The 67,928-nt window shown below is 39.5% G+C and overlaps 1 protein-coding gene across 1 annotated transcript; it reads right to left on the bottom strand.

The window, feature by feature from the left end:
* Window positions 1-7,768: 7,768 nt before the first annotated feature.
* On the bottom strand, window positions 7,769-39,583 carry ZNF366 (zinc finger protein 366; the record flags this gene model as incomplete). Its single annotated transcript, XM_080363021.1, has 5 exons — window positions 7,769-8,301; window positions 10,845-11,019; window positions 16,645-16,836; window positions 18,980-20,298; window positions 39,523-39,583. 5 exons carry the CDS (start codon window positions 39,581-39,583, stop codon window positions 7,769-7,771), a joined length of 2,280 nt encoding a protein of 759 aa, XP_080219147.1.
* Between the last annotated feature and the right edge of the window lie 28,345 nt (window positions 39,584-67,928).

The following is a 67,928-nucleotide window of genomic DNA, read 5'->3' as shown; positions in this document are numbered from 1 at the left end:
GAAAGCAAGTCCAGGTTTACTGACTGTGCTGCCTTCACGAAGCTGTTGTTTTGCGTAGATGTGAATGGGATGAGACCACCCTTTATATCCTGGTTGGCAGGATTTTATGGTTGCTGTCAGTCCAAAGGGATTTTTTTAATAAGTGTCTTTGAGAGAACTCGTATATAGAAATAGCTGTGTTATGTCTATATGGGTATATAGACATAAAAATAAAAAAATAAACTGTTGATTTGTGATGTATAAAGATAAAAGGAAGACTAACCATCTTTGTCCACTATGAGTGAATCTGCATGTTCCCACTGCCTGCTATTACTCACATGTAATGTTCATAATCTGAAAAAATGCGAACTCTGAAACACTGAAATATTTATTTTAAAATGAATCTAAAATTGTTTAAACCTGCATCTTGCTTAGAAGTGAGGATCAATGTGTTGCACTCACAGTACTGGCTCTTGCAAATTATACTAAGTGTGCATTGGTCTGTCACTATGTTTGCTTGCCAATCACACTGGGGTATTCTTTTTTCTTTCAAGAATTTCAAAAGGATTGGAATGGCTTTGCAGCAGCGGTCTCAGAGTAGATCACTCTCAACACTTAAGGTCCTCTGTAGGAAGCTGATCAGTGGTCTACGCACTGGAATCCCAGATCAGAGAAAGTAAAATCGAAAAAGAGGAAACATTTTTTTTTAACAAAACAAAAAAGCAGAAGCATAAGAAAAAATAAGATGATAGTCTGTCACCCTATCTCAAAAACGCATGCAAGTAATCATTTCCACTTACTTTCTTCAGTATGCATTATAAGGTCTGCATGAAATTTGGCTCTACATGGAAGCCTGAAAATGCTGAACTAAAGCCATGGAAAAATAAACCTGTAATGTGATAACAAGTATCTGAGGAAGCAGGTGAAACCATCTGCAAGATTATTAAAGTCCCACAATGAGGCCGTTGGAGCAATGGAAATGAAAAAGCCCTTCATCATCCAACAGAGTATGAGTAGCGAGGTGGGTTCATGCAGTGCAGAGGTTGAATCTGCTAATGCAATTCAGTTAGAAGGACCACTGACCTCACTGCTGAAACCAGGCATGTGAGTGGATGTCCTCATCAGGTATTCACTAGTAATGTGGGTGCAGCTATTTCAAATGTATTTGTCCAACAGCTGGATGTTACAGAAGAAAGGGTGGAATCAGCAGCATGAACATGCCTCATCTCCTTGAGTGAAATCAGGCAAGTTTGCTTAACCTGGGGATGATACAATTAAAATGGACCAACTGCACTGAAGTGAGTGACGTTTGCAGAATCCACTCTCATACGGCATTCCGCTGGTTGACTGTGGGTTGGTTGCCCCTTGTAGAATGGTGGTAGCAAGCTCGTATGAGCTACTTGTTACCGTGATCAACCCTGGACATTTTGGAAGGAAATTCTTCAGAGTAGCATTAGTTTTGCTGGTGTCTAGTTTCAACTGGTTGCTCATGTGAAGTCTGCCTTATACAATCCTTGCAGAACTTGCAATGTAGTTAATCCCAGTTTAATAAAATCTCTCATTACTGGATAGCTTTTCATTTATTTTTTTCCCCCTTAAGTAAGATTACATTTCTTTCTAAGCTCCCAGACAAGGTTTGCATGTGCGTTTGTCATACTTATAGCATCTTGGGACATCCTGCTCTTGGTGCTGCTCCCGTAGACTTCCAAGATAAATTGTAACAGGCACAATCCTGTGGCTAGCTGGAGAATTGATTCTCTCTCCTGGGCAAATGCTTTATACACTGATTTTAAAAAATAATCTTGGCCTGTGAAATAAACAAAAAAATGTGAAGTTAGTGCTTCTAGAAAAGTCCTATAACTTCTAGTAGAAAATTATGAGGTTTGTGAAGAATTAACCAGCTTGCAGAATTCCCTGGCAAGATATCACTCTGTAGTGACAGATATTTTTCAGGGTTTATATCTGTCACTTATCTTGCTAAACTGTATTTCTTTTACAGACATTTCTGTGACACCTTGTCTGTCATCTTTATACTGTTCTCATCTTTCTTGATTGTATAATAGCTCTCCGTAAGGTAGAAACACATTTCTTGTTTTCATTCAACTGCATCATTCTTATTTTACTGTGCCCTGTCTTTTAGTAGGCTAATCAGTGTCTCAATCATAATTTATTCTTTAAATATTTTCCATGCACAACTGTAGGGGTACTTAAGCACTGAAAAAGCATAGTATAAACAGACAATCCCAGCTCCAAAAACACCAGCCAGCATTCTCCACTGATGTAAATAGACAGAGGTCTGTTGAACAAAATATACTCACACTACAAGAGATTTTTCAATCCAGGAATCACTGAAAGGCAATGGTGTCTGGCTCCATCCAGATAGAATCATTTATATGATTGGACTGAATATACAGTATTTTTTTCAGACAGGGTAAACAGAATGACAGGATACCAGAAGGCTTATTCACAAAGTGGCTGTTCTCTGTTCAGCTCCACTTTGACTGCAGGATGATCAGTAGGGAAATTTATGCTGTATGATCCAACACACCATCCTACCAAATCTGGGAACAGCACTGCAGTGTTCCTTATTTAGTGTTACATAATTTACAAGTGCTGAAATGACTGACACCCTGCATGTGTTTTTACAGCAAATTTTTGCATCATGAACGAGTTGGCAAACACTTCTAGCTGTATCACACTATACAACCGTAGAGTGTATTAGAGGGAGAATGACAAAAGGTTGTTTATGCAGCCTTGTTACTTAAACTAGGATTTTAATCTGCTGAAGGTCTAACATACTGGGACTTGACTATGACTTGCCTTTCTCAGAGATGTCCCGTATCATTTGTATCTATGTTGGATTGTTTTTTCTTTTAATGATTCACTCCTTTTTGTTGTATCATCAATATTAATTTGTCTGTCTCCACAAAAATGCTTTATATATACCAGGCCTTTCACCATTTCACTACACGCACAGAAAAGCCCCCCTGGAAACATCTGTGAGGCTCTTTTTCTCTTCTACTTAATTTCTGTTTGTTTGAAGGCATAAGTGAGCACAGTTCAGTTTTCAACAAAAATGAAAAGAAAAATTGTGAAAATGACCAAACATATGTTTTTCTAAATTATATATTTGTAACTGGGAAAGGAGAAACTTTGAGATTCACTGATACTGAGTCACATGAGAATGAACTGGGTCACTCCCCAACACATCCGCCCCCTCCTCAAGTAGAAATAGCTTATAATCTTCACAGTCAATGTTACCTGCAATCAAAAATAGAAGGGGAAAAAAACCAAAACAAAACAAAACAGGAAAGCAAAAAGGCTTAGTTCTGTTTCATTTAACCTCTTACATAAGTTTCTAGTTTTTGTACAAGCCTTCTTGTACTTTTTATGGTGTATACCTCTGAGAACTAGAAACTGAATATCTCTATTTACTTTATTACTTGAATTTTTTATAGCAAACATTCCAGTTGCTTTCTCTCTGTGCTCATAAACAGCTCAAAATGTTCTCCGTGAAGTCCGATGATACCAACTCCATCACGAGCTCATTAAAACAAAAAAAATCCAAGATTTTCTCACCACTTAAAATTGATGCTTTCCATTAGAAAAAGAAACTCTGAGCCTCTGAGTTCAGAGTCTTCTGCGTATTCCTTAAGTCATAAAGATATTCCTACTTTCTTAACTTCTATCTTGTAACATGTGTGGTTGTTTATTCCTCTCTTTTTACATGATGCAGATCTTTGAAACACCTTTATGATAAGGATTACATGTCTCTTTTTTAGGTTGTCTGAGGCTAAATTAACAAATTCCATAATCATTCCAGAGCATTCTGTAAGTCCTCCCTGCAGTTTGTAACAATAGAGTCTTCTCTCTACTTCAGAGAGAAGCCCTTGTCTTCTTATTACTCCTTCATCATTGCTTTAGGCTTCTTTGTACAAGCACCACTCTCCAGCGGTGCTGAGTGAAGTATGACCGCATCAGACCAGCCCCATCCATTTACTACATAAAATAGCTAGAGTGCTAAGAACTCCAGATCCATTTCAATACAAAGTACAACAGCTTCTCCAGTACGTGTTTATTTGCTTAAATTAATACAATACATCATACATGCTTTTACTATTGAGATAGAAAGCCAGAAACCAAACATTCATGGTCCATTTTTTTGAGTCTGGGCTTTAGATAAGAACCCAGTGTTCTATGTGAAATAAGTATACAGCACATTATGCACAAAATCTGTTAGGAGTACAAAATGTTAGGTCTGTTACATCTTGTTCAGCTAAGCAGACATGACTTATTTTCAAATCTGTTAATAATTATTAAAAACTTAGTGGAATAATAAATATAATACTTATATTACTTCTTAACTGTACACTCATAATAGCAGAGCCCAGCAGCACCATATGAAGAGAGAAACTGGAGAATAGCTAGTAGACCAACACAGAATTGTAAAAAGGCAGGTACAGTAGCATTACTTGGTCTTTCCAGTAATTTGTTTTATGGGACACAGCACAGTATAAACTTCTATTATAATGTTATCACAGTGTTTCATCCTTTGAGTTGCTGAACACCGAGCACCTTGCCTTTGCCTTCAGACTGGAGGCTGCCTGGCAGCCAGGAGAACTCGGGTTCACAAGAACATGGCTGAGTTCTGGTGGCCAGACTCCAACCAGCTTGTTCCAATGCTACTTACACTGTCATTTTCTCAGTAAATATGTTGTATTTCTTTACTCTCAAATTTTACTAACCTGACTTTTGACTTTTCATCCACCTACTCCGCTCTGTACAGTATCTTGCTGAATTCTCCGTACTGCCCTTAAAAGGAGAAAAGCCTCCGATTTAGCAATCCACATACCTTCACTTGCTCAGACCAACCTATCAATTGGCCAATTTACCTTCTCTCAGCAGGGCTTCTTGTTTGTATGAGTTTGGAAAGCATTTTAGTTGTATGAGTTTGTGGCAACTCTTTATTTGCTCTGATGGTCTCCAAAAGGATGAATTTAGGCTTCATATAATAACGTGGGGAAATTGTATGGATGTGATTTAATGTAGAGGTGGTGGAGACTGGGCTTTGATTTCATGTGTTACCACAAGCTGTAAACCCAAATAGCAGAGAAGAGTTAGATGAATATATTTTTCTCCACAATATAGCAAGAGGAAGGTAGAGAGTCTTAGATTAAGAAGGAGGGGAAAACAGTGTCCTCCAAGGTCCAGGACACAGGCAATGTCTCTACAGGACTTCTGGGTCTCTATTCAAAGCAAAACAAGGAAGCTAATCCCTAGAAAATTAGAAATGGGAAATAACTTCATTATGCGAGCAAATTTCTTTAAAGCATTTTCAAAGCTATTAAAAAGCAAAGGCTGTTACTGTCTGTTCCTAAAACGGTGCCAATATAAATATCTTGAAAATAACTTCTGTTTGAAAAGCAAGGTGCTTCACAATGAAGGCTGTTATTTCACTTTTAATTTGTCCCTTGAGGACTCTTTGTAGCAAGTCTCTTAGACCCAGCTGCACTATGTTCTGCAGTATGGAGGATTATCATCTCCTGATCTCTTTGGCTGGGTCACTTGACACTGTCTCCTTATCACAGTAATAGTTTTGTTTGCAATTCCTCTGACTGGTGACTTACAGTTTTTAAGGAGTTCTTTACTGCTTTAACACGAATTACCTTTGGGTGCTTGTGAATTAGCTCAATGTGACTATGTGACTGGGCACAGTCTCAAGGCCTCATTATAATGGAATATTCTCTGCTTTCTAGGAAGAATGAAAGAAAAGGGATTCACACTACGAATTATTCCCAAATAGCATTGCGATTCTGGGCACCTCTACTCCTTTCCACCTGGGTGTATGTGGTTGGCTTTTGCTCCCATGAGAAGTGGGGGTGTAGAAGTGGATAACCTGGCTGCAGTGAAGGTGTGGTTGAAAGTGGGTTAAATATTCAGATGAACTAGGCCTGTTTGCAGTGATTTCCCTTCCTAAGGACATGTCTGGCACTTTCCCTTCCATCTGCCTAGAGTGTTGTTGATATGTAATAATTTATCTCTTTCATGATAAGGATTGTCATGCTACCCCAGAACACTCTTCAAGACAAGAGGGCTTTGCAATGGAAGGGATACATGCCTTTCTGCTTTACCTACCACAGAAATGAAGAGACCTGCTAAGTTCAACTCATCTGCATGATCACCATCACAGAAATTGCAACCAGGTTCCTGATTCCTTGCTTATTCCTGTTATCATAGGAACTAATATGGCTGCAGAGGTGGAGGGGAGTGATCTTGAATAGTGCATAGCTGGAAACTACACCACCTTGAGAGAGTTGTTTCTAAGAGTCAGTGGCTCCAAGGTCTTGGCTGTCCATGTTCTCAAATAGGAGGTTTTAACTGGCAGAGACAACATACTGACAAGAAAGTAACCAAAGGATTTGTTAGTCTTTCTAAGAGACAACCTCCTAAAACATGCTGAATTTCTACCTGACCATTTCCCCTCTGGTTTAAGAAAGACTGCAGTCATACACATCACTCTGAAAATGTTCTGGTTCTTCTGCTTGACCACAATGCCTTCCTTGAAAGAAAAATGCCTGCTTTTTCAAGAGTAGTTATATTGCAGTAGAAGCAAGGAAGTTGAACATATATGATAAAAGTTAATTACTGACAAAAAATAAAACATGGCTATGTACCTCTGAAATACACCTTATTTTTAAAGAAATCATTAATTCTAGGCCTAAAGTGACCTACATTCCACTTCAATTTAATATCCCCTTTTTATTTAAAAAAAAGTATATACATCAGCTGTAGAGTTAATTACATTTAGAAGTCACCCGTACATTACAGTTTCTTTTATCAACAGCTTTTTCTGCTCTTTATTCAGAATCTTTATTATGTCTTGTTTGAGCCCTGAAAAATAAAACCACCTTCTGCAACCTCAGTTTTATGTGATAAATATGATAAAACCCATTTTTATATGATAAATAAGGGCTGCTGCACTGTGAATGTTGATTAACTGGTAGGTGTGAGAATCATTAGTTCTGTAGGGTGAGTGGTTTCTTATAATGGCAGAGAGCTGCAACTACTTGATTCTAGCCTTTGCAAGCCATAAGTATATGACTATACTTAATCATAACTTGCTATATATATATTGAGCATAATAGCAAGGTATTTCAAATCAAGAACTTGGAAGGTAAGTGAAGAAGATAATAATATTTGGAAATGATGTACCATATATAGGGTTTTTAACCTTTTGAGTTGGGTTGTCAGAATGACATAGGACTAATTAAATGACTTATTAAATCCTTATCCCCTTATAAGCAACGATATGGTGGGGGGCTGTTAGTTCTGAGAGTGACAGCACTTTCATGCACACCGTGTTTAATAGTATTCGTTTATACTGTGAAATACTTAGTATTTTCAGGGGGTTTTTTGTGATGCATGGTTAGAAGTGTTCATATATATTTAGCCAGATAATAAATCAAATGCTAAATTATGTTTTTTGATAACTAGACAATTGCGTATAAGTCTTTGCCACCCCAAAAAAGCAAAATAAACTTCTACGCCCACCCCATTGTCTGCTTATACATCAAATGGATAAGTATAAAAATGTTATTGCTCAATATCTTTTGCATTTCTTGGTGACCTTGGACTGCTTCGTTCTTTTCATGTACGTGGTCTACCTTAAGTTGTTTTTATTAATTAGACTTGTTTGTTGCTAAAGAATGCTACAAACTTCCAGGCTTTGGTAAATCACAGTTCATGTTAAAAGTTATCCCCATTCTCCAGCTTTTAAAAAATGTTCATTTTAAATGCCTATAAGCATTGCTTGCTTTTCCATTTTTCTTTCCAGCAATTCTTTCAAACTCTTGTTCCTGTGCTTGAAATACAAGTAATCAGAGAGAGAGTGGCCAACTCTGGCCTTTTCAAAGGATCTAAAGCTGAGGTGTTCTTTGTTGTTTGCAAGCTCCCTCTCTCCTTGGCTCTCCTGTCTGTCTGAATTTCCTATTCTCTTCTCCAGTCCTCCCTCATTTAGCACTTCTTCCTTCTCATTGCAGTAGGACTCTCTCAAGTCCTTCATCATGCACACAGGTTTGCCAGACAGATCTTGAGCCACGTACAGCTTGTTGTCATGGTGGTACATGCCAGGGCTGTAGCGCTCTGCCTCATAATAGTTGTCTTCCTCTTCCTCTGGGCATGAGCTTCCCTTGGCACTCTCGCCATCCGAATGAAACGAGATTCCTTTCCCTTGGCTTTTCTGGGAAAGATCAAATGGCTCTTCCTGTTCCAAGTTTCTCAAGACATTTGTCTGGGACGCAGCAATTCTTCCTCTTCCAAAACCTTGTAGTGATTTGAGGTGGGGGGAGAAAAGGAACAATTTACATATGGGAAATATTACTACGTGATACATGGTCAAAAAACAAAATGTGAGGGAGCCTTCTATCTAGTTTCTTACATTTATCTTCCACCCAGCTATCTCCAAGCACTTTTCTGTTTATATTTCATGGCATCTCCTTTGAGATGCTGTTAAAAGAAGTATTACTGTATACACACCACAGCCAGGCCAGGACACACAAAACATTGTGCTGTACATGCCAGGCACTTGATGAGAGAGCTAGGAATAAAAGTGAAGTGACCTGGCCTGTTGTAAACTATTTTTGCCAGCGAGCCTACCCACTTCTCCCTTCCTATTTTTTTTATATGGACAATTTGTTCTAAAGCATAACAGCCCAAAATGAAAGTCTTTGGTTTTTTACTTCTTTTTTGTTTGTTTGTTTTCCAGAATGGTGGAAGACGTGTTAATGAGTTTGTTCTGTGGACACTCTGGTTCAAAGTTACTACTATAAAAATGGAAAGACGATCGTATCTCAGCAGTCTATGAACTCCACTCTCCTTAATTTTTCCTCTGCCATCCACTGACAAGCCACTCATGCCACTGAAAAGGTAGATAGTGCTTCAGCTTAAGGATATCATTATAAAGAAATGAAGATTTTGAGTGGTGCAGTGTAAGTCTGACTGTAGTCCTGGATCTGATTTGTCTTTGTATTTGTCATAGCATCTCCTCCCTGTTTGTCTTGCTGGAAACCCAGAAGTTACCCAGGAGACATGTGTGGACTCGGATGGGCTCTGAGCATCCGGATGCACAGAAGAAGGCTCAGACTCTTCAGGCACAGCCTCTCTTAATTAAAAGAAAGGTGACAGTACTGCGGCATGGATTTCACCGAGTAGCAAAAATCTATCTAAATCAGTATTTTCTTTGCTTTTGTTTGGTGTAGGGTTTTTTTTTTCCCCTCAGTAACTGAACACAGTTTCTGCAGAATTTATGTAGACTCACTAGATATGGATGCTACTTTGAAACAGCCTGTGTTTGTTAAAATGGTTCATGAGCAGGTGGCAGCCCTTACAAATTGTCTTGTGTCTGATAAGCCTCAAGGGCTGAAGAATCTCTCTACAATGAAAAGCTCTTAGTCTGTCTTCAATTACATATAACCATGTACTAGCATGGTGCTGTAGGAGATTTACAGGAAAAAAAAAAAAAAAAAAGCCATTTATTAATATTTGTAAGTTTTATGGTAAATGTCATTACAGTATGTGTTTTATACACGTTAGGCTTCTCTGAAGTCCAAATTTGAGGAACACCAAGAAATCTTAGCCATGAAAGTGTTATTTATCCAGAAATTCTCAACAAACCAAATATCTTGGATACTCAAACTCTCAAAACAATCCTCCCTAATTACCCCACTTCTTTAGATAGCATTGGCATGTGTGCATAGAGGAGGCTGACTTTAGAAAGTGCATGTAGTAGATGAAAGATAGGAAGTGCTTTGCAGGATAGCTTGAGTAGTCAAAAATATGTATGACGAAGGAGCATCTTCGCCTGTCCACATGCTTCTTTGTAAACAGGGTCTTGAGCCTATGACCTTGATCTAAAATCGGCTATGTCAATACCGTACAGAATAACTGTATCTTGAGCAGAAAGGCTCCTGGCCATAAAGCCATTCAGCTTTCCATTCCCATTCCAGACATATCCAGTAACCAGCGAGCAAGACCTGAGAAATCTTCTACATATTTTGCTTCTATCAGCTTTGAATGGATTTATGTTCTACCCTGATGTTATGAACCATGGGCATGCACTTCAAACATGAGAAAAAAATATAAACTCCTAACCAGATGTTTCTGAGGAAAAATGTCTGCTTGTCCATGGCTGTTAGGTTGTGGTATGTCAGCATCTGGGAATCAAGCTCCCTGAAACTGTAATATTTATTGAAAAATAATGTAGCTACCTTCTCAGTCAGGAAGATCATGTAATACAGTCATTCCTCTGGCCAACTACATGTGCCACAACCTCATTAAGGCTTAGTCTCCTCCTGCTTGCTCCTCTTTGTGTCTCGGGGGTACCCAGACGCTGGGAGAAGCTTTGCAGTGTTGTGGATCTTGTTCCATCCCCCACAGTGATGGGAACAGGGAGCCACGGGCTACATACAAAATAACTGGTATAACTTGATAAAGCTTCTGCTTTCACACTGCTGACTGTATTCTCCCTAACATCTGGCAACAACAACTTGGTGTGCTGAAATTATTTCCTGTGTATTCATAAATACTGTCTCATTTTGTCTCCATCTACTACTGCATCTCAGTCTGTAACCCTGAGCCACCAGATATCTGGTCTGAAAGGTCTCTGAGGCAAGTGGGGATCTCTGACTCGCAGCGCTGGAGTAATACAGATTGTTAATAACAACATCCCAGGCTTATAGGATACAATTTCTTCCAATAGCATTGGATTTATGGTACAAGACTGTGTATCTGTGGTATAAAGCTCACTTGGGTTTACTGATGAGCACCTTCAAGCTTCTCAGATAATGACTTTGCTGAAAAAATATTACCTGGAGAATGAAATCCTCTTTCCATGACCCCATGTTTGACTTTCATGTGCCTGGTTAGGTTCCCCTTCAAGGTGAATTTGCTGGGACAGTAGAGGCACTTGAAAGGCTTACTATCCGAGTGCAAGTGCATGTGTCCCATTAAATTGTGCATTCTGTTAAATTCTTTTCCACACAGCTGTCAAAAACAATAAAAATGAAAATTATTAGTTTAGATACTTCCAAGCACAACAGTTTAGAGGGAAACAGAACTCAATCTTCTCAACTTAAGCCCTGCCAGTTTATGACTGCAATCTGTTTTTCAAAGACATAGGCAAAAATCCTACAGACAGGAATATGTGGTTGAGTTTGGTCTATATAGGGCCTTCTGCACTGCTGTGGTTTTTTTACATTTGGTGACTAGGACAGACATACAGTCAAAGATTCTCAAAAATCAGGGAATGTTGTCGTAAGGAGGGGAGAGGCTTAAGTGAGTAACGTGGAAGGCTAAAAATATAACTTTCTGCCCTGGCAAACCCTTTCATTTGTAGTTTATAAATCTAATCTTTAATCAAGAACAATGAGAGGCAGAGATGGAGATACAAAATAAAACCAATGAAAGTTTTCTGTGAAACAGACAAGCAGAATATTACCTCCCCTTAAGTGCAAATGAAATGGCTGCACATTTTCCTTAAAGCTAGAAAAAGCAATTCCTTTTTTTTTTTTTTTCTGTGTTTATTGCTCCCCCATTTTTCTCTGATCCTTTTATCTTTTGGCTTACCGACTTCTGTGTTTCAGTGTCTCTGGTGAGTAAGCTGGAATTTAAACAGTCATGGAGCCACAGGAATGACTCAGCTTTCCCTGAAGCTGTTCCTGCCAGCTCCAGCCATTGATCATGCTGTTTTCCCTTTGATGAAACAATAAGGGTTTTTTTTTTCATTGTTATTGTTTATCTAGATGAGTCCTTTTGTAGTCTGGTCTCTTATAAATCAAACGTATTCTCAAGACATGAGAGTTTGACATCACTATCACAAGTTTCTAGTCTTACTTGTCTACTAGTCTTTCCTTATCAGAATTTACAATTTTATTCACATTCAAGTGACCTTTTCCATTCTCTGCAAACTTCTGTGTTTGCTTTCTACTTCATCTCTTTTTTTTGTTTGTTTGGTTGGTTTTGTTTCATTTGGAATGCTTTTAGACAAATACTTCTACCATCAGATTTTTTTTTTTATGATCTTTATTAGTATATGAGTCAGAATCACCGTTACCGAGTAACCAAAACTTACATCAAGCAGTGTACTCATCTAGGAGAAAATTATTAAAAAGCGGTTACTGAGTATCCACTGAATTTTTGGTCTAATCTGACTTCTGATTTTTATTTTTTTTTTTTAATTTTAGTAACACAGAAGGTCTGCTGCAGTACTTTTTGATTCATATTCACACAACCATCACCTGGACTATCTGCATGATATGTAGGTAGTGGAAAATAAATGTAGATCATTAATAGAAAAATTTGCAGGTGTATTGTTCTTAAATAATAACTAGACCTGAATCAATGTGCAAAAAGAAAAGTCTGAAAATATTAACTTGCTTTTAAAATCATGTTTACTTCAGCTGCATTAATTCTCTTCTGTGATTTTCTCTGTGATTTTGCTAAAAGGAGCATTCTATCAAATAAATTTATCAGTAAAGTGTTCACTGAGAAAGTGGAAAGAAAAAAAAATAGACACTGAAAATGAGTTATTCATTTGTAAAAGTAAGATGTTTAATTCCAAGGGTCATCCATCCACATAGGAAAGAGGAGTCTCTCCTTTGCAATCAAAGAAAGCTAATATGCTGGGTGACTTATATTCATTGAAATGATTACACCAAAAAAACACTCGGAAAGTGCTGGGAGGAAACAAAGCAGCACTGATGAGCACAGAAAATTTGCTGGGAAGAACAGCAGCTGGAACAATCTATGATGTGCCAATATTCCTCTGGCTACAAGAATGCCAATAACAATACCTCTCTAATACCTTTCGTTGGAACATGTCTGGTTATCTGCTTGTATTGTGGCTGACCTGTGCTCTTACTGGCTTTTGCTTTCTGATGGATACGTCTTCGCTTCTGTGTCTAAAGTGATGATCAAGGAAAGTCAGGTTGAACAGGTGAATGACTAGACTACTTCATGCAAATCTATATCTTTATAAGCTATTGAATATTACAACACATCTAATAGGAGCATTTATGGTTTTTTGTCAAGGCAATATTTATTTCTATTTCTTCATAATAAAAAGACAGGAGACTTCATAAAGGATAGCACCTTATAGCATAAAAGATTCATGTCTCTGAATAAAGGGGGTAGGTTTTCCATTTTCCAAAATAATGCACAGTCTTATAGATGTGTAATGTGTTCCTTTGCTGAAATCTCTGGGGACATGAGGAAATGGTACCAGAGTGGAGAGGTGTGGCAGGAAAACAAAAGAAATGCAGATATGAAAACTGTTTTTCAGAATGATGGCTCTGTGGCATGGTCTCTTGATAACCTATCCTTTTCAAAAGGCACAAGATTACTTTCAGATTAATGTCCATGATCGAGAAGGCTAAGGGAGTAGGTTTTGGGCTCACATGCTGGAAGACAGGAACTCAGAACTAGCTGGAGTTTACAGCTAATACTCAAACAACAGTCTGAATCTTTAGACCAAATTAGGAAGGTGTACAAGATTTTCTTGCTCTGTGACAGGGCAGGGGTGTAAGCAGAGTGTGAAAGATGACCCTGAGCCAATTGCCTGGGAGGAAACTCCAGCAGAAGTCACCACAGAGCACCCTAACACTCAGGGAGATGAAAAGCTCATGCAAGAGATATTGGGACAGCAAGAATGATATGGCTCACCTGTGGACCTTTCCTTAGGCTGTCTACTTTAGACAAAATAAAATTCAAGCCCTGGAGAGAAAGACCTCAGCTACAAGTCTGCTGAACACGCATCATTGTGCTGGCTGGTGAACTGGACTTCAGTAGAGTTTACTAGAAAAGCTCAACTAGTTCAAAGCTAGATTTGGTCTTCCTAAGCCACCACATGAATTGTCTCCCTTCTAGATCTGTTGTGTGTTCTGTCTCTTCCCAAAGTGAGAGGTATCTCATGTTTTCTTTGGTTTTGACTTCTGATATGAACCCATGATTTCAGGTGGGAAAAAAATGGAGTTCAAAACATGTACTGCAAAGTGTATTTTACATTCTTTGTTGGAGGTCTGAGACATTACTGACTGCAGCACTAAAAGCAACTAAATTTCATAGAAGTTTTCTCTATGAATCAGAATTAGCATTATCGTACCAGCTGGTGCAACTCTTTCAGAACTCTTAAGTATATTTTTATGGGTTTTTTTTAAACAGAAATAAACATGGTAGGACAGGCTCAGGCCTTTAAAAGTTAAAGAGAAATTCAGTCTTCAGAGAAAAATCAAACACAGACCCAGGCTGCAGCTGGATAAGGAAACAGAAGGGACAACTATTTGCTGCTCCCTCACTTCAGATAGTCTGTGCTTAGTTGTGATTAGACACATAGGAAAGCCTCATGTTTTCTTTTGCTGTGAGAAAAAGGTAAAGAAAACCATTTCATGTGGTGAAATATAAAGGCTACCGCTGTGTTCTCTTTTGCTTGCATTCTTCTTCTTTTATTTTTTTTTTTCTTCATAAGAAGGGTGTTCCTTTCCTCAAAGAGAGAGGGAGAGGGAGAAAGACTGTAAACTGTCCAAAAGGACCGTGAGAAAACAGGAAGCTTTGAAAAGTACAAGAGAAAGCAAGATGAAATCTATTTGCAGGCGGTTCCCCGGGGGACATGTGAGCCATTGTTAAGCAGCCTGTTCATACAGCTATATCCTTCCTTCTGCTGAGGAGGAGCTTGGTGCCAAAAGGCTGCTATCTGGTCATTGCCTTAACCCTCTGAATGCCAGCCAGAAATACTTGCTCGAGTCTTTGAAGGGCTCAGCCAGAGAAGCAAGGGACGTTCCTAACACCAAAGACCAATTCTTGATTCTCCCTTCTCTTATTGTTACAGGTCACCGCTTTGTTCAGGGGCATTGATGTTGATTCATACACCTTCAGGCACAAGAGAAACCAGTTCACTGTGCTTACTTGTTTCTTTCTTCCTAGGAACATTGGGTGGGGACATAGAATTTTTATTTTTTATTTTTTTTTTTAAGTAAGAAAAACAGGTGTTCCTGTAGAGTTTTTGTTACTGTTTGGAGAACATATTGGTGGTACACCAGTTCCTGGCTCACATTATTGCCTTCTCCAAGTTTTAACAGTTCATCATCATCAATCCCTAGCCTGAACATAAACTTCAAGCCAAGTGACACATATCTCAAAAATAATGTGGGTCCAAACACTCCATCCGGAACAGCTGATAAAACAACTGAGTTTATTTCTTGAAATTTGAGGGATCAGAGAAGGATACTGACCAAATGGGAACAAGAAGACAGGTTTTCAGTTGTTCTCAAAGAATGAATGTCTCCAGCAGACTTGACATGGAACTACGTAAGTATTTCAGTGACAAAAATTATTTTATCAGTGTAGTATAACTTAAGTTCTAGTATACAAAACAACATTTTAATAGGACATAAATTTCAAAGAATCAAATGGCTAAAGTTGAAAGGCTTTGCTGTTATTTTTTCAAAGTGAAATTCTCCAAAGTTATCAAAGTAAAATGAGGAAGGACAGAAGATTCATTTTTACATTTTCATATTAGAATTATTACTGAAATCCATATTTTCCTGTGACATTTTTCAAGAGAAAATAATTCCATTTAAGATTTTTCATCCAGCTCTGCTTCTCAGTGGAACACTCCTTTTAAGAAAATATTTAATTCCATAAAGATGTTGGATGAAAGAGTTCTAGAAATTGCTTCCAGATCAGTCTTCAGTTACTTAGGCATAAACAGGGAATATGGTTTACTCGATATTTATAGCCCTCTTAGAGCAGATCAAAGTGGGAATAAAACCTACACCCTTTGACTTTACGAGGTATGACTACACTAATGAACCAGATAGGCAGCAAAACAAACAGGTTTAGTGTCCAATACTGAGTAAGAATATAAACATGAATAATTCATAAAGAATATATTAGAGACAAGCACTGTCAAGAAAGCCAAAGCCTCAAAAGTTTATGGGGAGTGGAGAGAAGAGAGAATGGAAAGGGAATGTCATCCTCCAATGTGCTGGAGGGAGGCAGTAAACTGGAATTCCCACAGGATTCTAAAAAGGCCAGATGGTCTCAGAGGCTGTTTTGTTAGGATACTGATGTCCTGCTCTGTATTTCGGTCTGGTAATTACATTTGGCCCATTCAAATATCTTCTGCAGTTGTAGTTTCCTGTGGCTTTCTTTGAGTCCTTCCTTGAACTGTTACATAGCATCACTGTGTGAAATCATAGCTGCTGCTTTTCCATGGTTCTCCGTGGGGTGCATGACTTCATGTTTTTAGTCAGTGTTTCAAGCTGTTAGCACTTAGACTTCTGTTTGGATGGCTGTACTAAGCAAATGTCAGGTATGTTTATTGTACTGAAACTGCAATGGTGTCCAAATGCTTGCAAATGGAAAAAAATATTTTGGGGTGAAAGTTACCAACATTGAAGGAGAAGGAGTAAACCACAGATATTTACCTCCATTATTTTGTGCTGCCTAAGCAGAACCTGGACCAAGAAATGAAACCAGACTACTTTATGCTAATATAAATGCAGCTGTAGTATGTGTTAGGAAGTCTTGTTTTTCTAATTCTGTCATATTGCAAGATGATGACTTCACAGAAATATCCAGTGGGTAAACACCTCTGCCACCAAATGCACTTACCTTGCATTTAAAGGGTTTGACATCAGAGTGAACAATCATGTGGGCCTTGAGAGTCTGCTTTTGTACAAAACTCTTGAAGCACAAATGGCACTGATAGGCTCTGATATTGGTGTGGATTAGGACATGTCGCTTCATGTTGGCCAGCAGAGTAAATTCCCGGCCACAAATTCCACATTTGTGCTCTTTCACACCCTGCAAGAAAATTTTAAAAAATCAGAAAATTCTATAGATGGAAATTTTCCTAGATCATTTAATTTTCAGTATTGAAATATATGAATTATTTATTCTGCATTAACAAAGCAGGCAATAAATTATTCCACTTCTAACAACATTTGCTCAAGTAATAGATACCTAAGTATTTTTCTCCTGGCAAATTCTTATGAGAGTCTGAGAAGCAGAGAAGAAGGTCTAAGCTTACTGAAATAATTAGATTTGTTTCCATCAGTATGTTTACAAATCAATGAGACATAATAGCAGAGCTTCTGTGTCCTGCTTTGCTGCTTATGTAAAGCATTGGTCAAATGTGTACACTTATTGACCAAGAACAAAAGCTAAGCAGATAAGATACTAAAGTAATGTTTGCCTGTGGTAACTGAACAATCATTGGCTTCTAAAAAAAAAGCATAGCTACAGAAAATTATCTGAAATAACCAAGAAGCAGTGAAGCCGTGTCATCAAGTAAGGATGTACATATTACATTCAAAGAGTATCTTAGTGGGACTTGCACTGACCCTAATGGAGCAGCATCATTTTATCTCATGTTTACAGAGCATTTCTAGCATCTTTTATGCCATCCAGTCAATATACTACTGCATAATTCAATATCCTGGGTCACACCCATGTGGTCTAGCTACCAGATCCTCAAAAAGTCATTTGGATGCTATGAAAATAATTGAATTTACCACTAAACACTTTAAGAGTTTCAGTATAACTTGCTGAAGATAATGGGAATTTCCTAGTGAAGTGCCAAGAGCTATTACTCCTCCTATAGACCGCCATTACACAGAAGACTTGAAACAATATCTACTTTTGTACCAGTCAGCGGTATTAACAGCTAATTTCAAAGCAAAAACCAAGAAGACCAACAGCAACTCAAAGTGTCTGCCTATCTGATGTGAAGCTGCATTTGGGCAGCTAAGTGCTGTTAATTATGTTGACAGCTGAATCCACCTGCAGCTGTGGACAAAGAAGCAGAAGCACTCTGAAGGCTCAGGGGCATTGCACTTCCTGAGACAAAAAAACTACCAAGTCTTAAATTAGTAGAGTTTTTGCGTGGTAAATCCAAAGCCCAGGGAATCTCCAGAAAGAGCACAAATCATAACCTTGTAATAGAGAATAAAAAGCAAATGTGGAAGTGGACGTTGTTGATTTTTATAAGAAAATATGTCTAAAATACCAAAATGCTGGGACTTTCTGTATTTTTAATGGTTTTTGTATAAAAGCCAAAACGCAAGTGTTAAAGGAAAAAAATACGCAAATATTGGAAGCAAATTTTTATAAAAATGTGTGGGATTTTGTAAAGGCAGATAAACTAGTTTTAGACATTCTTGAATGGAATAGTTACATTTTTCCTATTTTTGAAAGTGGTCTTTGTGGATGTGTTCCAAAGCCCTCTCCTAGCCTACAATGACCCTGCTGTCATTGCTGTCAGCAGTGGCAAGACTGTCACTTGACACGAATTGGCTGGGGTAAATGTCCTGCTTGTCTAGCTTTATTAACTGGAATTCTGGATAAGGGATAAGGGAATTCTGGATAAGGGAAATTTTTATTACCTTTTTTTTTTGGTTGGTTGGCTGGGTTTTTTCACCTAAATGTCACATCATAATGATTCTTGAAAATCGGATGAGTAATATATATTTTCTTTTGCTGCATATGTACAGTCTATCACAAATCCACCTACTTCCCAGTTGAGGGAGAAAAAACATACATCTGGTTTTCAGTAGAAAATTTCTGTTAAAATTTTGGGGGTGTTACACAGCTCTACAAAATTATGTTATGCTACAGAAGGTCAGCTTGAACATAAAACCCAGAAATGGAGAGATGTAAATACAGTTTTGGGAAGCAATACAGGTGGTTTAATTGTACTCCTGTTTACAACAAGGCAGATTTTGTGTGTATTTTCTTAAGCCTGACTAAGATACCTAGCTTCTACTATTGCCAGTGCTGCTGGGGTTTTTACTCTGCATAAAACTCTCCGGATGGCAGAGGGCCAGCATGAGGGTCTGTAGTCTAATTACCTTCTTTCCAAGGAGATACACTGGTGTATCTTTTGTGGCCTGTAATCCCCACCACTACCTTCTGATGCAAGGTGAGAGCGCAATCCGTGCTGGCTTACCTTGTGAGTTAGGGAGTGTTGTTTGAGATGGTGGGGCTGCACGAACTCCATGCCACATTCGGTGCAGATGTACGGGCGGATGTCTTTGTGCTTCATCATGTGGTTTTGCAGCTGGCTCGGATACTGGAAGGTCTTATCGCATTCAGTGCAATTGTACTGTATAGGGCCACGGTGGGTTGTTAAGTGCCTCTTCAGTTGGGCCAGGGTTGGGAAGTCCAGACCACACTCCACACAGATGTTCTCTCGGCCACTCTCATGCTTAGACTCATGTGCCTTCAGCTCACTGGGGTAGGCAAAACCTCTGCCGCAGATCCTGCAGTTGTAAGGCTTGATGTCACTGTGTTGCATCATGTGCCTCTTAAGGTGACTGGTTTGAGTGAAAGCCTTGTGGCACACCTGGCACTTATGTGGCCGGGTACCCTGGTGTGTCAACATATGTGTGTGCAAGTGGCTCAGCTGTTTGAAAAGCTTGCCACATCGGGTGCAAGCATGTGGCTTAATGCCACTGTGCCCCAAGATATGGGTGACCAAATTGTACTTGGATGTATAGGACTTCTCACACATGGGACATTGCCAGCGTTTCTGTTCACCACCTACATCAACGTAGTAGCTGTCGTCTATCTGAAGGTTGACATCTACTCTCTCCACTTTCTGTTTATTTTCACCGCTTTCTCTTACTTCAGCCCTCCTGAAGGGTGGGTCTGGAGGTCTTTTCATTTGGATGGGGTTCCTGAAATGAAAGTTGGGTGGCACAATAAATGGAAACATTAAGCCAGGATGGACTTTAGGGTAGTAAGAGTAAGGAGCCTGCATGAATGCTGGGCTACTGGGCCATGCCGTGTTAGGCTTCACTGGCTCTTGCTTAATGGGCTTGGTTCCAAAGTGCTCCAGACTTCTGTAGAACTGGAAACCAAAGTTGCAGAGGTCAATCATCTGGGAACTGTACTTGGGCTGTGCTGGCTGTTGGAACATCAAGGGGAGACCGGAAGAGCCTATGTCACTCTGATCTTCAGATCTGTCTGGTGGTGATGACGAACCCTCAAGAGCAATAGAAGGAGGCATTTTTGTTGGCATGCTCTTGCGTTTCCGAGACCCTCCTTCCAAGGACCCCTGGAAAGTCTCCATGTCTCCAAAAGGAGGAGGGCCATAGCGGAAATGTGAGACGTGTGGTCTGAATTCTTCACCAAATTGACTTGTTCTGTGTGATTTCATGACAGGGCTCAGCGGCTGCAGGCAGTGGGAGAAGGGAGAGGCTCGGGTGCTGTCCACGTTAAAACTTGTTTCTTCATTCTTCATCATATTTCTTTTTTTCTTTGTTGCTCAAATTCCTTAAAACAAACAAAACCCCAAATCTCTTTATTTCTTCCTGTTTTCCTGGGTTTAACGTTTTATTGCCTATATTATTGGTTTGGAAGTTATGTTTTTTAACTAAATGCAACTAAGGACATCTTAGGGCCATGTAAGAGAGAGGCATTATGAAGCAGAACTAAATTGGTTCACAGAGAACAAAGAAGCTTTGGTCTGCCTGTGGTAGAATTGGTGGTTTAAATCAAGTCTGACCCATACAACACCTTTGCAACATAAACACACTGTGCCATGAAACACTACTTTGCAGATGAATCTGTATGGCAACGTTTCTGCTTAGTTTAATTCAGTCAGGCTGTTTGTGGGCAAAATCCTGTCCTTGCCCATGCATGCACAGGCTCTAGAAATTGGCGGTGCATCTAAAGGATATGGCAATACAAACAATAATGTGCGCATTTATTATGGTTGTGACATGAAAATTCAAAGCCAAAAAATGTTAAATGTCTTTGCATCATTAACATGTGTGACTGTGAGAGAAAACAATGGCCAAGTGATTTAAGGACACTGTGTACCATCAGGTTTTGCGCCGGGTTTCCTGGCTTCTCTCACTTTGTATTGTAATAAGAAGGCGGAGATTAATTTATTTTCTTTGTTTTAATCCCAGAGATATTTACCTGGCAGATTTGGGGGAGGAAAGACCTTTGACAACTCTCCAAATTACATTCAGTTTTACAGGCTGCATCTGTGTTGTTTTTCATTTTTATTCTAAATGGGATAAAACCCTCACTGTAAAACTAAAGCCTTTCTAGTGGTACAGTGTGACAAGGCTGATCATACAGGGAACTTCTGAATTTCGGGTTCATCTAAAGTGTTTGTTGTGAATTTTGATTCAAATTATGCTGCTGCCTTTTGCCTTGGCTCTCTAGGGATGCACTTATCTGACCGTGTGTGTTTGTTTGTGTACATGCATCTATCCAACCAGGCGGAAGTTAGGTTGGAAAACTAGCCATATTTTCCCTCTGTCACCTGCGTTATGTTGAAGCTATTTATAACAACATTCTTGGAAATGCTGGGTGGAGAGCATGAAGGTGGTTAGAGCACTAAAGACACTTCTGTTTCTTTTTCTCAGGAAGTTCTGTGCTGGAAAAACCTGCTTATAAAGATAGATAAAAGCACATCTCTGCCACCTAGTTAGTCTGTGGACAAGAGAAAGCATCTTAAAAACCTGCTTGCAGTTTACTTCCTTCTAACTGGGCAGATTGTGGAATTATCTTTAAGATACTGCATGAAGCCAAAGGCTCAGTGACAAAACTTTAAGATGGAAAACTTAGACAGAGGAATCAATCAGTGCCTAAAGGAGTAGTGATTGAAGCAAAAATTTTAGGATCTCTAATATGATGGTTCAAAAACCACCTGTGATAGTGGAAAAGCCTAAAAAATATCACTTGAAATGGGGAGAAATATTGAATAATGAAACCAGGATGTGACTTTCAGTCCCTAGCTCTCTGATGGCAATAGCGTACATATATATACACACTAAACTTAGACATTATATTTCTGTGTGTGTGTATGCATATATATGGAATATATATGAGTGTGTTCACTCAGAGTGGATTATTTAGGAGTATTCATTCTGCTGTGTTTCTTTGTCAGCGTAGCTCCCTAGGCAAAATAAGGAACAGTTAGACTTTTAAGACTCTTTGGATACAAAAGCTTGACTTATTAAAAAGGGAGAAGGGGAAGAGAATCCTCTGAGTAACAAAGACAACTCTGCTTCTTTCCAAAAGGGAAAATGTTGTGGTTTTTTTCAAAATTCTTTTTAAGCAAAGCTAAACTCTTACAATTTGAACATAAAATGTGCCTGTAGACCAAAATCTTCCATTCAAAGTACAGGCCTGTCCCTCAAATATCTTTCATCTTGTGCATCCAATTATTTCCCAGCAATAGGCATATAAAATGCTTTGGAAAACCCACAGCAATTGAGAACCCAGCTATGTTATTTACTGCTTTTGTTAGATTATTGAAATGCTGCCAAAAATACTCAGACTTGACAGTGCAATGTGTCTAATTGCTCTCTTGTCTCTTGGCTGCTGGTTACTCTCTTCTTCAACAGCCTGTTTTACACAAAATTTCAGTCTTTCTGTAATATGGATTTATGGCAGAGGCTATAGGACTGCTTGAAATTACTAGAAAGAAATAATTTCCTTGCTTTACGTACCTTTGGCTGCTTTCACTGAAGGTATGGGTTTATTCCACTGCTCATGGCTACACACATCACGGGACTAAGCCTACAAGTGAAAGTGTTTAAACAGTCAGTGACCAGCACAGATAGGTGCTATATAAGCCAACAAAAAAGCACCTTAAAGAGAAGGGAAAGTACAGATCTGCAGTCTAAATATGGATCACCTTGCTGCTTTTCCCCCCGCCTCTTCAATGTGCCAAACCCCACGACGTAGGAATTCATTGAGGAAAGATTAAGTGTAGCCTCTCTTCTCATTTTCTGTTTGAATGAAGGCATGATCTTCATCTTGACCAGAACTTAAGTCCACAAAAATGGAAGTCCTGAGGAAACTGTAGAAGAGACTGCAGAATGGCAACCATTCATGAAATCATTAAGGAGCAGTCCCTTCTCTTTAAACAAGTTCATTAGATAACTTTAAAGATTTTAATAGCAGAGATCCCCAGTAATTTTGTTCTATCTGACTCTGGAGTAGCTGATATCATTTTAATACTGAACAATAAATAAGAGGGGTAATACTGAACAATAAATAGGAGGGAAGGAACTGAAAAATTTTTGCTTTAAATATCTCCTACAGACCTTTTGTATTTCTTATATAAGCATTTAAAAACTTCTTTCTTTCTTCAGCACTTTGTTATTTAAAATGTAACCACAGAATCACAGAATCACAGAATCGACTGGGTTGGAAAAGACCTCAGAGATCATCGAGTCCAACCCTTCGTCCAACTCTAGTCTGTTTACTAGATCATGGCACTAAGTGCCATGTCCAACCTCACTTTAAAAACCTCCAGGGATGGCGAGTCCACCACCTCCCTGGGCAGGCCGTTCCAATGCCTGACCACTCTCTCTGTAAAGAATTTCTTTCTAATATCCAGCCTAAATTTCCCCTGGCAGAGTTTAAGCCCATGCCCCCTTGTCCTATTGCTGACTGCCTGGGAGAAGAGACCAATCCCCACCTGGCTGTAACTTCCCTTCAGGCAGTTATAGAGAGTGATGAGGTCACCTCTAAGCCTCCTCTTCTCCAGACTAAACAACCCCAGCTCCCTCAGCCTCTCCCCATAGGTCTTATGCTGCACATGATTCTAAACATTGAGGTTAGGCTAAATGGGGAGACACTTTAAAAATTCTAGCTTTTGTCAGTAATGTTTTGGTTTCTCGGTTTTGATATCTTGATCTGGAAAGCTCACTCAGACAGAGGTTTCTGTGCTGTATTGGCAATTATATATTTAAAAAAAAAAAACCCTAAACCTAGCACTCCAGAGGCTATTTAAAAAAAAAAATATATATATATATATAATTTTCGAACAGACAAGAATTCTCACAGTTTCTTTCTTTATATAAATAAGTATGTTTGAAGACACAATATTTTGAAACCTAGTACCACAAATAAGCTCTCTCCCTGCCCTTTCATAGAAGAAAGGCTACACCGAGTTCAGACAGTTGTTGAGGTATTTCCAAAATAGAATATCTATGCAGCAGCTAGTAACATTGTTAACTTTAACAAAAGAGGAAGAGATTTTAACACAACATGAATCACCATTTACTTTTTCATTTCCACACACCATATTTCTACAGACAAAGGATTTTTGAAAGTACATAAATCATGCTATTCACTCTAAAACATACACATTGTTGTAGTCTCCAATTAATATTCTGTACTGAAGTCAACAGCATATTTTCTTATGAATTTAGTAGAACCAAGATTCTTCTGCCTATATGAAATAGGCCTATATGAAATAATAGGCCTAGCAATCAAAACGTGAGGTTATGAAATTTGTCAAACTTAAACACTGAATACTGCTGTTCTGATTTTGCTCTCAGGCAATACAATGGTAAAACCAGAGATGAGACCAAGATCAGAAGTGCTATGTACCCTCCGACAAAGGGAAATGGGCTACTTTATTAGGAGGTCTGCACTTGTGTTTGCTATTTCAGAAGATAAAACAGAGGAAAGTGTGAGAAATCTGAAAGTGGCTGAATAGACTGAACAGCTTCTCTCAGCTAGAAGAGAAATTCCATGTTAAACTGAACATGAATGACTGTAGAAACTGTGGCCTGTAAGACTGTGTTCCTGCTCTTCTCTTGAGGCCTGAAATATTGGTATCTATAAGGAAAGAACGAAATCTGACAGCTGTTTCTGTGTTGGATGCGGTGAGGATCAGTGACAAATGATATCTTATTACATTTCTTGAGCTGAAGTTGAGCAATGGGAGAGCTTCAGGCTTATTGAACAGCCAGCTGGGGGTTTTTTTCAGTCACTGACTTTTGCAAACTGTTACTGTAGGGGTAGTTATGGTTGTCTTAACAGGTTTAATGGGTTCGCCTTCATTCAGTTCACACTTCCATATTGTTTTGGTTTTAAATGTGCTCAGGCACACAGCTGTTGAATGAAGCAACAAATTCTTTACTTAGTATTCACTGATTTGTTGTTTATGCAAAACTCACATTGGTCTCAGGGTCTGACCAAAGGGGCTTTACTACCATTTCAGCGATGAAGCAGTGCTCCCTACCAAACCTACAGTCCATTCATTTATTTGCCAAACTTCGAAAATGCCAGAAATACACATAGAAACATGGATGTGTTTATTACTGGTAACCAAGTATTTTCAGTTAGTACACATCTGATCTCTCCTTATGATTTTCCCTGCTACTTTTCTTCAATGGCAGCATGAGCCCTACATAAGACCCTTTTTTCCTTCTCTTCCACTTCTTTTAATGTCATCTTTCCAGCTGCCTCCAGTGTATGAGTGAAGTCCTACAATAATGCCATTTCCAATTTCCTTTTCTATTGGGAATTTCATGATTTTGGAAAGCTGAAAAATAATAATGTGGATGTTTTTGACCTGTAATTTTCAAGTGCATCTTGTCTGTTTTGCTGGTTTTATAGTCTGTCATGAGTAAGAAGTTGGACAAGATCATAATAATATTCCATACCTGTGAAATACATGCACCTGATTGTCAGCTGTACATCCAGACTTTTGTTTGCAGGTGCTGCCTTGGGAATGACGAGACGTTCTAAATATGCTCAAAAGATTTAGAGTTATTTCTAATACTAGGTTCACTAGGTATTGGCTCAAAGAGTTAATCAATAATGGGTGATCTGTAGAGGGTTTTTATGTTTTTCAAATTAACACATTTTATTTACTGTAGGGCTCAGTGACTATAGCCATTAGAGGAGGGCAGAAGGTAGAAGATCACATTCAAACCCATACTGTAACTTCCCTAAAATCAGTGTTAACCCTACCGTCTAATTCTTTAGAGAAGTCCATGCAAGCTGTGTTTTCCATCCATGTTCTCCAGGCATAAATATTCACATTTCAAGCACACAAATTCGAAAAATTTACTTCATTAACATACACTGAGTATGGCATAATATACTCAAGCTGATTATATAAACTGAGCATATGTTATATATAAACTAAGGATATGTTAAGAGACCAAATTAGCCTTGAAGTCCTTATACTACATTATTTGGGGCTGTCCTAAATGGTGATTTACATTTTAAATGAAGAGTTCACTTTTTCTGTCACTGTGTGGAGCCTAGAGAAGAGAGAAATTTGGACTACCTGGCAAAAATAAACATGAATTTAGGGAAAGTATCGAAAATCAATGAGTGCAGACACTGATTATGGGGACACAAATGTTGGGGAAGACTTAAAAAGAAACAGAACTGAGATGGGAATAATAGCCATTGTGGAGTTTAGTAAAATCTTTTCCAATACCATTTCTACAAACATTTGTTTTCTCTCTCTCACATGCACGTAGATCTCGTGTCAATGGAAGTCCATGATTTAATCATAAGCTTAATTGTCTTCTGAGATAATTCTTTTTATGAGAGAGATGCCTACTTAAATGGAGAACACTATTAAGATAAATATATCACTGTAAATATTTCTCTTCCCCTTTTGGATTACCATCATTATCAGAATTGTAATGGGAAACAGGTAAAGAATTGTTCACTAAAATGATCTGGAATGACTGAAAATGAGAAGTGAACCAGATCACTTATTCTTCCTACATTACTATGATAGTACTGAGGAGCTTGATATCTTTTCACTTCTCCCTGGGAAATTACCTTCATCAGGCTTCAGGATAAAACTTCTTCTTTCCATCAACTTTTTTTTTTCTTTTCTTTTCTTTTTTTTCTCAGCAAGTGCTTGGTAAATGAAAACCGATAACCTGGGTAATTTGTCCTAGGGCATAATTAGAGCTCACTAAGGTTTATGAAAAGATATTCGATGAACTCTGAAACTAATCCTTCACAATGTTCTGTTGTCCACTGAGATATAACCTGAGCTATACTATGACCAAAAGTGATACTTTGGACAAACGTGTTGTACGCAAATGGAAAAATATAACTCATATCCTGAGACAATATGTTAACAGATTGTAACCTTTGTAGACAAACTTACTGGAAATCATACAATTACACACCTAAGAAAGTTAATGGAATAAAAAATCTGACATATTTGAACAGCTTAACATGACAGTATAGAGTTGCAACAAGCACTGAACTTTTGAAGATATCTTATATATTAAATAACTTTTTTTTTTTTTTCACTGACTCTGTTTTGGCATGTCTTCCTTGCTTCGTATTTGAAATGTGATCATTTTGGGGATTCCATCTGCTCTAAGAGCTTCCTATGCAGGGTAGCTGTATCTGGGAGATGACACCAGGACAAAGAAATGGGTCTTCTCCCAGAAAACTGTGCAAGAGAAATACCCTCCCTGTATTCTTGGTTATTCCTAAATTATAATGCTTTAGCTTACACAATTTTTGTTTTATTGTGGCTGGGAAATACAGAAGCATAGGCAACTTATCCACTTGCCTGCACTGCTTATAGAGTGGCTTTTGTAGCCATCTTGGATGCATGTGTAGCTTGTTTTTCTATTCAGTTGTCAGGAAGCAAGACACTATTATTACTTTTGCGGTAGTATAGTTACTTGGGTATTTCTTGTAGTAGTGAAAATACTCAAAATCTCAAAGTGAATGCACATTCAGTTTTCCATAACTTACAGATCATATTTGTTTTGATAATTATTGAAGATATTAAACTAGATTCTGACATTTCCTCCATTGAAAATCTGGAGCAGACCAACCCCTACCCTGCCAAAGCTAGGTCACTGATGGTGGCATCACATGTGCTTATAGAATGGTTTATGACATAATTTGCGAAATAGTGGTGATATTGTTTAGATTCTTTTTTTTTTAATTAAAAATTGCCTGCTGCTGTGGTGAGGTAGCTGTAGATATTTTTCTTCCCTGTAGAATCAGCGCTGCATTCTCAGTTTCGCAACATGGTTTGCTATTTCTCTCACTGTTTTTATGTGTGCTCTGTGCTTACTTTGGCAAAACCTTTGCTATCATTTACATTACTATTCTATTGTCTAACAAGACGGCTGGGGGGAGGTCGCAGAGCAGTATGGCTGGGTTAACCACTGAACATCTGCAATAGGGCCTTATTGGTAATGCCCCCAGCAGTATTTTAGCCACACAGACCATGTCTAGTCATTTCAATGTACATCCAAAGTGCCGTTTGAGTACAGTTTAGGCTTGCTGCTGGTTTGGGTCCTCTTTTCCATACCCTTCTTTCTCCTTTTTATTTTTTTCTCTTTTTCTTCCTCTTTGTGATTTTTCTTAGTTCTTCTCTTACATTCCCTTCCCTCTTCACTTCTCTATTCCATTGTGGTTCACTCCCTCACTGCTTCTTGATTCTTTCTTCTAAAATGGTCAGCAACACATAGATAACCTGACTAACAAAGTGGATGTTAAGTCCACAGTCTCTGAAGTGATGGGTGTTTACATAAAGCCGCCCCAAAGCACAGCTACACATGGTGGGAGCCTGAAAGGCAGAGCAAGTTATCTGGTCTTAGTATGTAAGGAGACAAAGGTTATATCTCCTCAGCTGAGCACCTCCACCTACCTGATCCTCTGATGCAAACAGAGAATTCAAGGCTGCTTTGAGATGGGGAGGAAGGGGAGAGGGAGCAGGCTCTGGCTGCTAGATCTCTGGCTCTGTGTCCACAGGGCAGCCCTGCCTCATCCCTGCTCACATCAGGGTGGGCTCTCGCTCAATCTCTTGCCTCTCTTTTTTCCACCAGCAGAAACCTGGTAAGTGTAGCCTGAAAAGGAACTGCTGTGGAGTTGCAGGAGGATGCAAAACCAGCCGTATCAGCTCAGGCTAGTAGCGTAGCTGACCCAAGACAATGCTTTTTGAAGAATATAAGAAACAAAAGGAGTATGATGATGATTTTCCAGAATCAGACCACCAGCTGGCTGTGGCTCAGAAATTTCCCCATGTTGTATTCTGATTTTTAATTCTTCTATGAAGGCTACATTTGGATAAAAGTTACTTAATATAAAAATCCAAAGACAAGCCTTCCTTGTGGGCTGCGAGGTGTACAGAAATCGGTAGCTGTGTCCTGGAGAAGTGAGGTATCTCTGAGTTCTCTGATGGAGAGTCTTGTAGCTCCCGAGATTCAGAGAGGAGTCAGGGCATTGAAAGCTGCACAGTGCAGTAGAGATGCCCACTTACACTCTTCTCAATCTACTTCCACCCTGAAACACTTCTGTGGTTTCTCTTTGAAGTACCCTGAAATCCGTATGTACTGTCGGTTATTTCAAGTATGGCCCACTTTTCATCTCCTCACCACTCCCTGAGTCACCAACCCATCCTGCTTCAATTTCTCCCATCTTCAGAAACTGATCTGTTGCCCCTGTAAAGCTGGATAATTTTTGCTGATAACCATTGAACTGCATAGTTTTTATTGGTTAGGTTACATCGTACAATGCCTCCCTTTTATTCTTTTATTCACCAAACGAGAAAGCTAAATATATCCATACTCTGAACAGAAGTGTGGAGGATACACATTGGTGGACTATTGTCTCAAGCAGGCTAGCCAGTGTGTGGCACTGCTCTGCTCTTGAAGGCACTCGTGTTCATGTGAAGAAGAAATTATCTCAGGTACCCCAGACTAGTTTTGTCTGTTTTGAAAATAAAACAAACACAAGAGGCTGAGTGCTGAGAGCTGCTGTCAAAGAAATGAGTATAGGTCTGAGTTTAGGCTGAGGATGTACCTTGACAAATTGCACTCACCCATTAGGGATCCTCAGACTCTTCTTCTGGAGCTTTGGTACTGCAGAGAAGGTATTACAAAACAGAATTAAATGAAAGGAACCTGACACTCTAGCTGAGCCATAAATGCAATCACTCAGGAGGGTGAAGTACCTTTAACTTGCGACTTTTCAAAAAACCTGCAGAAGCAGCACCTGGAAGGGGGCCAGAACTACCTCTCGAGAGGATGGAGTGCAGCAGACTACGGAGTCTGTCTTACCTCTGCTCCCTGCACCTTGGCACTTAATTTTTGTGCATAACGGCCCAGATTACCCTCACACGTCCAAATCTCTCAGTGGGGAGGAGGGAAATTAGTCAAAATCTCCCGCCTCATAAAGTTATATTTTGCACTGAATTTTATGTCATTGAAGTATATTCAGTTTCACGTGAATGTTTTTACAGGACTGGATCCCTACATTTGTGCATAGGTATACTGAGTTTCCAGACCCTGCCCTGCTAAGACCAGATTATGCAGGATGGTGACATCAGGAGCACATACATAGCAGAGTTTTGAATGTGTAAAGTTTAGCTGGTGCCAGCAAAAGGGGGGGAAATGCAATTTGATCCTGCCCTCACTAGTTATTGGAATTAACAATGGGTTGGCCAGCTCAGATAATTACTCAATTAAACAATGGCAGTGATTCATCCTAAGTAACTGCCCTAATTCTCTCCCTGGCATCATCCACTTTGCACTGAAATCATTATGTAAAATCAGAGGTGCAGCTGAGAACAAGAATTGGTATTTGACTGTTATGAGGTGATGCCAGTAAGACAAATTTCTTCATTTTCTTAATTGGGTAAGGAGGACATGTCAGAGGCTGGAACTTGGATCTGTCCCTGTCTCTGTAAAGTATGTGGAGTCACTTTATTCACTGTTTATAGAAGTCCTATCACTCCATTCCTGTTTCCTGTCTATTTCCATATCTGCTATTGCAAATTAAAATGGTGCATTTTTGGCACCATAGGGGTCCTATGTATTAAATAAGTTTTTCCCTGGAAAATTATCAAATAACAGTAAGGCAGTTTTAGAGGGCTTTTTGTTTGTTTGTTTTTTTCTCACCATACAGATATTTTCAGGGTCAGAGTGAACTGAAGAACAAATAACTAATATGAATATAAGAAGGGATCTGGAAGTAAAATAGTTATATTGAATAGAGTGTGGAGTTCTTGGAAGAACACTTTGGATGGAATATTTCCACTAAAGAGTACAATGATTAAACACTATAGAGTGCAGACGGGGGTGGGGGGTTGAGATGTAGAGAGTAGTATTACTTAAAAAAATAAGGAAGCTGTGCAGAACACCCAAAATTAGTATCGTCAAAAAAGCATACCCTTCCATAACCTTCATGCTGTCCTGCTTGGGCTGTTGTTTTGAAAGTAAACCTTTCACTGGCATTCATGACCTTTAAAAAGGAAATAGATTAAGCTTTCCTTCCTACTGTAGTCCCAGTGTCATTATCACCTCTATGGAGACCAGGGAGATGGTCTGGTCTCCTCCCACCTCTTCATTATCTTAAGGGGTAGTTGAGGGCCACTTTCAGCTTTGGTTCTTCAAGCAGCCCGCTGGCAACCTCCCACACCATTAGCAGTTAATGTGTGGGAAAGCAATTGCACCTTCTGAGCGTTGCACGTGTAAAACAACAGGTACGTCAAAAAGAAAGTACTAGGTAAAATGTGTGCATATACTTGGAGAAGGGCAGAGGATTGTATGAGAGAGTTTTCATACAAAGTCTACAAAACAGATTGCTTTGTAGTGAAAGTCTAGCTTTATTAAAACTTGGGGATTGTCCTGGTTTTGTGTACGGGGATGAGATAAGAGAAACCGTGACAGAGGTGTATTATTATTTTTCAGCAAGGCCACCACTTTTTGTATTTATTTTGTGTTCAGTTCTTTGTGTCACACTATTCAAAACTTCTAGTGAAACTGAAGGTCACTAGAGTGGCAGGTATTGTGTGTTCCAGTAAGACATGGCATATTCTACAAGAACTGAAAGAAGAGAGTTTCCTCCAGAAATTGACAGAATTAGGAAAAATATATCTGCTACGGACCACTTCTCTTGGTGTCCAGTTCATTAAAAGTAATTACCAGATGATACTTTCCTAGTCATGTAGAAAAGATTAATAAATTTGATTTCAGCTGAAATTTGAGCAGAATTGTTGATGGAAAACCTGCTTGGCTGAAAAGACTAATTAATCCCTATTAACCTCTCTTACTTTCTTGCAGTTAAGCTGGCTCAATAGTGAATTAGACATTTCCCTCTGAACAAAGTTGAATAGAAAACATGGCAAAGGAATGAGAGATGTCAGTGCCGTTCCTAGGACACCACTGTGTTTATCCTGTTGATACCCAAATAGAAAAGACTAAGAATCATGGGCAATGAGACAGAGTTAAAAATGGGTCTTAAGGCAAATTACTGGAGCACTGGAGGAAACTACTTTTGATATGTCTGCACTGTGAATAGAAGGCTCTGCTTTCTAGCCTTCCAGAGCATAAAATCTGTATTATAACATTGAAACCATGTTGAACTGAAATACGTTCTTATTGTTCAGAAAAATTGTCACCTTCCCATACATCTCACAATTGCAATCAAATGGGAGTCCATTTTTTAAAATCAGCCTATATTGTTTAAAGAGAAATACACTTAGTTCTTCAGTTGCAGCATAAAATGGTATTTTTGACTGATCATACAAAGTGCTTGCGAGGAAGTAATTTAAGATGACTTCCTCTCTAGCTTTACCCTTCTCCTGAGATGCCAAATTTGAATCTTCTTCTTGACTGTACAGCAAAATGCAAACGATTTTTCTCTCTGATCTCCAAAATGCATCCTGCAGATTTCTTTGAATTGCTTTTTAACTCCTAGAAATTGTTAAAAATCAGAAATAACTTATTGAAACCACTAAAGGGAATCTGAAATACAAAAAAAAAAAAAATTATATTGCTTCTGTCATTTCGATCACTTGGAAAACAAATCTCCGTGGAAATCAGCTAACAGGGAGAAATTCTTCGGGTTAATTATTTTAAACTGAAACAGATTTAAAATGCCAGTTTTACTGAATTCAATAAACTAACATACGGAGTGAGAATGGCAGCTCAGACTTAGCCAAATGTCATCAGCAGATACCGGAATAGAGGCTAGAGCTACAAACAAATAAGAAATTACTTTTTGCCAAAAAAAAAAAAATATATATATATATATATATATATAAAAGGAACTCAACATAGTTGGAAATCTGAAATTCTTCACAGTTCCTGAACAATTCTAGTACTAATTCTTTACTGTTAGCGATGCCAAACACTTGTTTCGGATACTAAATTCAGATATTCATCATAAGAAAAAGAAAACCAGAAAAGCATCAAACCACTGTGACTCTACGCCATGTCTAAGAATGGCTAACCAACAATATAAAATAAAGTTTTGTAAACAATGTAAAAATCCACCCCTGCCCCCTACCCCCTCAAAAAAAAAAAAGAAAAAAAAAATCATTCTGTTCAGAACTTTTTCCCTGGAAATTTGCTGAGTGCCACATACAAACCTGGAAGATTTGATAGGAATTATTGTGTTTTGAGAGGAATGGTGGAATGGTGGCAGGTGAGGCTGTGCTGTGGGCAAAGGGACAGTACTCAGAGGATAAATAATAATGTGAATTCTGTTCTGATTTGCTGTCCTGACCAGGTTTAGTGCCTTCCACTGGGTGCCGGTCTGTGCATATTTGCTGTGTCTCGTAGTGAATGATCTAGTGAACATCTTCACTGCAGTCATTAGAGGCAATCCCAAGGCCTGACCATTTGCCTACAAAATACAGCGGCAGCTGTTCAACTGCATTTCTCTACCCACAGCTTAAGTTTAGGGGTGTTCCAGTTTTTGTGTGACAGGAAAGACATTAATGTATTTGGACTCAAAAGGCCGAAGGAAGAGGAGATACGGAGGAGGGGTCACTCAGCACCATTTCTTTGATACCTGTGGCTGCTTCATAACATCTTGACAAAAAGCTACCTGCAGATATATAAAATGGTTCTGAAAACCTTGGTGGCTCCACATTGTGAGTGCAACATTATGCAGAAAACCTGTATGATAGAACAGTCATGCTAGTATAATTCTTTGCTGTGGTGCTGCAGGGGGCAGGGAGCGGGAAACAAAAAACAAACAAACAAACAAAAAACCACCATAATCAACAAACCAAAACAACCAACCAACTGAAAAAAAAAAACAAGACCCCCACACCACATTATTTTCCTTCACCTTTATAAGTAGATGCGTTTAGTTTCTGGTAAACCTGCGAGCGTATTATTGTCAGCTGGCTTTTCCAGGAGGTCCTCTGCAGTTTTCTGTAATTCCTATCACAGGGCAGCAATTTTGAACAAATACAGGATGCTCTTCATGGCTTCAGAAACCTGTACCAGGGAGCTAACCCAAAGTGGGCTAATGCCAGCCAGATGGTTCAAACAAATCCTGCTGTTCCTTAGATACTGACAGATGTTCTAAAAACAGGTCATCCCTTTCTCTTTCACCTCCTGATATTGCATTCATTGTATATATATGCTAAATACTTTAAAGCAGACAGGTAGAAAAATACACTGCTACCAAGAAGTACTGTATGAAAGACAACCCCTTTTCATATTTACCTGAAGCTGAACCACTACTTGCTTTTGAAAGCACCTTAGTGAGAGGACTAAACCTGAAATACTGACTATATACCAGTGTGAACTTCCTGAATATCTTTAGAGTTGGTATATTTGAGTTTGGTTTATATCTAGCTTATTGGATGTTAGTAAGAGCACATACTCTTTCTAATTTATGAAAATTTCAGTAGCAGATCAAGCACAGATCCGACCACAAAACGAAAGGAGGAGTCTTAGGTTAGACTCTGCAAAAAGAGTCAGATAGTTACATTGCAACCCTAAATAGGGAAGACTAAAGCGTAAATGGCTTTTGCTCCGTCCTGAATAGCAACAAACCAGTGAAAAGGAAGACTTCAAGTCATCTTGTCCCTCCCAGCCAACACACTTGTGTCTTATCAGAGGGCCTGGGGTAACAATATCCTGCTCCCTGAGCAGGGGCTGAGCTGTGAGCTCCCATCCGGGAGCCACCACACTTGCTCCTCTACCTTGGGAACACCATCCTGTAGAATTCTTCCTATGCAGAAAAACTGGATGGTTTCTACTCTTCATCAGGCCTCCAGGCAGAGGACTGGGTGGGTAATTCCTGCTTGCTGTGCATTAGTATTCCTTGTAGTACAGCATCATCTAAGAATAACAACTGAAAACATATGACCCTTCTCATAGCCTTGCTTTCAATTTCAAATCAGTTGTGCTTTTCTTGAATTCATTAGATAAAAAGTACGTTATCAATGTATGAAACTCAGTTTACCTTGCAGCTTTTTGTAATTAAATGAACCTCCAGATTAAATGAACATTTGTATTTTTCAGTGTTCTCTGAATTTTAGTGCTGCTAATGAGCCTAAGCATCTGGAAAGTTGGATGTTTCCAAGCTTACTTTTTATGAATATTGGCAAGGAGAAAATAGGTTTTCAGGAAACACATTCTTTACCTAAGTATTTCAACTCACATTAATTTATGCACACCCACAAAGCAGAAGGAAAATGTGACAGTATTTTAGCTTTCATAGTAGAAGAGAGAGATGAAAGAAAGGAAGAAAAATATTTTTTGCACCTTTCATTCAAATAATATGTCTTTCTAACATCCAAAGCAGGAAATAAGGAGTGAAAGAAAAAAAAAAATCAAATGTTTGCCAAATTTCTTCCTATAACCTTGAAAGCATGAAAATATCTTCTTTTAATACATGATTACTTAGCTTAGTTACTTCCAATGTCATTAGAAGTCTTTACAACACATTGAGCGTTGTTGATTTAGAGGAAAATGCTGTGGTTTGCTTATTGAGATCAGAGTAACACTAGTATAAAACTATTTATTTTAGAAAAGCAAATCACAAAAGCATTAAGTTTGGAAGGACCTAAAACAAAGATTAAATAATATTGTTCGTTGGATCATTAGTATTTTAGGAGCCAGGCAAGAAGGAATAGTCCCTGCCAGATAGATGTAAAGAAAAATCAGACATCCAGCATGCAGTTCAGTATGTGCTTTAAATAGCCGGTAAGTACTAACTTAGGCCTCTTCTTTGGATGAAAATCTGAATATCATCCATAAAATTCCACTGCACTTTTACAGCCATGGAGAGCTACAGTCGCAGCTTCAGAATATCAGCCTTTCGGCAGGAAGATGGTAGCCCTAAGTAATCTTTTTTCCAAACTTGTTTATTTCTTTCTAAAGGTTTCATATTACTTGTCTCTCTACAATTCTCTCTTCCACAAGCTGACATTCCTTCCTTTTCAGTGGCCTTCTGGAATGGTGAACTAGACTGGGGAAAACTACTGCATTAAAGAAGGAAAGGCTCATTTGGTTCTAACAAGGGGTCTATTTTTAAAAATTGGTTGGGCTATAAAATTAATCCGTCAAACAAATGAATAATTTTACAGCCATCTGTGGCAGTGTGCACAGCACTTGCAAGGTCTGTTTGAAGGCACCTTTTGTTTCATTGGATTAGTTACTCCTGTGAAACGCACATTAGTGCTCAGAAGCTATACATAATTTCTTACCAACTAATAAGAGGCTACTTTTCCCTACACACCTTTGCCCAACCTCTGTCCTTGAACCATGGCCACACAAGTGCCCTGTTACCTTATGCAGCATTTACTGCTTTAGATTTTCTGGATGGCATTGTGCTGAGATATCTGTCCGAGTGGAGTGTCCTTCAGACACATGTCTTTCTGCATCACTGAGGCTTTGGAAACAATGTAAGTGCTATCTGGGATAATCAGTACTCTTCTGCCTCTGTATGTGTGTCCTGTCTTGGGTTGCTACCGTGATTTATCCCGCTGTGCTTCTCCCACTCTAAATACAGCAAGTCTATCTGGAATTACCAGAAATGGTACCTAAAAGACATGCCAATATGTTCATTCGTGAGATGCACATCATACCACTTAGTCCACCAGAATCTGCTCTGCGTCCAGATAGCCCTAAGGCAAGGCCCTTATCGATGTGTTCGATTGAAAGAATGAGTAAACAATAAAAAAAACCCCTTAAAGTGCAAGTATTCAGATTATCTCCTGGGCAAAAATCTGTGTTAAAGGTACCAAAAATGTTGTTGGACGTATAAATCAGTGCTACTACTCTGCATCCAAACTCACATTCTCAATAATTCTCACCTTTAAAGAAGACTGTCCTAAATGCAAAAAGAGAATTTATGTTTACAGAAAGACTTCTATCAGTTTCTATGCTTTTTGAATGAGACTTGTTAACCTGGCTTTCCATGGGCTAAAACTCATTTCTGTAACATCTTTGTCATAATTAGTGTAGTTTTATTCTTCAGAACAACGGCAAAAATCTGCCTGTGTTCTGTTTCATTGTAATTGAGAATAAATCAAATGAAAATAATGGCTTTAAATAATTGTCTAGGAAAAGACATACACTAAGTGACCTTTTACTTATGTATGCTTTACACATAAATATGGCTTTTAGCAATAGCAGCAATAAGACTTTAAGCAAAATAAACAGTCTCTTATTATTCTTAGTTTATTGCTTCAATATTATATTTTTTACTATAACGTTGAGGTGAATAACTTAAAACTCATTTCATAAACATTTAGTTTGTACCATAAACTGGTAGTAGATCTGTACTCAATCTGACCTCAGACCATATTCGTCTCTGCTTGTAAATATCTCAGCAATGTGGGATAATATATACATCAGCCAAATATCTCCTTTTTCCTGACACCTCAGAAAGATATTAGCTGTGTTACAAATTACCATTATACTAAGTCATGTTAAAGTTATCCTAGCAATCCAATGTACAATGTGAAAACAGACTCAAAATGATTGCAAAGTTGTATTATTTGAAAGAAATATAAACCTGATAGGTGATATTTAACAATGATGTTCAAAATTCAAGGTCTATTTTTTACTGTGAAATTATTAAACATTCTTTTAAAATGTTCTGTCTGTATACTCATGATTGGGAAACAGATTTAAGAATAGCATGTACTGCTTTTGTCCACCTACTATGAATTTGAAAGCATATATTCTTCTTCATGTACTTCAGACAATCTCTCAGAGAAAGGATTTATCATATGTGTGGTCCAAATCAATAATACATTAATGTTCTGTATCTTCAGAAACAAAATCTGTACCCAAAGGCTGCAACTGGCTCTTACTTACATGTTAAACAGGATTTCTGAACTAACCAGATCAAAACTTACAGATGATTCCAACCAGACTGACACTCCGCAGTTTGAGCGAAATACCACCACAAATGAGAGCTTACATATTTACAATGTTTAAAAGACTCCTCTACATCTAGCTTGAAATAAATAGTGGTTTTCCATATGTTTGATAAGTAACTGTCAAAATAGTATTCCAAATCATCTATTTAATTTGAATCGGTATTTAGTCACGTAAAACATAAACCCAGGTATCCTGAGCAAAACATGTGGCATGTGATTTTCATGGCAACATCTGGCATCTACTTGCTATTAGCAGAGAATCCTTTGTAGGTTAAGCATAACCAAATAAACCTAATAACTGGTACGAAACTAGATTGACCTGCAACATTAAGCTACAGAACTTCTAGAGATAATTAATTTCCACCGCCTTTGGCAGAACCAGAGTGAAGCAGTTCCTAAAGTGAAGGAAATCTACAACTTACCCAGAAATCGGGCTGAACTTGGGGTAAATCACTCCTTCCTATGGGGTGCAGAAATGCACCAGAGAGAGGGGGAAGAAAATCCTTTCCACTAGTTGTTTTGTGGAGGGGTGGGAGCAGAGGGCTGTCCCCGGGAGGAAGTGCAGCCCAGGTGCCCGGTGAGAGCGGAGCAGGAGCGGGAGAGCCGGAGCTGCCTGCCAGCCCTGCACGATGCCCTCCCGCCTTCTGGAGCTGCTCCGTATGGGTTCTGGGCATCCTGCAGACGACCCTGCACTTCACAGAGCTGCAGCCTGAAGAAATACTGGATCAGAAGATGACCAAGATCTTCTGCAGAGAAATGGACACCTGTCGTAATTCTTTCCCCCACCTCTGCAATCTTCTTTTATACACGCATGGGAGGAGATTTTTCTCTTCCAATATTTGAAACATGCTCTTGCATTCTGTCACTCATTTTACATGCTGCTTCTGATCATTTAGATGCATTTATGCCCAACACAAAAATTATTATTGATAGCTACAACAATGCAAACAACAAATAAACATTTGAGTCCATCCTATTGCTAGTATTGTTGATTGGCCTTGGTGTTGTTATATACTAAGCAACATGAACTTCTTTACCTCTTTTTTCTCCAAGTGAGAGCCTGAAACTGTCTTACCATATCTTAAATACAGTTAGAAAGACAAAACAAAAAAAAAAGAAGACATAGTAATTCTTCTCCCACTATATTACAGGCTAGTGGGTTGACGCAGACTTCAGTAGTGGCAGATGATACATGAAATACATCAATTTGCATATTACACAGCTTCTCTCTTTATTTCAACAATGGCCCAGTGAATCTTGCTGAAACATTCAGGTTAAAGTTAGTGCAGCCTGTAACAAGATTCTGGCAGCAGAAGCTGTATATGCAAAATGCATAGCAGATCATGTTACGAATATTATCAGTCTCACTGGAAAACATTTTCTTGTCTGCATTGATTAAAACGTATGCTGTTATCACCAGTATCTAAAAACCAGACTACACGTATCTATAGCGTAAATATGCTGCTTGTCAATGCATATGGTTATTATCTTTTTATCAGTTAAATGTGTATCTGATTAATGCCTTTTCTTAATACAAAAGCATAGGTATTGCACTTCTAAAGAGTTAACCATAAAAGCATTCTTACTTAACTTACCAGTTGTTGAGGCTGGAAGGAGTCTTGCCCTAAGCTTTCTACCTGCTCTCATGTTCGTAATCTCTGTCTCTCTCTCCCTCTCCTCCCTCCCCCCGTACAGAGATTGCAGTAAACTTAGAAAACTAGCAGGGACAGTGTTTCAAACGACTTAAGAAAGAGAACAGGAACAATCATTTCGTTCTCTTTTTTTCAGATGAGTACAGTACCTTCAGAAAGAAGGAAGGAAGGGAGGGGAGAGGAAGTCAACAACCCTTTGCTTTCCTGCAAAAAAATAAGGAAACAGCAGATAGCAATCTCGTTTTCTCTCAAACAAAATGTTTGGAAAAATAAATATAACCAAACAAAAAGGAATTCCTCAAGTATTATATCTACATTATTGGCTTCATAAAACCTACTTTACAGCTTGCTATGTGCAACTACATTAAAACAAATGGGTTTCTGAAGTAGTGAGTGGAAATAAGACACCCATGTCTTATGCAGAACAATTAGCCATAAGCTTGCACAGATAATGCCGACTTTTACTCTAGAAAATGAGCAGTCATAGATGGATAAATGCATTTTTTTTCACAGTGATAAGGCACAAAAGATCCTAAACCCCCTCTTTATTGTGATCCCAGGAAAACAGCACACTGGGTATTTACAGAATACCATGAAATAAAAAGAGGGATGGAAGGGGGCAGAAAAATGGTAGGGTTTGTAGCTTGATATTGAAGTTACAATAATAAGTAATTTATCTCGAAGACCTGCATTATAGAAGGCATTCTGATTTATCCAAACAAAACCACTGCACTATGTTCTAGGATGGATTTTATACTTTATTTTATTTCTTTCTTTCCCCATTAAACATATTTTGACAATCAGATACCAGCCAGTTGGCTGGAGTTATAGTTGGGATAAGTTTAGTCCATTGTGCTCCACTGTGTTTTCCTTTGCTTGTATGTTTTCCCCTAACTTTATCTATCATCTGAAGTCCACTTATAATGATTATATGCCCCCTTTTTTTTACCACTTATTTTTTGCACTCTAACATTCTTGCTGGTAAACACCTTCACACTGTTGCTGGGGTTGTATTTTCAGTGAGCCTTTTAATGTGGTACCAAAGATAGTGCTGCTCATCTATGAGCAATTCAGGGTTGAGTTCTGTGAAAGTCATAAAACAAAAAGCTGTGTCAAATTGCCGTCTCCTACAAACTGTGCATTCAGACTTTGCCCTGGGAGCAACAATTAGATTAATGTAGCTCAAATAAATTGAGTTATTGCTGTAAATTCGGTGGTAATGGGAGGACAGGTTGGTATGTTATTCCATGAAGATTATTTTCTTTTATTGTACAATAATGAGAACAGATAAGGCGCAAGCCAACATACGGAGACACTCTTTGGCACCTGTGTTCCTTCATGCAGCTCCTGGTGTTATTTCCATAAGACTTCTTGTAGTGATCTGGCCAGAGAAGCTTTTATTTTAGTATTCAGCAACTGAAAGCTTTGGTTATGGACATCAGTAGTTGACAGAGCAGTGCAGGTGCTACGAGTGATCTCTGGCTTTACAACATCATCAGTGTTTCCTGGAATGGGTGAATGTTTGACTGGGGGTGAATTTTAAAAACAAAAGAATGCAATGCACTTAAGGTATATACCATAAATGAAGTCCTTGATACTTGCTTGGAAATAGAGGCCTCAGTCAAACAGATCTCTAGTGTATACCATGCACAAGGTAAGTAAAGAGACATTGGAAGCTACCAAATTAAGGGATTGTCCTGTGTAGTCTGTTTAGTAGATAAAAAAATTGATTTTGTTTTGTAATTATTTTTCCAGTGTCACTGCAAGATGATAGCAGCTTCCAGGCTTTTAAAGTTTGTTTTATTTATTTATTTGCCAGGTGTGCCAGGTTAACGAGACCCTGAAGACTGTCTTTTGTTTCTCTCCATTGGGAACACATTGCAGAAGTCTAGCTGAAAACTTATACTGACCAGATTAGAATTATTCTTACAAAAGTTGCTGAGGATATGAGATAGTCTGTGTAGTCCTCTATGAAGGACTTCATTTTAAGACACATTCCATACTTCTTCAAATAACAGTTTCATTTTCTTGAAGATTGCAAAGCTAAAAAGCTGACCAAAACCATCTATGCGGCATCTTCACCAGACTGTAAAACTGCTGTTCCGATTGAAGGAGACTGTGAGAGACTCCTACTTCAGCAAGGAGATCAGAAGATGTGAGGTCTTTGCTAATCCTAACTCAGGTCCCATTGTCAGCAGCCTTTCCACCAGCCAAATGCTCAGGACTTAGTCATGTGCTGATTTGACTGAAACTGAGTTAATTTTCTTCACGCAGTTAGAATTTTTCTCCTTTGTAGCTAGCAGGGTCTTTTGTTTAGATTTCCTATAAGAATAATGAGATAACACTGCATCTTCCCTGAGATAGAGTTGATATTTTCTTCCAATATCTTTCCAGTGTTTGAGATTTGGTATGAAAAGAATGTAAGAACTCACTGATATCTTGGCTGTTGTCACAGAAACCAAAGACTTCTCCATCTGTCCAGATGAAGGTGCAAATTGGTAGGAGGTGGGCACAGATAGGACAGCACCTGGACTGACATCCAGGATGATCAATGAACTATTCTCTACCGTTAGTATCATGCTCAATATATAATTGGAGTCAGCTTTTTCAGCTCCTTAGTTCCATGAGATTGGATCTTCTGGTTTGTTACTTTGGTTAGTTCAATTTGGAAGTCCCATTCTGTTGGGAGTCCGGTGTTATTAATAGTTCAGCCTTTTGCTGTTCTGCCATTTTGCAGTCGCTCTTTGGGCCTTTCTGCCTTTTGCCTTTTTTCTCTCTTATGGGGATCAGTGGACGAGGGTGCCCTCCTCTCTTGAACTAGTTGTTCGGTGCAGCTGGAGTTTCATGAGGGATTGTACTAAGGTTCTTTTGTGTTGTTTTTTTTATTTTATTTATTTTATATGATGTAGTAGTAGTAGTAGTAGTAGTAGTAGTAGTAGTAGAGTACACTGTTATTTTAGTGCCTTATTAAACTGGTTTTATCTTAGCTTACAAGTTTCTCCCTTCCCTTTCAGTTCTGTCCTCTATCCCACTCACGGGGCTGGGGGGAAAGTGAGCAAGTGGCTATCGTGGTCTTAGTTGCTACCTGGGATCAAACCACAACAACTTAGCTGCTCCATCCAAAGAAGCCAGGTGTGCAGTCACTGTAGTACTTTACTTGCTCTTCTGCCCATTTCTCCCAACTGCTGCCAGGAAATCATAACCCAAGAAGGAAGAGGCACTGAAACTGACATTTTGATGCCAGAAAATAGCTTGCAAGGTCATGGATTTTCTGCCTGTGAAGAAATAAAAGTGTGGCCAAAATCACTGGCACCTAGACTCATGTAAAACATGTCACAACAGATGATACTATTTATGTTATTGACCCAAGTTCATAAGGACAAGTTCATCTGTTTTTCAGAATATATTTCTGGAAGAACTTTTAGCCTTTTTGTTTGTTTGTTTGTTTGTTTGGGTTTTTTTGGCCATTTCTCATGGTTCTGTTACCAAAATAAAGCCACCAATGCAAATTCATAAAGGTACCATGTTCACCTCAATGCAGATAAGTGAACAACTTCAAGTGTAAGTGCTTCCTGGGTCTAGTACATAGTTTCTTGTAGGGAAGATGAGTGGCCAGGAGAAAAACATTCTTGTGGTCATGGTCAGGATAAGCACTGAGGACTAGGAAGATTCCCCTAGTACCGGTCTCTACAACTAGACTAGATCTTCAGCCAGACTGACATCTATGATGTCGAGGAGGTGATTTCTTTCCTTCTTTTTTTTTTTTTAACTCCAGTAGGTAATAAACTGTGTTTCACAGGCTATGTCCAATGACAGCAGAGATGCTTCTTTATATATTCAAAATAAGAATTAAATAAACAAGTTCAGCATGCTAAGAATAATTTGAGCCTCTATCCATCACAGATAGGAGAGAACAGAGGTAACTGTAGCACGAATAGTATCCCACTTCAAGCTGAGAAAATGAGACCACTGGCAAAAAAATAATGAAACTTTTACTGGTTTCTTGATTGCTTTAGTACATCAACCTTATACCTCTGAACTGTCTGTGGAAATAAAAAAAAAAAATTAATATCTTCCTTCCTGTCTACACTATACCTGTGACATGTTAACTGAGTAAAAATAATACACTTCTCGCTTAAAGGCAAAATACTGAAGGACGCCTAATTGTTTTCCATAAGTCACTCTCTGCTGTCCTTTCCTGTCTTCTGCATGAAATGTTTACCATAGACTGTTCAGGAATGAGCTGGCAGAACGCTAATGGGACCAGAGACGTGTGGAGCTGCATCTGAAGGACTCCTCCTCCATGCTGTAGCATGTGAAGAATGTGGCTCTAGCTACCAATATTTGGTTGTGTATTGCAATTTATTGTATTGCTACACTTTCAGCCTGCATACGTTGCTACACAATAACATATTTCCAGGGTTTGGGGTTTTTTTAATTACTGCAGTCATACTGTCTGTATTTCATTTAGTTTCTTGGATTAGAAAATATTAGAATATTAGAAAATATTCCAAAAGTTTTACACTACTACCTGTCTTTCATGACCACAGAATGATCAGAGTATTCTCAAAATTATGTGTTTTACGGCTAGATTTACCACTCCGTCATCTAAATATTTTTCATTTTTGAGTCTGGTAATAACTGACACTTTAATTAATTATTTGTGTTCGCAGACTATAACCTTTGGACCAATCACATTTGTAAATTGTTTTGGGGAGAGAAAAGGCAAAATTTGTATTAGAAATGAGTGAAAGAGAGGAGCTTTCCTGGCAATAAACACCTTATTATAATTTAAAGTGGACTTTATAACTCATCCCGGGCCAAACTCATTTCTGGTAAATTACATTGGCCGCAGTCATTTAAAGACAGGCTTTTCCTGTTCTCTGTATACAATCATCACAACTACCCTTATTAAAACAATACCATCAAAAGCTATTTTAAAATAAGATGGTATGATTAAGAGGATGTGTTTTCATCTTTTAACATACATAAAGCTATGTGAGCAGAAGTGTGAGATCTGTTCAGGTCAGAGGTGGACAAGAACTTGGCATTGGTCAATATATTTGAATTTGGTGCCATGTCTGAAGATCTGTAACACATGGCAAGTTGCCAAAGTATCCACCAAGTTTCTTTGGTGTTTCTCAAAGCTGGCCATTTAACAGCAGTAGTGGCTGCAGCGTTACCTCTGCTTAGACTGGGAAATTAATCCTCTGTTTTTTCTTGATGATCTTTCTTGATTAAGAGAGTTTGTGTACTCTAATGTCCACTAAGTGTACTGTAGCACCTGAAATTAGTTAATGCATTTACAGGCTTAGGCTGGACATCTTATGTTGTAAAATGTGTCGCTCTTCAGAAAGTATCAGGAAACAACGTATTTGTGTATTCTTCCTTGTGCAGTGATGCTTCTTACCTTGTTAGTTCTGATAATATGACAGTATTTATTCTGAAAGCCTGACAGTACATTTCAAGATGAATCCAAAATCAATATGAATTTATCTAATTTCTGTAATCAGCCTGAAATTGCAGTAATTTTCATTTTAGTTTTTTTTTTCACCTACCCTTGATAACGTAGACTCTATCTTAAGTAAAGAGTGGTAATGATTTTTGAGAGATGCTTTTGTCCTTTAGTTTATGACATTTTTCTGAAGTATTCAGTGATTTTTCTACTATTGAAGTGCTGTGGGCATTTAAAAAAGGCCCTTTCTGGGAGCAAAATAAAGATAGTGAAAACTCACCACCATTTCTACATAGCACACCTCTGATTTATGGCTGCTAGGCTGCAGAGCCAGGAAAACTCTTGGAAAATCACTGCTGCACACCTGTGTGAACAATTTGTGTCTCCAAGGCTTTTCTAAGATCTCTGAACTTTAGAGAAAGAAAGAAATAATCCTTCTACTTGTGTTTATGTTGGAGTTTGAAGGTATTTGTTTCTCTGTTTTGGGGCTGGATTTTCTTGTATCTTGGGGTTTGTTTTGTGCCTTGACACTTGGTAAACAGTAGGCAGAGCAAACACTGTACTACCACAGTCCTTGCTCATTCAATGCTCCCACTGACTGACTGCTGTCTCCCTGCAACTGGAGATAATTGTGTCAGGTCGTACACACATAAAAGGATACAGCCAGTTGTCAGACAATGTAAACTAGTAGACTGTATGTGGCAGAGCGTATGGATTGACAAATGAACTTGCAGGAATTCAAAGTAATTATCAATAAATAAAAAGTGAGTGTTAAGATATCTAGCCAAGAATAATTAAGAGAAAAGAAAAGCAGAACTCTTAGGTCTGTTAGATTTCCTCTGTTCTTTAAAAAGTTTAAAATAGTTTTGTTTTCAGTCCTTGTTTTTTTTCTTTTTTCTTTTTTTCTCTTTCATTTTTAACAAAACACTTTTGCTGAGACTTCTATTGTTTTGTAGAAAAGCATTTGGTTATAACTTAAAGCACAGGAAAAACCCCCATTTACAGGAAAAAACTCAGACTACACTAGAAGTCTTGCCACTGGGATTTCTTCAGCTGTACATTTCCCTTTTGCTCATCAGGGTTGCCCACTTCAGTTCATACACAAAAACGTGTGCACAACAGTGCTAGTGGTGATTCTGTTAATGCACAATGCCAAAATAACCCTTCTAAGATGTTTTTACTCAGTAGACAGTATTGCACTGTTCCTGAATATTTCTGGAGAAGGGCTGAGGTTTGTGTACATGTGTAGTAACTGATAACAGGGGTATTTTGTGGGGGAATTTTAATTATTTTGTAAAATCAGTTGAGATTTTTGATTGGCAACACTTGTTCCTAAGCAACAATTCGAAAAAAAAAAAAAGAGGATGGAAGAACAAAATGGGGCAGAACTGACGAGTACAGTTACAGAACAGGTATTATGACCGGGCTGTTAGGCTTGCATGATTGTTTGTTGAATTTTCTGCAGTTTTTTTGTCTCCTGTCAACCACATAGACTTGAATTACTGGACATTTTCTCCTGCTGCTTGAGGTAGAGCACTGGAAGTGGACTGTGTCTAGCAGCACTGTTCACAGTGACCACCTGCATACTATTTGCTGCCTTTTGCTGCCTCCTTCCAAGAAGAAACCTTGTTGCCCTTAGGTCCAATTACTTTATGTTGTTCCAAGTCTTCTAACTTCATTGGGCTGGTTCTTTCTTTCTCACTAATGTATGTCACAACTGGTCCCTTTTCACAAGGACAGATTAGACCGCTAAAGCATCATTAGTGCTGATGTAGGGTTTCTCACTTAGTAATATATGTCACAACTGGTCCCCTTTCACAAGGACAGATTAAACCACTAAAGCATCACTAGTGCTGATGTAGGGTTTCTCTCTTACTAATGTGTGTCACAACTGGTCCCTTTTCACAAGGACAGATTAGACCGCTAAAGCATCATTAATGCTGATATAGGGTTTCCTCCTCACTGGACTGCCCCTTTGAGAGACTTTCTCAACATTGCAAACTCAGTGTAAAACACCGTCAGACCTAGACAACAATGTCTGGTCATAATTCTCTTTTCTGCGGCCAGTGGGATTTTTTGGTAAGACTGAAGTTTCAGATTAAGAGAAAATCGAAGTTTCTGGCTGCAGCTCTGCAGTCTCCACTGTCAGCTGCACGAGTTGCTCCCCAGGCCCAGACACACTCTGTCTGTGTTGTGTTTCTGTTTAGGAGCAAGACTCAACACAACAGTAAAGGGAATCCAAACACCTGCCCTGGGCAGATACTGCAGCAAGCTCGAGAAGGTGCCATCCTGGGGGAAGCTACCTGGAAGCTGAACAGTCAGTCTACATATGCCGTTGTCCTTTTCAGTTTGTCGTAAGGTGTCTGAGAATGAGTAGGTTAAATAAGCTGGGGTAAGAGAAAAGAAACCCAAACGAGCTCCTGAGTCATCCCTCAACATGGAGATGCCATCAGACACGCCTGTTTTTTCTCTTCTCAGACATGTTGTTTGTCTTTCTCCTGCTTTCCTGAAACCACCTACATTGCAAAGGTTGTTAGCTTGCATAATGTGGCAACCTACGTTCATCAGGCAGTGAGCATGAAAAGAGGAGGAGAGGGTATGTGTTCTCTGCTTGGCAGCCATCCCATCCATAGAGGTCATATCCGCACAGTACGTGCCTAAGTGCTTCCAAATCAGGTGGCTAACAAATGGCAATAACATAAGGAACAGGCTTATTCTCTGCTCTTTTTCTTAATAACTTCAATGTCACAGTTCAGGCCGCGGGAGTGAATCAGCACTCTCAGACAATACTGCAGACAGCTGTCAATGGGGTGCAACTGGTAGTGACATAATTCTTGTGCTCAATTGCAATATTACTTTTGTTAATTTTCCACATGTAAAGTTACAATTTGGGTTAAGATTTTCATAATGCATGGCAAGATTGGTTCCAGTCTGCCCTATACAGCTCTGAAGACAATCTTAATCTCCTACATCAAGGTGAATCCTGTGAAGCCAACAAAAATATTTTGGATTTACTGAGTATTTTATGATTTATGGTGCTACTCAAGCATTGCAAAAGCCATTACCAATTGTTTTTCTCATAATCATTGCTTTTCTCCACATTTCAAGACAGTAAAATTATGGCTATTAGGAACCTATTTTGTACTGCAGAAATAACTTACTAAAAAATCCAGATTTATTTGGCTCCTGAATTAGCTGTTTTTTAATGGAAAGTTGTTAGATCATTTATGAAATTTTTCCTGTTTATTATTTTTGTCTTGAAGTCTAAAGGGAGCAAAAGTTTACACTTAAACTGCTAAAACATAAAGTGCTAAAGCTTCGGAGTTTTGATACAGGCTTCATTTCCCAAATCATGTACATTTCCAACCAACAGCTTGGCTTTTGATTTTGTGTGCAAGAAGAATGTATATTTGGGTTTATGACTCACCTCCGCTTAGCCAGTCTGGATGTCTATTTTTCATGGTGACTGAGCTCACTGAAAATCTCTCTGCTATTCTGTCTTCCAGTTCGTATACGCTCTAGAAACTACACACAGCAAAACACCTGGCCTTTCCCACTGCTAGCCTATGTAGAGATTTTGTAGAAAAAGCTTGATGTATTTACTGAAACTGCTGTTTTTCATACAAAGTCTACTTTCAGGATGAAACCAAATCAGAAACTGAGTGCCTGGATCTGTCTATGTCTTGATTTTCTTCACTCTAAGTAAACAGAAAAATTTTGGAGTCATGCTGGAAAAAACCTGGAGCCTTACATGTCCCACATGTGGGAGAGGGAAGGTCCCAGGAGGAGAGTGAGAAACACAAATAGAAGGCATGATTGTTCCATGGGGGTCTGATTCTAGTTCAGAACCTATGAAACAGATACTCCAGGAGCGAAAATTGTCAGGTAGCAACTAAAAACAGCAAGGAATATACCCTCAATCTGAGTGAAGGAGAGCAAGGCCAAAATTGATTTTCCACAATACCATCTGAATATCTGCAAGATCAATGTAGCTAAAAAAAAAAAAAATCAGAATTTGATCTTTAAATCACATACAAGTAATTCTGCAAGTGTGGAAGAGAGCTAAGATCGGGTAAGATTTTGCAGGGGAAAGAGGGGCTGTGCTTGTAAGAGCACACGGTTTGGATCTTCTTCCACAGAATGCCATTTTCGGGAGTGTACACTGAATGTGATTCAGCACAGGATTAGATAAAAAAAAACACTCAAAGGTGTTTTTCTTCCCAGTGGCTGGAATCAGTGACAAGCCCTGTGCCACAGTGAGCTGGGTGGCTGGGGACAAACAGTCACAGTCTGTGACGAACAGCTGCCCGGACCATGCTGATTCCTTGCGACCACATCGCACACTGGGTGCACCGCTCCTTTAGCACATGGCCAGGGGTAGAAAGCAGCACATACTCAGGCACCATGGCAATGCCACTGTGTGTCTGTGCAAATGAGGGTTCCTGCTCCCTAGTGCGGGACAGACAGACACTTTGATAGCATATTCAGTTAACTGTTTTTGCATCGGTGGATCTAGAATTTGAACCTTTAATTTCAGCAGTGTTTCTTCAAGTCTATATAGTTTTCATTATTTCTCATGTTTGCTCAGTGTTTTGCTTCATTCATTTCAGAAAAATTAATCAGATTCACCATTCTTATATATCAGGTCTGGTATAATTTAATAGATTTCACACCATCCAAAGTAAAAATTGTCTTTTCGTAACACATTCATCTGAAGACTATTTCAATAACCTTTAGGTTTTTTAAACCTTTATTTTACTGGTTTGGGGACCAGTAAAATTTGGACTAGAAGTACCTATTGGTTACTTTCAATATTTTTATTTGGCTAGCAAATAGCACATTCCTAAAATTACTTTAATGCACTAATAAAAAAAACCAGCTCACAGACTATGAAGACATTTTTCTTTTCATTCCCCTGTGGCTGCCTGTAACATGGATTCCCTTTTCATTTTCTTTGCCAACAGCTGTCACTAAGCCAGATACATGGAGAGATCAATCATACAAAGCTACTCTGTGTGTTAGCACTAATAATTTGCTTCTGTAACCCACTGAGTAAATAGTCCTCACTCTCTGGTGTGTGTCATCATTTTCACAGGCTTCATAAAATGTAATAGCACTAAAGCATAAGATTTGAAGCACTTAGTAGACGCAAGAAGGATCACATCCTATTAGAGAATTAAGCAGGAGGTAAGTACTTCATTAAAATATCACCTGTTGTTGGAAAAGCCTAAAAATCCTGGTTTTCTAGGCTTTTTATTGTGTTTTCTGTGCCTTCATTGTAACAGTCCTAGCTTATGGGTCCTTGTGCTGCTTCCTTGGAAAATGGAGGAAACCCAAACATGGCTGTTCAAGTGGATGGGGTCTATCCAGGTGAGTGGCACGTGGAACATGTGGGTGCCAACACTCAGCAGTGCTCACTGGTGGGGAGGTGGCCCTCACCCTCTGGTTCATCCCTGTGCACGGTAGGGGCAGGTCCATCAGGAGCAGAAATGCCAATGGTGTTCTCCTTCATGCACCAGCTGGCAGCTCATGGCACTCGAGCTCAGGAAAGTGGATCTGTGGCTTGTGCACCTGTGTGTTCTCAGTATTCTGGGACATTTTGGCTTGTAACAGCGGGAGATGACGCAGAAGAGGGGAACCTGGATGCCTGAGCTCGTGATAGAGTTAATAGAGAGAGAAACAGAGCTGTTTAGAAGACTAGTCAGACCACATATGTTGGATGCCTAAAATTAGACAGTGTGAATACATCTCTTGGATGATAAGCTCTAATTGTCTTATGAAAAATCCTGGGGGTTGATTGCAGTTTGGAGGAGAAACTTGGCACCCAAAGATCCCCACTTTTCTCATGGCAGTCTGTTTTTGGTGTCACTTCCCCCTTGATCTAGCCCTAAAATGCCTCCATGCCCTGGGACCTCCAGGAATATGAGGAAGAGCAAGAGAGAACCTGCTGTTCCTGACACGTGTCCTTTGTTGCCTGCTCCCCAGTGCTGCCAGATGTTCCTCCAGCTGGGCTGCAGAGGGGCAGGAACAAGCTACTGGTGGAGAAGGGAGTAAAAAGACAGAGCGGAGCTGCATCGCTTAAGGAAGGAAGGGTCCCACAGACAGTGCTGAGATGTAGAGACCCTGTAAGTAGAGAATCCCACCTGATTCATCCTTTCCCAAAGCAAAGGAATATTCTCTGTTTGCTGGGTCGCTTGGAAACAGCAGCGTTGTCATGTGGCATGCATGTAGGGTGGGAGAATGGGGGCAGCAGCATCTTAAGCAGGTTCTGCCACTAAAACTTCACATCAACAAGCCACAGGCTCATGAATCAATCACGTTCTGAAAGGTGGATGGGAAAGCAAAGGGAAAGGTGATGTTTCAGCCCTTCATCCAAAGGCCACCTTGCAGTCCTGCAGAGCTCTTAGATCAACAGCTCCTCTGTGCCTTCAGAGAGCTCCTGGGATAGCCAGAGACCCCCACTCTTTCTGTCCCTTAGGCAAGACTGAAGTGAACTGGTCTGTCTTTATCCATCATGAGCTTTTTTCCTGGTTTGCTGTTAGGTGTCTTAGCACAGCCCATAGCAATTTATGGACTTTCCCTGTCTGCCTGCTCATATTTTCAGAGCTTGTTTTTCAGGGTCTTTGTTTTCAGACCTTGGAATAAAGAAAGTCTTCCTTCCTTACTACATGTATTTTTACATATTATTTAATTTAATCCCTATTTTGGATTCCTGCTGCCTTTATGGGCTGTCTTGCAATCCAAAACAGGTTGAAATTCCACACCATATTTTGTATGATTTGTATTTAAGAACATGGAAGGTTGAGGAATCAACAGATATTCACCTTATCCGTAGTTTTGCCCAGGTGAAAGCTAAGCATGATAACTGGAAATCATAAAAGAAACAATCTGAGGATGGTAGAGTTCAGCTTTTGCAACATCTCTATGACACCATTAGCTTTAGGAAACACAATTATTATTCCAAGAAATTATATGGTTTCCTGAGATGGTAGATTTCAGGTAAAGTATTCTAAAACCAGTTCCCACTAAATGGAGTGACCATTGCCTGAGCTGTAAGACAGGAACAGCACAGCCTGGAAACTGCTTTGAATCCTCCTCATTTCATGACACTGAAATTACAGCTTCACTCAATCTAGCTTCTTTTACAATAGCCATAAAATCGGAAGTTAACAGCAATAATTCAAATCAATTATTTTAATATCTTAATCCCTTTCTGTTATGCTTATTCTTCATTATATTGATCAAATATATTAAAATATTATTTTATTTGTTATTGCAGAGCAGCAAGCACACTGCCAGCATTAAACCGATAATTAAGATGACTATGTTTTGAAAAGTATGGCCTTAAGTGAACACTGTCATATTCACGTATTGCAGTTTTTGCCTTTTACATTCTTGTTTTCCAAAGCAAAACAATTACATTTTGTCAAGATGTACTTGTGGGGCATTGAACATTCCTTAATGAATAAGTAGATTCTGTTAGTGTGTTTTAGATAAAATCCCAGATAAGCACATTGCACAAAATAGCCCTAGTACTTATCGTATCAGAAGTTTGAATTGTAATATGCTGAAGTAATTCTTCAATAACAGTTTACCAAAGGAATATTTTCTCAGCTTTACAGCAAATTACAGCAAAAATGACACTGTAGTTCCCTAAGCATCACACAGTTCTTGTAAGGTGCTGAATTCCCCAATCCTGATTGAAAAGAAGAAATGAGGATACTGAGCCACATGCTTGGTAGGCGCCGCTGCTACCCCAAACAGTGACCATGAGCTGGACTTGTGCTCTCCTCACCCACTCTGAAGACAGAGTCAGTGTCACATTACTGCCCGTCCATACAACAAATCCACCATGCTGAGATGAACCAGGAGATGCAGATATCCACTGCTACTTGGAGTGCCCCAGTGGTAGAAATTAACCCACAAGTACAGCCATGCACAGGGTAGGAAAAGCCATGTTTGCTCAGACTCTCAGCCGTGTGGTGCTTCTCTGCTGGGAGCAGGAAAAAGCATGGAAGTAACAAAATTTTTTGGTATAGCAGTTAACAGACCTAAATCTCAATAGCTGGTATTTGGTGTGCTTTGACATGCTTATTAAAGCCAAAGCACTTCTTAAGACAAGTTGATCTCTTCCCAGAGATCTTTAGAAAAAATAAAATTAAAATTAAAAAACCCAAAACATAAGGTATTTCATTAGAACTGGAGGTTTGGTTTTTTTTTTTTTAAGTTCCTTTTTATTGCTGTATGTTCTTGACTGGTTCAGTCCTTTTGGGTCTCAGTTGATACTGGTCTGAATTTTCTGAAATCCAATCAGAGATAAACCTGATAAATGCAAGGAAAAACACAGGTTTCTGAAGAGCAAACTTTGTGAACAGCTATGCATTTTAACAGAAATGTCCATATTGGTAAATTTCTGTAATGACAAATCTTGTTTTCCTGCAGAATATTCAGGGGTTGAAGTATTTCACCAGTTATTCCAGTCAGGGTTGAGACTCAGTGTCTGAGATAGATAGATAGATAGATAGATAGATAGATAGAGAGATAGATAGATAGACAGATAAGATAGACAGACAGACAGACAGATAGGCAGACATAACCAAAGCAGCCGCTCTGTACTACCAATGTTGTACACCCATTCTTGAGAAGGGAAATGAAAACCAGCACACTCAATTTGAAACCACAGGAGAGAGAAATACCAGGACAAAAGACTTAAATTGAAATTTAACCAGGACAATGTGGAATTAATCTCTTATTATTGCCCAAAGTGCTGATGAGTTTTAGTAAAATTTATGAATCCAGGGTTTCTTATTACCATGCATGATCATAAATCCTTGTTTTGAGGGATAACCTATCACTACTAAGTTATAAGCAATAAGGTTTTGGATTAATTTGTTAACCATTTAAGAAAGAGTAGTTGTAGTGGTCAAGGAGTTTCAGAAGAAGCTCCAAACAAAAGTGGGGATACTTAAGTGTGGTGGTACATTTTCAAAGAAAGATTGAAAAGTATATATGTGACACCATATCTTTAGTATGAAATAGCACTAAAATTCTTTAAAAACTCTTATGTCAGTGAAAATCCATTACACCTTCTATATGTCTTGAACTGCTTATTTATTCTTAGTTCTGATTCACACTTTCTAGGGCATCCAAGTTAAAATTAACTTTCCATATCACATGTATTCATCATTTCAAACCTGAAAGAAGATTCTTCAGACAGTCACTTGCTGTTGGTTCTGCAATTACCTCACAAGGCAGCGGTAAATTCAGGTTTCCTTTTCCTTCTTCGATTTGCTTGTACACTGAAGAATGGCTGCAATTAGGATCTAACTGTGGGAAGGAATTCTTTACACAGCTGTTTAATTAGGAAAAATGAGATGAAATTAAGAGAAGGAAATTTTAGGATGAATGTCAGGAAAACCTTCTTGACAGTAAGACATTTCAAATTGTGGAATAGTCTCCGAAAGGAAATGGTGGAAACTCCAGTACTTTTAAAGGTGACTGGACAAAGCAGTGGAAAGTATAATGTAGGAAACAAGCAACGCATACAGGTAGAAGGGCATTAGGCACGAGCTAATGCTTATTTTCTACATCTGCATTTCATTGTATGAAACTGCACCAGCACAATCGTGCAAGTTGACATCAACCCAGGCGTACAACAATCCATAACAGCATGACCTTGCAAGGCCTCCACAGCTGCCAGTGAACCACAGCACAGCTGGGTCCAGCAGGACATCCATCCACCAGGCCACTTTTAGCATCTCTTGTTTGGCATAAGGGAACACGTCTGTCTCTCAGAACCAGTAGAGCTGCATCTCCACAAAAGCACATATGTCCTTGCAGTCTCTTTCTGCCACTGTAAGAATGATGAAAAATTAATGTTATGATCTGGCTGTTCCTCATAAGAGCATTATTTGGGCTTCCAGGAATCTATGTAATGTCAAGGATCTTTTCTTGGAGTCAGCTGTAGGGATTATAGGTGGTGAAAGTTAATTTCAATAAATGTGTAAGTATACAACAGCTTAGTAAAACTGATGAAACAACTGTTGTCTCTGTCTCTGAGTCTGACTCCTAAATGAACTTTCTGGTTTTCCTGAGAGTACTTTGGCTCAACAAGAAAAACACTGTGCCCCACTTTTCCAAATCTGAAATTGCTGTGGCACTGAAAATACAGGAGTGAGGTGCAGAGACCCAGAGAACTCTGTGCAGAAACATTCCCCTCTAGGGGAAAAGACAGAGCTGGTACGATGCTGTGAGCATGTTGTGAGCCTTCCCACTTTGTTTCCAGACTCCCACTGAAAGCACAGAAATACAGGCGTCAGCCCAGCACTTCACAAGAAGCCAGCATTTGCACTGTATGCTATGAAAATCACGGTTGCTTCTCTGTGAATTGTTAAATATTCATGGGATATTGGTGAGTGTGTGACTATTTCTTCTCCTGGATGTGCTCTGCAGTATGCCAGTGGTTATCTAAATATGACCCCTAGTGTTCAAGCTGGATGGCAATAATTTAAGAAAATGAAAGCTCTCACTTAAGAGCTTCCTTAAGAAGAGAGCCATCTTTTCTGGTTATCCCAGTATACTTCCCCATAAAATTAATACTAAATTATTCTTACTTGTGCAGTAAAAAATGCTGAAGACATACTGTTTTCAAAGCATAGAACAATGAGGAATCATGTGAGGATTTTAGAGATACTTGTTACAGGCAGGAAATAATCTAAAATTGAAAAAAAATTATTGCAACACTTTCCCATCTGCAGAAAATAAAACGTTAAGCAATGAAGGTGGTAATGGTAGAGCATCAGTGGAAGCAGTCGTACACTGCTATGCATTGCATTATAAGGCTGTTACAATGGCTGGTACAAGAAACTGTGAGATAACACTTTCTAAATTTTCGGTTGATTTCTGATGCTGCCACTGATTTTCTGATATGTTTTTCAGTAGGTCATTTAACCTTTCTGCTCTTGTGTTTCCATCTTGACAAAATGCTTAGGCACATTTTTGTTTTCTTTAAGGTTTGTGAGATTTAACAATTGTCTGTGAAGTTGTGTGAAATTTTTGTTACAAAGCAAAATAAAATTGACTTCCCACCTGCTATTTTTTACCAATGGGACGGGGAAGAGAGAAAATCTACCTATATTTGATTTGGTATAAACAATCAAAAGCACTGTATGGGATCATAGGCTACAGAAGTGTGAATAGCCATTAGGTAACACTGCAAGTCACATCATGTTAATGAAAGGGAAAGGGGCAGTTCTTTCGCATCCAGGCTGCAGATGTCTAACACCAGCTCTGCTTTGAGAAAGGATGGATGCAGTTTTGGTCATGGTGCTTTTTTCCTCTTTTGATATTTGCTATATTGCCACATGTTTTTTAGAAGGACAAGCAGTAAGTATATAGACAAAAGAGTGTTCACTGAAAGCTTAGAGAATCAACAGTGACAAGCTGGCTTGCCATGCAGTCCTTTGCTGATTATTTTAAGTATGTCGGTCTGTGGATACAAACAAATGATATATCACATCATTATGTGAAGCAGTATGTATGACATTTATTGTGTAAACACATAATACAGGGCCTCCTGCTTCCTGATTGTGCTTGTTAGCTCTGTGCACGCAAGTATCTTGCAAACTCTACTACTCTGCATCTTGCTCTGATAAGGAATAGCTCCAATAGACAAATTTTTGCTCTCATCTGAATGCCTTAAGCATTAATGTGTATCTCTGACGTGCTCTGAAAGACGTGTGGCTTATTTGCTTAATTATTACTACTACCAGAAAAATCACTGCCACTTCAGCTCTGGCCTACAGATCTCTTTTACAGCACACTGCTTCTTACAGTCTTGTTATAAGTATGTTTCTTTGTGCCTGTTCGAGTTTGACCTCCCAGGTGGGAAAGCATGCATCTCCTGGAGGCAGAAATTAGGTATTATTTTTTAATTTCAGTACCATGCTCCTCTCATGATGCTCCTCAGCTTAAAAATGGAGTGATACCACTTTCCATTGCTCCCATCTTACTTGCCTGTGGCTGTGGGACAGGAGTCAGGTCCAGGCTATTACTTTGAAAAATAGACAGTAGATTTTGTAAAGGCTTTTTTCTTTATTCACCTTAAAATTATTTTCTTTATCACTCGGGCCAAAAGTGAGGAGGAACCACAGGAGCAGGAACATGCCTTGCATATGGGGGTGACCCAGTTTGTGCTTACAGCCACAGTGAGCATGGTGTTCACGGCCAAAGTTTATTTTTCCAGTTAACTCAAACAGTGTCCTTCCTGTCTGAAGATAAAACTCACACCAGCTGTACATGGTGTACGAATTCTTTGCCTCCTCAGCGTGTGCAGCTCAAGAAACTGTGCCCACTGCAATTGTTCCCTGTGGCACAGAACTAAAGCAGGCACCCACCACCAAGGACACCATTTGTGGTAACTTCCCCCACAAGGCAATATTCTGCAGCAGGACCAGAATGGAGGGGACCGCAAGGAACAAAATCTGCCTGGGTATTTCTCCTGACATGACAAAGTGCTAACACAGCCTGTGTGACTGCGAATAAAGAGATGACCAAGGGCCAAGGTATGGCTTTAAGGAATGGCATGGTCCCACAGACAAAAGGGAGGGCATTGCCACCAATAAGACACTCAGAGTCCCCTGTGGAGAGCACCATGAAGTGAAGAAGCATCATCAGCACTGGTACCAGCTCCTGGGTCAAAATCTGCCCTTAAGAACCCCTGGGATTCTGGCTAGGAATCAAGGCTCGGAGCAAGTGCTATTAGGGAAATGCAGTCAGCTGCAGAAACACAAAATTATTTGGTCAGGTACAGATCCTGGCAGTTTTCCATTGAAGGAAAACCTGCTGTGGGCTTCAAAGGGAGCAGGAAAAGGCCCCTCCTGTCTATCTCTTGCTTTGGACAAGGATGATGAAAAACACTCAAAGCAGCAGCAAAATTAACACATTTGGAGGATATCAGCAGAATCTGCAGTTCTGAGCACTAGTTCTCCGGCAGGCCAGCAGGCAGCCAGCAGGGGTTTTCTGCATGCCAAACATTCCCAAACGTTGTGGAAAAATCTTCCCATCCTTTCTCTACCAAAGCTGCTTGTTTTCCAAACAGTGATTGTGTGTTGGCAATGTGGTTCTGACTGCTTGGGTGTGCTCTGCAAGGTGAAAGGAAAGCTATTTTAATTCCAGAGGATAAAAATGGCAGCTTCATTTTTCACCTTCTCTCAGTCCAGAACTTTCATTGCCAATGAGTGTTGACACGCTGTGGGTGGATCTTCAACTGCTCTGTGTCATTTGGAAAGAGACAAGATCAGCTGTTTGTTTGTTTTTTCCTGTTAGAGTGCTGGGGTCTTAACTTTTCTCATTTGCTACAAAGTTCAGAGTTTGGGAGAGTTTAGAAGCCACCTGTGCTGCTCTTTCCCCATGTGCTGCTAATGTCTTATTTGTCAGCTCCTTTGCCCAAGCTTTGAGCCGTTTTGAGGTTCTTGTCTCCTCATGCTACAGGCAGTATGGTCACAGCATCTGCACTGTTCTTAGCCTAATAATGTTCTACTGCCTGATAAAGACAATAGTTGTGTTTCCGCATGGATTTAAGGCACGGTGAAAAATGTTACAGCAAAGACAGGTCGTGTGACACGCTATGAAAGCGCTGCAAAGCCACGCTCTCTATTGTCCAGTGACTGGAAGTGCTTATAGGATTTACCAAAAGCTTGTTTCCTCCATCATGTGTCCTGTGCAAATCTGGTTGCATAATATCTTCATCATTTAGATGGGATGTGATGCTGTCTGTGGGCTGTCTGGACAATTTGCCTGCCCACAGCAACCTCCCTGCCTATGCCAAGCACAGAATCGGGGGCAGGTTGCACAGTAAAGAAGGTGTTTTGGCAGCTAGCCCCAGCCACAGCCCCCATCTTGAGATCTGTGCCTCATATGTGTGTTTTTGGAGACTCATGCTAGGCTCACGAGAAATAGCATGGAGGCAGAACAGCCATTTTATTGTGACATTCTGCCCTCACTGAAAAGCAAAGGTGGTTGCTCCACACAGGCTGCTGCAGGTACTTGAACTATCATGGGTATTTGAGCAAGAATAATGTAATAAAATCAGAAAGCCTATTTGTTATTGTACTCATTAAAGACACAAGATAGGAATGTGCTTTTGACCCAATATAATATCCACTTTCAAAAGAAAAAAACAGTGACCTTAAACACCAAAAAAACAGAAGGACCCAGGTCAGCACTAGTTTTTGAGAACTGGAGAGAAAAGTCTTCTATAGACTAATCAGCTAATGTTTAGAGGCAGACAGGACACAATAATACATGTTTAAGATATATGTGAACTTCTTTTAAAAATAATTGGTTATATTTATCTGTTTGTTTTCTTTTCTGCTGTAGTACTTTTACACTCCTAGAATGTTGTAGTACAACTTCTACAATCTGCACTTTGACTCTGGAATTAGAAGAAGGGAAAGATCATTTGGATGGATGAATTTGTTACTTCAGGTTTCATTGAAAGGTTCTGCTGATGTAAATTAAGCTGTGCTGACTTAAGCCAGAAGCATATTTGGCCCAGCAACATAGTATAACATCACAGATGGCATATTATCTATGATTTGACAGTAGCTTGCAATTCCATTACCGTGTGAACCACAGTCCGTTAAATAAGACATAAAACCTACATTTTTCTCAAGTTCCAGAAAAATGAACAGATTAATTCAGAAAATACTGGCTACAAAGCTGAAGTGGTTATGTTCAGCATTAATAATAATAAAAAAAGATTTGTGCAGTCCCCTCAGGAGAACTTCTGTATGTCTTTTTGCTAGAGATTGATGGTGCAGATAAAACCTAATGTCACAGAAAGCAGGATTTCCTTGAGCGATACAAATGAGAAAGACATGGTGTTAGAGCAGCATTGCATTAAGTCGAAAGGTCAAGTTCAGTGTAGTGTTTTCCATTAAACAAGACCAGAAGTTGTATTGTCCCAAGCCTGTACATTTCACAAACAATGTCAAACTTCATTGTCATGCATTACTCTGTGGCTCCTTATAACATACAGTCTGGCAACAGGCCAAATGCAGATCTTAGGAGTCTGAAGACTTTGTGGTAATGCTTCTGAGATGGCATCAAATCAGGCTCAGAGCCCAGAGGGGACCTGGGTAGGTAAAAGTGTCAGAAACTAATGTAACATAACCTTGCAGAAGGACTCCTAAAGGCAAGGAAAATAATTGGGAAAATGCAGGAAGGGAGCTCAGGTAGTTGTTAAAATTCCAAGGTAACCACATCTCCCAGCAAGTCACAACATGAGATAAGCAGTGGTGAAAGAAACCCTTCCTCTTCAGCCAGAGGACAAGAGGCTACTACAGTGTCTGGCTACTGCTCTCCCTGTCCCAGGTCCCAGCAGTGATTATATTAACCATAATTATTATTAGACAGGTCGCCACAAAGTTCCCCTTTCACCTGGGTGTTTAAGAACATTTTGGTCAATGAATCTCTGCTGAGAAATAGAGAGACAAAGTAAAATGCATGTAAATTAGTGCTTTCCATCTCCGATCAAAAAGATGAAGGGAAACAGGAAGTTAGAAAATCAAAGCTAGGTCAATTTTTTTTCCTTGCCAAAGAAGAAAGATCAGTGATCAGAAGGAAAAAAAAAAAAAAAGAAAAAAAAAAAGAAAAAGAAAAGAAGGAGAAAAAGAAGAGGACTGGGTTAGGGAGCAGTTATGCAATCCGGACATCCATAAATCCATGGGTCCAGATGAGATGCATCTGCGGGTGCTGAGGGAGCTGGCTGAGGTCATTGCTGGACCACTATTCATCATCTTTGCCATGTCTTGGGAAATGGGAGAGGTGCCTGAGGATTGGAGGAAAGCAAATGTCACTGCAGTCTTCAAAAAGGGTAAGAAGGAGGACCCGGGTAACTATAGACCAGTCAGCCTCATCTCCATCCCTGGGAAACTGATGGAACGACTTATCCTTGGTGCCATTTCAAGGCATATTAGGGATAAGAGGGTCATTAGGGGCAGTCAACATGGCTTCATCAAAGGGAAGTCGTGCTTGACCAACCTCATTGACTTTTATGAGGACATAACAAGATGGACGGATGATGGCAGAGCAGTGGACATGGTCTACTTTGACTTGAGTAAGGCATTTGACACAGTCTCCCACAGCATCCTCACAGCTAGATTGAGGGAGTGTGGTCTGGATGATTGGGTAGTGAGGTGGACTGCAAGCTGGCTGAAGAGAAGAAGCCAGAGAGTTGTGGTCAATGGGGCAGAGTCCAGCTGGTGGCCTGTACCTTGTGGAGTGCCTCAAGGGTCAGTACTGGGGTCTGTATTATTTAATATATTCATCAATGACTTGGATGAGGTAATAAAGTGCACTATCAGCAAGTTTGCTGATGACACCAAGCTGAGAGGAGTGGCTGACACGCCAGAAGGCTGTGCTGCCATCCAGAGACCTGGACAGGATGGAGAGTCGGGCAGGGAAAAATTTAATGAAATATGACAAGGGAAAATGTAGAGTCTTGCATCTGGGCAGAAACAATCCCAGCTTCCAGTATAAGTAGTGGAATGACCTATTAGAGAGCAGCATAGGGGAAAGGGACCTGGGGGTCCTGGTGGACAGCAGGATGACCATGAGCCAGCACTGGGCCCTTGTGGCCAGGAAGGCCAATGGCATCCTGGGTGGTTAGTAGGTCGAGACAGGTTCTCATTCCCCTCTACTCTGCCCTGGTGAGACCACATCTGGAATATTGTGTCCAGTTCTGGGCCCCTCAGTTCCAGAAGGACAGGAGAGAGTCCAGCACAGGGCAACAAAGATGATGAACGGAGTGGAGCATCTCCCTTATGAGGAAAGGCGGAGGGAGCTGGGTCTCTTTAGCTTGGAGAAGAGGAGACTGAGGGGTGACCTCGTTAATGTTTACGGATATATAAAGGGTGAGTGTCACGAGGATGGAGCCAGGCTCTTCTCGGTGACAACCAATGATAGGACAAGGGGTAATGGGTACAAACTGGAACACAAGAGATTCCACTTAAATTTGAGAAGAAACTTCTTCTCAGTGAGGGTGACAGACACTGGAACAGGCTGCCCAGAGGGGTTGTGGAGTCTCCTACTCTGGAGGCATTCAAGACCTGCCTGTACACATTCATGTGTAACCTCATCTGGGTGTTCCTGCTCCAGCAGGGGGATTGGACTGGATGATCTTTCGAGGTCCCTTGCAATCCCTGACATTCTGTGATTCTGAGAAGAAGAAGAAAAAAACATGTTATTTTGCTGAGAGCACCTCGCATCACACATCCTTTTGTTAACTGAACCATGTCCACATAAGCCCATTTAAGTCAATACTTCTTCTGTATTTATTGCTATGAAATATTCCATGTTTTCTTTTTGTGTTTTCTCTTCTTTACTTTACTTCCCTATATCGTCTTCCCTTCAGTGCTGCCTGACCTTACTTGTATCCTTTGGGCATTTTCAGATCCACATCAAGACTGATACCTCTTTCCAAGTCTGTAAGCATCAGTGCTTGCTGAATGGAGTGTCCCCTCATCTTTCAGCTCACATCTCCTGTAATCGCAAAACGTGACAGGCATGAAATGATCCACCAAAAAACCTAAGTGTGAACATTGTAAAATCAGCCACATGAGGAAATATGCATCTGTACCTGGATATGTATGTGCACATTTTATATCAATGGCAAATTACCAGATTGGAAGCTGATCATTTTGCTGTTGGTTATTGAAGCAATTTCATTGTTTCTTATTTCTCTGAGGAAAGCACTGTATGACAAGCTAAAGTCCTAGATATCACTGATTTACTGTCAAAGGCATTTTTACGTGCTACAGCTACACTGTCCTTTTATTATTTAATTCTCCTATTTTCTCCTTTTCAGTATTACTATTTTTTACAAGAATGACGAGAAAGACCTAAGGGAAATGCTTTAATTCTTTTCATCTATTATCAAACATTACCATTATGTTCCAGTGTTTTCGCATAGCCATAGGATTTGCAGGTAAGAGGAAGGACTATATTGATTTCAATGAATGCTGCATTGGGACAAATCTGAAAGTCAATCCTTTGGTAGGTGAACTCTGTTTAAGGTTCAATATTAAGGGGTTTTTTTTAAAAAAGGGGGGCAGCAAACAAACAACAAACAAGCTAATTAACAAAACCTGCTGGTTTACTTTTCATTTTCTGGAGTGTGAGGTGAAGACAACAGCTGGTGGCAAGGGCGAGGAGCACAGTGCAGGGGTGAGTGCACACCTTACCTTCCTCTCCCCACCCTACAGACACACATGTCTGTCTTTTGCATGGAATGTGCTTTAAAAATACCGTTGGAGCAGCCAAGTAGGAAACCACAGGGCAAATCCTGCAACATTTTCTCAAGAATCCTGGTTTTCCCTTTGATTGCCTGGGAGTGCTGTCTAAAAAGACCTTCAGGATGCAGCTTCTGAAAGCACCCTCATGATCCAGATGTTTTCTGATTCATGATTCATTATTTTCTTGCTGTAGCATTTTGACCAGTTTTTTGTTTTTATTTGGCTAACACAAAACACTCCTAGTGATTGAGTGCAGAAAATGTGCTTAGTGGTTAGAAAATAAAAGCAAGAGCCAAGACATCCAGGTTCTGTTTCCCAGTCGGCCACTGACTCGACTTGAGTAATTCATGTCACTCCTCACACTTCAATTTCTTCCTTAAAGCACAACATTACTTATTTGCAGACTGTTGTTGTAATGCTTAATTTATTCATGTCTATGAAGACCTTAAAGTTCATGAAATGAAGGGCATTATGTAAGTGCAACATATTATTGATATACTTCTTATTTTTCATCATAACTGAGGATGGAAGGAAAGCCAAATAAGTTTCCCAAACACTACAATGTTAGAGTTAAATTGTGTCATTGAAAATAGCGAAGCAGTGTCTTTCCAAAATCATAATTTAAAGGTTAGCTATCTTCTTTTGACAGGAAGGAAAGATTTCATTTAGAAAATTAATGCCTGACCCAGGCAGCCCTCCTGCATGTAGGTAAATTCGCTATGACTGGGTAGTTAACTAGAAGAGAAAGGGGTTGCAGAATCAGACTCTTAATATTTACACTTGTAATAATTGCCTGCAGTAGGGTTCGTATTTCAACCAGTTGAAATATCCTGGGATATATTACCTCTTGGAAGGATATGTACAATTAATGAGACTTGAGAGGACATATCACAGAGCTAGTACAGGCTTCTGGCTTTGCTTCTGATACTTCATTGCAGTAGGATTTCCACCTAAAGAGCAATACACTATATGATTAATCTAAGCAGGCTACTTGAACTAGAACATCTTACTGATTTTCACATCTATCACCGATTGCCAACCATTCCTGTTTTGGGAATTTGATGAGAAGGTGCCACTAAAGTAATGGATGGTTGACATTAAATAATATGATGTTGAGACATGAAATTATCCTGTAAAAATTAAATAATATATTTACTTTGAAAAGTTATTTGGATTTGACAGAAATAGAATAAGAATTTCACTAAAGTGATTATACTTTAGAGGAAGGGATGAAAGGATTTCTGGTGCTTCCTATATGTGTTCTCAGGCTGACCTTACACCTTTTAAACTATGAGTTTTTTGACTTCTTTTAGGGAAAAAAACAAAAACAAAACAGAAAAAAAAACAGAAAAAATATAACACAACAACAAAACTGCACTTTGAGGCATGGAAATGACTTAACAACCCTTGAGACTGTAAAGAAGGTATGTATTTATTTATGGCACCGGACACACGGGGAATCATTTCACCCGATACGTGTGTAAATTTCCAGTAGCTGTGAGCTTGGTTAAATGCAGTAAATTGTTACATATTCACGAAGTTTTAGGAACGCCTACACATATTCATAACCTGTCCCCAAGAAGGCGGTTCTTGTTACAATGAGTTCTGGGAGACCATTTCCACAGTCTCCACCTCCGGCTCCTCCTTGTTGTGGCTGCGCAGTGATTGTGAATCCAGGTCCTCTTCTCTGTACACGGTCACCTTTGGTCCAGTGTGACGAGTTGGTTAGGACTCAAACTGCTGAGCTGGTTAAAACTGGCGTATCTCCTGTCCTGTGCCCAAGTTTCTGTTATCTAGTTCACCCAAGGATGCACCAAGGATTATTATCTTTGCAAACTCCTGTTTCTCATACAATAAGTTACACAAAGCTAAGCAAGGCTATGTGGGTTAAAGGGTTAGCTCTCTTTGGCTCTTTAAGTCTAGTGATGTAGGGTAAGGGTTAGTTCGCTAAGTGTCAAGTGTTAGTTCTCTAAGTGTTAATTAGTTAATTGTCAATTCCCTGTATCAACCTGGCTGATAAGATGAAGACATGACCTTGAGCTGGATGGAACAGCTGAGGACTCTTATACTGAGTCCTGAGCAGGAACCTCTTTGCTGCCAACAAAGCTGGAAAAGGACATGCCACTTTCTTGGAGAAAGACTTTGAAACAGGTATGCTAGTATGTGAGGACCTTTCCTAGAGAAGTCACCCCAGGTATTTTCCATCTGAATTCCCCTGCAGTATGGCTTCAAATGAAAGTGGGTTTTTTGCATGTCTTCTCTGTTCTCTTTGTATTTAAGAAGAATCTCATATCCAGCTGCAACTCTAGAGTGAAGCTTTCATAATTTTGTCTAGAGTTTCTGACTTGGGCTTTTCCATTATGAGTTGCACAAGACTCAACACTATTCTTAGCCATAGCTTTTGAAATAATATGGTGATGTGAATCTCAATGATGTTTTTTTCAAGCTGCTTTAACTATAAGAAGCAGAAAATAAGCTTGAAATGGGAACTGTAAGTGGAAGGACAAAGCTACCCACCTAGCTAAAGCATTTCAGCCATGTCACTCTGCTTAGCTCCTCCTTTTCTAAGACATAAATTGTCATTCTTCCTTTTCACAGGTCTTCTACGGCATTTTTCTCTCTCCTGTTCAGTACGACAAGATCAGCTCCCACACCTGATCACTCACAATGCTATCTTACAGTGCTCCCACACTGGATCTTTACACAAGCCCTTTTCTGCTTGACATAATTTAACCTTGGCAGGCAGCTGTTCCCCACGCAGCCACTCACTCCTCACTGTGGGATGAGGGGAGAGAATCAGAAGGGTAAAACTGAGAAAACTCATGGGCTGAGATAAAGACGGTTTAATAGGTAAAGCAAAACCAGCAAGCACAGGCAAAGCAAAACAAGGAATTCATTCACTCCTTTCCATTGGCAAGCAGGTGTTCAGCCATCTCCAGGACAGCAGGGCTCCATCACACATAACGGTGACTTGGGAAGACAAACCTCACCATTCTTTCCTTCTTCCCCCAGCTTTTACTGCTGAGCACGATGTCATATGGTATGGAATATCACTTTGGTCAGTTGGGGTCAGCTGTCCCAGCCATGTCCCCTCCCAGCTTCTTGTGCACTCCTAGCCCACCTGCTGATGGGGTGGTATAAGAAGGAGAAGCCTTGGTGCTTGACAATAACTAAAACATTCCTGTGTAATCAACACTATTTTCAGCACAAATCCAGAACATAGTCCTATCCTAGTTACTATGAAGAAAATTAGCTCTAACCCAGACCAAACCAACTCACTGCTTTATGTTTTGTTGTTCCTTATGTTTTCTAGGTGGTCCCCTTGCTCTGCCTCACATCAACTTCACGACTTGTCTTCTTCTCTGTGGTACCTACACAAACTTCTGCTTTCTTAGAGCTAGGTTGCTAAGACTTTGTTTTATCAGATACCCTTGTAGTTTACAGTCTGACAATATTTATCTGTTTCTTTTGTCTTACATTAAGTGTCAAATTTTTTATAACAGAGTCTTTCTGGCTACTGTTTGTATAACACGTAGCTGTAGGGTTTGGATCATCACTTTGGTTTTGGTTTCCTAAACAGGAACATTAGGCACCAGAACGTTACCTACAGGTATGAGAACTGGACAGGTGTCACTGGTCTTATTTACTGAAGTAACAGCACATGGTGAGGAGGTCAGGAAATGTACATAGGTACATTGTGAAATATAAAGGAGAAACAAACATGGGAATGGACACAAGAGGGAGGAAAAGGAGGAGGAGCACAGAAGGTGACTAAGGAATACTATAGGAGCAAGGAAGATATCTAACAGAGACAAGGAAGAGAGGGGAGCTGAAAATGAAGTAAGAACAGCAGGGAGCCTGGGGAGAAGACAACAGGAAAAACTCTGGTCTCTAGGACCTCTGAAAGCTGATTTCACTGATGTAACTGAATGGTGACCACTGTATTACAAAATTGAGCTCACAGAGAAGACCTCTTGTACTGCTTTCACTAAAATCAAGTTTTCTTCATGCAGTCAGAAACTTTTCACCATGAAATTAAGTTAATGTTTTCTCCAAGTAGCTTTCTAGTGTCTGGGATTTGATATGAAAAGAACGTAGGAATTCATTGATACCTTGGCTGTTCCCAAGGTGATGGAGGATTTTCCAACTGCCCAGGTGCAGGTGCATGTTAGTACCAGGGAGGAGCAAATCCAGGACAGCAGACCGAAGCTGGTCAGCAGGATTATTCCATATCATGAACATCATGCTTTACATATATGCAGGAACTTGCCAGGGAACTGCCATCTTTGCTCCGTGACCACCATCCCATAGGCCTTCCATTCCTGTTCCTGCTCCTGATACCCACTGCAACCTCCGTATTTTCCCTGGAGCTGCCATGCTGGCCGTGCCCGCCCTCCAGTGTTCATTGCCGGGAGCACATGCTCCGGCGGGTGGGCATGGCTTTGTATCACCCTTCCTTTGTTACTGTTCTATTAAATCTGTTTCTATTTCAATCCACGAGTCCTACCTCCTTTTCTCTTCCTTCCTACGGAGGAAGGAAAGGCAAGAGAGAGCAGCTATTTACTCTTTTAGCCGCCATCCAGGGCTGA

This window comes from Nesoenas mayeri, assembly GCF_963082525.1.
Source record: "Nesoenas mayeri genome assembly, chromosome: Z".
Classification (NCBI taxonomy): Eukaryota; Metazoa; Chordata; class Aves; order Columbiformes; family Columbidae; genus Nesoenas; species Nesoenas mayeri.
The sequence above is the reverse complement of the archived record's forward strand: the minus strand, read 5'-3'. Positions and strand labels throughout refer to the sequence as shown.